This window comes from Lactuca saligna, chromosome 4 (assembly GCF_052625555.1).
Source record: "Lactuca saligna cultivar CGN05327 chromosome 4, ASM5262555v1, whole genome shotgun sequence".
NCBI classification, from domain to species: domain Eukaryota; kingdom Viridiplantae; phylum Streptophyta; class Magnoliopsida; order Asterales; family Asteraceae; genus Lactuca; species Lactuca saligna.
The window spans coordinates 157,605,163-157,677,251 of NC_136420.1; positions in this window are offsets into that span (position 1 = coordinate 157,605,163).

Here is a 72,089-nt window from a genome sequence, read left to right on the forward strand (position 1 = left end):
TCCTCTTGTAATGATTATGCACAAAGTCAGAAAGACTTAACAACAATCATTACAGATCATTCCAAAGGAGATCAAGTCCTTGGAACCATCCTTCTTGCATTAAGTTTCCTTAATCTTACACAGATTGAAAATTCTAACTTTGAAACATTTCCAGATTCCATTTTGACTATCACTTCTGAACAAGAGTTGCCTCCTTACAGATTATGTCAATATGGTCCTTCCAGAATTATCACTATACTTCCAATTGTCCTTGAGAAACCAGTCTTTGGTAAACCTTAGATTGTCCTCGACAATTGTTTAATCCTTTTAGTCATATCCAGTTCTAAACCTTTTCCCTTCTTAATGCCCTAGGCATTTGGAAAATTTTAGAAAGGATGAATATAGCACATGTAATCGATCCTATATCCGAAGCATATGGGACACGATTCATGATGTCTCACATAAAGACTAAACCAGTCTTTTACTATAACATTTCCATTTCAATTTGCCAAGTTCTCATAATTCAGATTATGAAAAGGGATGCCGTAATCATAATCGAATTTAAGAACGCAAATAATGGACCCATATACAGAATTTCCTTATGTTGAGCCATTCCAACATGAAATTCATATATATCCTTGACTAAATGATTAAAACCTCACGATCTAAGCTTATAGATTTGAGATGAAGTATAATTTCCTCTCCCTTAATTATAGCAAAACAACTTTTTCCCAATTGAAACCTTTTGTTTTCTATAATTAACATTGCTAGCTTGCAATACTTATCGTAATTATCATGCTCCCACTAACATGATGATTCTTAGCATAACACTTATGCTCCCACTAGCTTTGACATGTACTCAGAAATCAGCTGGACTTCTAGAAATCAATACTTTATTGACTTTCTTACCAAAGTTCAGATTTCTGATACTAGATTGTTTTGATAAGACTTTATCAAAAACATACACCTTCCCTTAGATAGCTTGTGGGTGTGTCAAAACAATTTTAAGAACTATGAAAAGGGATGTCGTAATCATAGTCTTGATCGTTTTGACCTTTGCCATTTCTCACAAGTCCAAGTTAGTGTGCCGGTAAACCACACACGCTCCACTAACGACTTTGAGAATGCAAATATCACAATTGCTATCTAGCTAAAATCTACTTAGTGGAAGTGTTTCCTCACCATCATTTTCATGAATCGGAGAGAAACTCTATGACACTTAGATTTAATGGTGTATGTGTTCTTATCCACGTGAATTGTCAAAACCATAGTCACAAGACAAGGATAATGACAAATCCAAACTCATATGGACTGAACTCAATCTTAATTTCTTGCCACCTGGTAGCTCAAGGGCCTACCATTGCTTCCAAGTTGTTGTGCAACACATTGAGAACTCTAAGAACTCATATGCAAAGCCAACTTTAACTAGAATGGGCACAGAATATGTCAACACGATAGGTTATAAACCTCAAGTCGTGTGCTAGTGAAGAACTTTAGGTTTCATTCTTGATTAGTTCTTGAGACTTTCAAGACCTTTAAGACTCCCACTGTCCTCTTGACCTATAAGACTTCCTTGTCAAACATCCAAGAGATAGTGCGGATTCTAATCAAGACAAACACTTCACACAATTGGCCTTAGTTGGTCTTTGTTTTATCCAAAACATCACAACTTACCAATTTCAAATGTACAAGAGTAGAAAACTTTTACTCTTACATTTGTCAAGTGTTTTTAAACCTTCTTTAAGACATGTCACTCAAATTACAATCTTGGAGTATGACTCTAAGACTTGTATTGAAACGAAGTATGACTCATCTTCTTGATTTAACCATTTCAACAATTCAAGATCCCTTCTTCTTAGTCATAAGAATGCACTAAGACTTCCTTAGAGAACTAATTTTGATATGGTTTCTTAATCATTAAGATGATCACAAAACTGATACTAAAGTACTCTCCCATCTTTTCAGATTTGAGAAACTTTTATCCTTCTGCCTAATTTGATTCTTCTTATTCGCTCTGCCTTACATTGGAACCTTTTCCAATGTCTCAGAGTTACACTTAAGCTTGTAAGTATAATCATATTTACTGAGCTTTAGTAAACTATGACGAATAGTCTTATTAATCTTTTGTGGTGGACTTAATCAGTGCACATGACTATGTACTCGATCCCTTAGTCCATTACTTGACTCACACATCCTTGTGAATAAGTAATTAGTCTTAATTTTTCCAATACTTGAAAAGTTCTCATTCATCATGCTATACAACTTGCATGATTCCAAGTCCCGGTCCAATTGAGACTTTGGATGATGAGAGTCTTTCCTTATTTGGTAAATTTAGACATTACCACAAATGAAGGAATCAATTTCATATTTCCACTCTTGCTATTAATGGAATCATATAAGCAACAATTTTTCCTCAAATGCCATTGTAAGGATATTTAAAATAAATAAAATCAAAATTTTTCTTTTATTTTAAAACTATGCGGAAAAACTTATCCTTACAACCCATATGAAAACTTGTTGTTATCTATTCCTAAGCAATATCTCATAACTCCTAAGAAGTAGCTTAAGAATCCGATCTTCAAACTATGCGATAGAAATCCATCTATGCGATCAGATTCAGCATATTCTTTCTTTAAGTTCCTTTACTTTTCTTTGATTCTTAAAACATTACCATGTGACCCAGTCACATCATGTATAAGGAATCTCAGAATAGAAACTTAACAGAGTTAGAGTAGTGGACTTTTACCTGAAGTAGAGTCAATCTTATTGACTTTAACATCCTTAGGTAAATTAGGCAGCTTCGCAACTAATGACCCGTACTTTGGCAATATAAACATATGGACCCTTTGATAATGGTACACAGGACTATTACAGACTTAGCTTTTCTCTTTACCATTTGTTCAACCGAGTTGACTATGGCCGATCCCTTTCCATTGGGAAGAGAATGCTTTTTTCTATATTTCCAGTGTCACCATTGTCAATGTCCATAAAGTTTCAGGAAGTTGATCTTAACAATAGATGAGATCATTAAGGGTCTTGTCATAGTCTATTTCATAGGTGTCCCAAAGGAACTCACTATGTAACATAGAAAGTGATTGAACCACCAACTTTCTCAAGACATTGACACCCAACTCTCCCGGCTTGTCAATATGTGACTACATCTCCAAGATGTGATCACACCTAGACCTTGTCTTGCCAATAGGGTTCGAGTGACCTTAAATTTTTCAAGAACTTGTGGGTTAGGGAGAATAATTGGAAGAGGAGAGAGAAGTATGATATCCATGGGACATCATCTTCATTTAGGAAAGCTTGTTTCAAGAGATTTGGGAAGATCATAAATGTCTAATCCAGACATGATATGGGAGATATTCAAGATAGTTGATCTTTGAGTCCTTAATATGACACCCAATATGAAAATATTAAGGCTAGGACCCAACAAACTATTTTATAACTTAGAAGAGGTATGCCGTAATCCAAGCTATAAAACAATTTGAAGGTAGGTGAATGACGATTCACCAATTTCCACCAAGACAAACGAAATGTATTATTATGTTTTTAATTGGTTTTGAAACTCCTAGATCTTTTGAGATTCATTGAACTGTTCAATGGCATGTTTCAATCTCGAGTGTGCCCTTCAGGTTTTGTGACTGGGATGCCGAGGATCACAAAACAAGGTGTGAAGTAACCATGCAAATTACTTGGTACCCTTAATAAATTACCCCTCAATCGATGTGCCGGTTAACCACACACGCTCCATCGATACTATGATAAATATTAAGTTACCCTTTGCCTACCTTGTTAAATACGAGTTAGTGTGCCGGTTAACCACACACGCTCCACTAACCGACTCAAACAAAGTGCAAAGTGTAATTTCGTGGATTAGCACCTTATTCACATTTTTCTAAGTAACTAAGATTGGGTATTATTAAAAGTTTAGTTACTTAGTATTTATCATTAATACTTTTAATGAAGGGAGAATTATAGTCATGTCAAACCCGTTCGGCTAACGACCCTCCACCGGTCAAGCAAGCGGTGGGTGAGAGTGGACACCCATTAAGTTGCCATTTTATAGGCAACAACCTTATACCCACCTTATAGACCGGCTTCGTGAATGAGGCGTACTAGCGGTAAGACCGACTTTACTCTTATACATATAAATATTATTAACTTATAATATTATAAAGTATAAGGGTTGAATTTTAACTTTTAAAATTCTAAGGGCTAACTTGGAATTAAAGTATTCATAAGAGAAAACTTTACAAATTCCAAAACTTGAGGGCAAGTTTTTGAAACTATTCAAAACTAATTAATTCCATAACTTATGTATTTAAAGTAGTTTTAATCCAAAAACTCTTCAAGTTCCATAACTTGTGGACAAATTATGGAAGACTTTAAACTAATAAAGAATTAACCTTTTTCTTTATTTTATAACTTATGGAATTAATTAAGGTTACATATTTTATTTATTTATTTATTAATGAAGTGACTCTTGAACCTCCATAACTTAAGGACAAGACTCTTCATCTTTTTTGTAACCTTTGCCAACTTTATGAGTTTTATGAGTCTTTAATGTGACTCTTCATGTAACTTAAGGATAAGTTACACAAACACATTTTATACTCAACTCTTAGATTAATTTGGATTGAAAACAACTTTTTCACTCAACTTTTCTATTAATCTAAGCAACTCATAAGAACAAGATAATTCAAATCAAGCTTTTTCATGTAATTAGTCTAACCTTTAAACTAATACAAAACATGAATCTATTGACAATCATCTTGAAAATGGATTAGCATGAACATTACCATATTAAAAAACAAGTTTATAGGTTCAAAACAACTTAGGGTAATGTTCCTAGTCCATTTCTAGCCAAAAACCTCGAGGATATGCTGTCTGGGGTCCAACTCGTCGAGTGCATGAACACAACTCGGCGAGTTGGATGCATTTTGCCTTGGACTCGTCGAGTCCCTTCATGGAGTCGGCGAGTCAGCTGGGCTGACAGCATCAAAACTCGATTTTTCAGCTTCTATTGCAGGTATAACAAGAAAACAAGCCTAGGCTCTGATACCACTGATGGGTTATGAGCATTCTAACACTCCTAAGTGTACATGCAACCCTAAATACCTTGGATCTATGTTTTCTCTATTATACATGCAAATATGAACATCCAAGGTATTATCCTAATCTAGCATACAAAATAATGGATATAACAAGATAGAATACATACCTCTTTGATAGTGCTTGTCTTCATGAAGCTTGAGTGCTTAGTGCCCCAAGTGTGACACCTCAAATGGTTCACACAACACCATAAGCACTTGGAATAACTTAGAGAGAAATTAGAACACTTCATGAAATCGTGTAGCCCTCATACATACACCTAGTGTTAGTAATCGTCACGATTTCTTGAGCCATGGGTTTCTTTTATATGGTGGCTATTAGGGTTACACCATGTAACTCATGACTTTACCCATTCCTTATGCTCCATGGATTTTAACCTCCATGGAGTATCCATGGGTCACCCCATGGACTTAGTCCAACATAAGGAATCTTGGATCACAAGCCCACATATATAAGAATGAATGATTTACACAATCAACCCATATATTTAATTAGTCTTCTTTTGATCACTTAATTAATTCTAGATTAATTCTTGATCAATACTAATTAAATAATCTCATTATTCTTATTATTAATATACTAGAACTTCTAATATATTAATAACCGTAAGTGTCTTATTTCTCTCATTATAGTCTATCCAAGTGCATGATGCCATGCAACCCAAATGGACCATGCCGGGTCGGGTCAAATCTTACCAATTATAGTTATGGACTTAGACATTAATCCAACAAAAACACCATCAAAGCACACCGCCACCCAACACGGCGGCCGGTGGCGACGGCCACCACCTCACGGTGGTGGTTTTCAGTTTTCCTTTTATTATTCAATTTTTACTTTACACTTTACAATGAAGATACAAAAATAAACACACAGACACACACACTACACTAAATAAACACACATGCAACCACCCTTGCGGTGGTCGGCGGTGGCATGTGGCGGCAACCACCACCCTATGGTGGTGGTGATGCCTTTTTCAGGAATTCCAACCATACACACATACACTCACCAAATGCAACACACCCACCTTCACATCTTTTGCTCGGAAAAGGAAGCCAATCACCCACTTGGCAGCATATGGCGACAGCAACAACAATTCTTGTGATAACAACCACCACCTTACGGTGGTGGCGGCGGTTCTATTGATTCTTAGCCAAGAAACATGCCCATAGCACCAAAAGTCGCACATCCATCTTCGAATACGCACCAGCCCCGGCCACCCCTGCGGTGGCGTGAAGCAAACGAGCAGAAAAGTATGGAATATTCATCGGGATCCCATAACATCACAGAATCGGGTAGAAGCAGAGAAAGAGAGGAATAATATAGTAATGAGGTGGTCGTCCGATATCCAAACAGTAGCAACGACTAGGCTATCTCGGACCACCACCGCTCGTAACTAGACATCAACTTCACAGCTCACCCTTCGCCGTTCACATCGCATAAACCTGGTCTCGGTGGTTCTGGTCATTCATGATGTCACCGACAACAGTAGTCTCGACGGTCTTTTGTTGATCGGAATAAGAAGAGCCGATGGGAGTGGTGGCTACGCAAAGAAGGTGGCGGCTGGAGGAGTAGGGTGCTTAGGGTTAGGGTTTGCTGGTTGCTAACATCATATATACCGGCTCGCTTAAAAATTTGAACCATAATGACAGAGAACCATAATGACAGAATTAGTCCCTTCCCCTCAATTCTCTTTCAAATGAAATCAAAGACTTACATTTTAGCCCTCCTTTCCATAATTCCTTACAAAATAAGACCCCTAATTTACAATACAACCCCTAAGCCTCTAAAATACCTTCAAATGAAGTTACAAAAGTTACAATTTAGTCCCCGCCCTCATTAGTACATACAAATTAAGTCCGTATTTTACACTTTTAACCCCCCAATCTCTTGAAGTGTGACAATTAGCTCCTTGAGACCAACCTTCGACATATAATTATTTATTTTAGGGTTACTATACATTCATTAATTCATTCATTTATTAAATACATAAACAGAGTGTTACAATTTGATATTCACAAATGAATATACCATGTAATATTCACATGTGATATACCATTTAGTACTATCTAATATTCACATATGAAAATACCATATAATATTTATAAGTGAATATACCATCTAATATTCATATGTGAATATACCATGTAATATCGCATGTAAATATACAATATAAACAACATATATGATATAATATTCACATATGATTATACCTTTATGTCGGAATCTACCATGTGATAATTAGAATGTAATAAATCACTATTATTATAAACTAATGATATATTTTTATTAATTTTTTTATGAGTATTCACATGTTTGTCAGGAATAGTTATAACTCAATAAATGAATAACGTTTCAATTAATGGTTGGTTCATATCTCAATGGTTGACAATTGGTTGATGCAAATGAGAAGATATCATTGAAGAAGGCAATATATTTTAATATTCATGTGTAAATGTTACACAATTTAATATATTCTTCATTTTGATCTTGTTAAATTCAAATGTGAATGATATTCATTAATCAATACAGTGTTGTTTGTCTTAGTATAATGTTGAATTTACATGTAAAATAATACGGTTACAATACACAAAAACAAAAAACTATTCACAAACCTATTCTTATAGTGCATTATATATATATATATATATATAGATATATATATATATATGTATATATATGTATATGTATATATATATATATATATATATATATATATATATATATATATATATATATATATATATATATATATATATATATAAGTGTAACACCGTAAATTACCAAAAAAAAAAATTTCAAATTTTATAAAACATAATTCACTTAATATTCATAAAACAACCATGTTTGAAAATCAATCCATGTAATACAAAAATCCCAAGATCTCATAATCGTAAAATCCCATGCGTGTGTACTGATCAAGCCGGCGCCTTCCCACGGTCGTCACTAGTACCTGAAACAAATAACACCAAACACTGTAAGCACAAAGCTTAGTGAGTTCCCCATAATACCACATATAACACATATTAGCCACTCGAGGCTATACCTTTGTGGGTCCGTGCACCCAAACTCTGTGAACCCTCAGGTTCTAACTCTGTAAACATGCACAACATAAATCACAAAGAATAATGCAGCACAACACATAACACAAATATAGCATACAAGCACTGTATCACATAACTCTAGTTACCTACTCAAGGTAAAGTTTAGTGAGAAGACTCACCTCGTGTATCTCGATAGCTCGCAAATTCTTGAAGCCACTAGTGCTCGATCCTCCGAGTTATAATCCTTCTATAATACAATACGTCTCTAATTAACATTTCCACAACTAAGGTTGACTAACCCCACTAAGTCAACACATGTCAACTTTGGTCAACGGCCAATGGTCAACTTTGACCGGACTCGGAGAGTACATTAGAGCGACTCGGAGAGTCTACACGTGTTCGCTAACTCCCTCGAATTCTCTCTTGGCACGTCGAGTACTACCCTGAATCGATGAGTTCCACCTGGCATGAATCGCGGGGCCAACGCGAATGAACTCGCCGTGTCTCAAAACAACTCGACGAGTTCCAGTTTGACTCAGTCCACCTGTCATCGCTGTCTGACTGTCCCCGACTCACTAAGTTAGCCCCTTAACTCGGCAAGACCACTCACTGAGTGGTTATGGACAATCTTCATGCTACTCCCCGAGTCTGTTCTTCGGACTCGGCGAGTTTGTGCCATGCACGAACTCAAACTCACTCTTGAGGTCAGATCAGTTCCAATAAATCCTAGATCTAGTCCTTCCTAGCACATTCATCATGTAAAGTCACAATCTTAGTGCTTATGCAAAGGTCCAAAGGCCTTATCTGTTGATATGATCTCTAGAATGCATTTCTAAGCTCATGGCCTGCATTAACACTCATAAAGCTTGAGGGAAAAGGGTCTCTGGACCTCTTTGGGTCCAGATCTAAAGTACCAACAACAAGAAGAGGCCAATTACTCCATGGATCTCTCTACAAAGAAACGCTAACTCTAAGATTCACAACAAGAACTGAGAAAGGAATGAATGGATACCTCAAATGAAGTCCCTGAGCTTAGAAATCACTGGATTAGCACCTTCTTTTGTCTCCTCTTGCCTTGATCCTCTTTTATATGCAAAAATACCCACAATTAGTCAAGGGTCTTCCTCTTCTGTCTCACAAAGTGCTCACAGGCTCTTTAGGGTTCTCTCTGGGGTTGGTGGCCGCAAATGACGGCCATAAACCCCCTTAAATAGGTCTCATACCCCAGAAATTAGGGTTTCATTAAACAACGTGGACTCGCCGAGTCCAGTCCTTGGACTCGCCGAGTCCAGAAGCGAACCCGCGTCGAAAATCGCGATCCTACTCGGCGAGTTTGAGCTCCAACTCGCCGAGTCCCCTCACAATTCACCAAAAATACAATAATAATAAATACCTGGGAACTAGACTTCACCCTCGAAGTCTCGCTCTGCAAATAACTCCGGATGCTGCTCGCGCATGTCACGCTCCGACTCCTAATTCATCTCGGACCCCTTCCGATGCTGTCACTGAACCAAAACCAAGGGTACCTCCTTGTTCCTCAGAACTTTGCTTTTGCGATCTCTGATTGCCACTGGTCTCTCAGCATAATTCTGGCTCACATCCACCTGAATATCCTCCAAAGGAACCACTGCCGACTCATCGGCTATACACTTCCGCAATTGTGACACATGGAAAGTGTCGTGAATCTGCCCCAACTCTGCTGGCAAATCCAAACGATAGGCTACCCTGCCTACCCTCGCGACCACCCGAAATGGACCAATATATCGGGGCCCCAACTGCCCCTCTTCCTGAATCGAATCACTCCTTTCCAAGGAGAAACTTTCAGGAGCACAAAGTCGCCGACCTGAAACTCAAGTTCGGACCGAATCACTCTTCTTTCGACTCTGAGCGGTCAATAACCTCTGTCTGACCTACTGGATCTGCTCTGTCGTCGGAAGTACGATCTCAGTGTTTCCCATAACACGCTGTCCGACTTCTCCCCAGCAAATGGGGGTCCGAAACCTCCTCCCATACAACAGCTCAAAGGGTGGCATACCAATGCTCGAATGATGGATGTTACTGGAAGAAAACTCTACCAAGGGCAAGTACGTATCCTAAATCCCCCCCGAAATCCATCACACATGCCCGGAGCATGTCCTCGAGCGTCTGAATCGTCCGCTCACTCTGTCCGTCTGTCTGGGGGTGATATGCGGTACTAAAATGCAGCCTAGTACCCAGCTCCTCATGAAACTTATTCCAGAATCTGGAAGTGAAACGTACATCCCAGTCTGAGACAATCAAGATCGGCACCCCATGCCGAGATACCACTTCCCTCACGTACATCTCTGCTAACTTCTCTACGGAAGAACTCTCGCTGATAGCAAGGAAGTGAGCGCTCTTCGTTAACCTGTCCACAATCACCCAAATTGCATCAACTCCCCTAGCAGTCCTTGGCAATTTGGTGATAAAATCCATGGTGATCTGTTCCCACTTCCATTCAGGAACCTCCAACGGCTGCAACTTACCATGCGGTCTCTGGTGTTCGGCCTTAACCCTACGGCGGGTTAAGCACCTCTCAACAAACCACGCATCATCCCTCTTCATACAGGGCCACCAATACTCCTTCCTCAAATCCAAATACATCTTAGTGGCCCCAGGATGGATCGAGAATTTCGACCGATGAGCCTCTTCCATCAAAATGGTACGCGTTCCTCCCACAAACGGTACCCAAATACGCCCCTGAAATTTCATAAGCCCCCGACCATCGGTAACGAACTCTGATACCAACCCAACAACAAGCTCTCTCTTCTGGTTCTCTGACCTCACTGCCTCAGCCTGTGCTCCCCGAATGGTGTCCAACACCGGAGCCATCATGGTCAATCGCAAACATACATCCTGCAACGGGGCGCTCTCCACCCTGCGACTCAGGGCGTCGGCTACCACATTAGCCTTGCCCGGATGGTACAGGATCTCACAATCATAATCCTTAACCACGTCCAACCACCTTCTCTGCCGCATATTTAGGTTGGGCTGATCCATCACATACTTCAAACTCTTATGGTCTGTGTATATTGTACACCGAACCCCATACAGGTAGTGACACCAAATCTTGAGAGCGAACACCATTGCCCCCAACTCTAGATCATGGGTGGGATATCTCGTCTCATGAGGATTCAACTGCCTCGATGCATATGCTATCACATGCCCTCTCTGCATCAGCACCGCTCCCAACCCCGAGATCGATGCATCACAGTATACAACAAAGTCCTCCATTCCCTCCGGGAGGGCTAACACCGGGGCCTCGCATAATCTTTGGTGAAGTGTCTCAAAGGAGGCCTGCTGGTCGAGGCCCCCTGAAAAAGCGACACCCTTCCGGGTCAACCTAGTGAGTGGCACTGCAATCTTAGAGAAATCCATGATAAATCTCCGATAATAACCGGCCAACCCTAGAAAATTCCTGATCTCGGAGGGTGACCTCGGCCCCTCCCAACTCATCACCGCCTCAACTTTGGCCGGGTCAACCAATATCCCTTCCTGATTAACAAGATGTCCTAGGAACTGGATCTATCGCAACCAGAAATCACACTTGGAGAATTTGGCATAAAGCCTCTCCGATCTCAGAACTCCGAGGATCTGCCTCAAATGCTCCTCATGCCGCTCTCTAGATCTCGAATATACCAAAATGTCATCAATGAATACAATCACCGACCGATCCAACATCGGCCTGCACACCCGGTTCATGAGATCCATGAACACTTCCAGGGCGTTGGTGAGTCCGCAAGGCATCACCACAAACTCATAATGCCCATAACGCGTCCTAAACGCTGTCTTCTGGATGTCCTCATCTCGCACCCTCACCTGATGGTAGGCAGACCTTAAATCGATCTTGGAGAACTAAGATGCTCCCTGCAACTGGTCGAACAAATCGTCGATCCTCGGCAACGGGTAACGGTTCTTGACCGTCAGCTTGTTCAACTCCCGGTAATCAATGCACATCCGATGTGAACCATCCTTCTTCTTGACAAACAGAATAAGTGCTCCCCACGGCGAGCTGGTCGACCGAATAAACCCCTTCCCCAGCAGCTCCTGAAGCTGCGAGGATAACTCTTGCATCTCTGGAGGTGCAAGACGATAAGGCACCTTGGCGATAGGTGTGGCCCCCGAGACCAAATCGATACCGAACTCTACTTGCCTGACGGGAGGCACACCCGACAACTCCTCTGGAAAGACATCCGGGAACTCACGCACTATAGGAACCTCCTCCACTGACCTCGGCCTCTCGGAATTAACCCTCGTATTCGAAACGTACGCCATAAAACCCTTACAGCCCTGCTGTAGACACTACCTCACCCTAGCGGCCGAACAAAACGCTGATCCAGAACGGGTACCCTCGCCGTACACTATAAGAACTCCACCACTAGGGTCTCGTATTGTCATCAGCTGTCGCTCGCAGTCGATAACCGCACCGAACCTGATCAACCAGTCCATGCCCACATTGACACAGACATCCCCCATGGCAATAGGAACCAAATCAATCGGGAACTCAACACCGAAAATCTCGAGTACGCACCCACGGATGACCTCCGTGGCATATATCACCTTCTCGTCAGCTATGGAAACTCTCAGAGGCCGACTTAGTGCCTCGCGACTAACACTGATGTGCTGACTAAAAGCCAAAGATACAAAAGACCGATTTGCACCCGAGTCAAATAACACCAAGGCAGGTACAAAATTCACAAGAAAAGTACCTACGTATAACATAATATAAGCATAATATCTCAACATTAAAATAAATACACGAAAGAATACATACCAGTCACGACATCGGGCGCTGCGCGGACCTCTTTTGCGGTCAACTGAAAAGCTCTCCCTCGTTCCCTTGGCGCCTCGGCCTTCACTGGCCGACTCTTGGTAGCTCTGATGGCGGCAGGGGCAGATCCCTGAGGTGCTCCCTGAGCTGATCCTCGCAACTGCGGACACTCCGCCTTCCGGTGTCCGGTCTAGTTGCAGTGAAAACATACTGCAAACCCCTTGGGGTAGTCCTTGGCCATATGCCCCTCCTTGCCACATTTGTAGCAAGATGCAGCTCTACATACTCCATCATGACCCTTGCCGCACTTTCCACAAGTGCGGCCCTTCTGGCTCCCTGATTTGGGATCAACGGGCTTGGCCCGCTTGGCTGCCGGCTGGAATTGTGCCGGTCGTCGATCCCTCCCATGAGACTCAGCCTCCTCTCTAGCTTGAGTCTCCAGCTCGATATCCCTCTTCCAGGAATTTTCCTGAAGCTCAGTAAATGTCTGGTATGAGGAGTTCGCCACGAACTCCCGAATGTCTCGCCTCAAGATACTCAAATACCGGCTCATACGTGCCTGCTCAGTGGACACGTGCTCAGGGCAGAACATCGCCCTCTCGTGGAACATCCTGGTAATCACTGTAACAGACTCAGTGCCCTGCTTGAGGGTCAGAAAGTCTTGGGCCAAAAGCTCCCTCTCCACCTGCGGAACGTACTCATCTCGTAACATGGCAGTGAACCTCTCCCAGGTCACCGCCGCAAGCTCAGCAGGCGAAAAGTGCACTGTCATAAAATTCCACCAGTCCTTCGCTCCCAAGCGAAGCTGGTTCAGCACGAACCATACTCTCAAATGCTCAGGAGATGAGCAAGTGAAGAAACACCCCTCTATGTCATAAATCCATCTCATAGCCGCCACCGGGTCCTTAGTCCCATCAAACTCCGGTGGTTTCGTGTTGCTGAACTCCCGGAACAGCAACGCATCACCACCCTGTGGCCTCGCAGCAGCAACAGCTGCGGTGGCCGCCGCAACAGCAGCCTCAGAAAGAGCAGCATAACGCTCGTCGAAAGTCTCAATCAGCATGGTCTTAATAGACCCGAACATCTCTGGTATCTCTGCCCTGATGGCCGCAGCCACCTCCTCGTGGATGATCTGACGGATCTCCTCATCACTAGCTCCAACGCCCTTTGGCATATGACGTGTCCTCACCATGATCAACCTCTGAAATACAACATACGATAAATTAGAATCCATTCGAGCATACTCACACTTGACAACTCATCCCTCCTTGATCCTTGGCATTCCGAAGATTCTTACTCGGACCGTACACCGCCCTGGTGCTTTCAGTAGTACGGGCCCAATACTACTATCCACACCATTTCAGTATACACCCTAAATCCTCCTCTTCGAATCCCAATTTCCAAGTACTCTATCACTTTCTAACAGATCTTTCATAAGCTCCTCGCTGCTACCTATTCACTCTCAAGCATCTCATAGCAGCTCACCTCTCCCTAGGCTAAGGCATCACAAATCAGGGCACTCTAGTCCTAATAGGAATACCTAGCCTACTCTAGCAAGAGAATACATCATAACATTCTCATAAACATATAATATAAGGGTATTTTGGGAAATCACCGTTCGGGCGCTGACTGTTCGTACACACGTTTCTTCTCTGAATTTCTCTAGAAATCTTTTACTTTTAAAAAATTTGGTTTTCTTTTGAACATATTTTCCAAATCCTCAGTTTGAGTTCAAATACTCCCGAAGGTGTACCCGCATCCCTCAAACCAAGGCTCTGATACCAACTTGTAACACCGTAAATTTCCAATTTTTTTTTTCTAATTTTATAAAACATATTTCACTTAATATTCATAAAACAACCATGTTTGAAAATCAATCCAAGTAATAGAAAAAATCCCAAGATCTCATAATTGTAAAATCCCATGCGTGTGTACTAATCAAGCCGACGCCTTCCCACGGTCGTCACTAGTACCTGAAACAAATAACACCAAACACTGTAAGCACAAAGCTTAGTGAGTTCCCCATAATACCACATATAACACATATTAGCCACTCGAGGCTATAACTCTGTGGGTCCATGCACCCAAACTCTGTGAACCCTCAGGTTCTAACTCTGTAAACATGCACAACATAAATCACAAAGAATAATGCAGCGCAACACATAACTCAAATATAGCATATAGGCATTGTATCACATAACTCTAGTTACCTACTCAAGGTAAAGTATAGTGAGAAGACTCACCTCGTGTATCTCGATAGCTCGCAAATTCCTGAACCCACTCGTGCTCGATCCCCCGAGCTATAATCCTTCTATAATACAATACATCTCTAATTAACATTTCCACAACTAAGGTTGACTAACCCCACTAAGTCAACACAGGTCAAATCTGGTCAACGGCCAATGGTCAACTTTGACTGGACTCGGCGAGTACATTAGAGCGACTCGGCGAGTCTACACGTGTTCGCTAACTCCCTCAGATTCTCTCTTGGCACGTCGAGTACTCCCCTGACTCGATGAGTTCCACCTGGCATGAATCGTGGGGCCTCCGCGACTCAACTCGCCGAGTCTCAAAACAACTCGGCGAGTTCCAGTTTGACTCAGTCCAACTGTCATCCCTCTCTGACTCTCCCTGACTCACTGAGTTAGCCCCTTAACTCGGCAAGACCACTCGCTGAGTGGTTATGGACAATCTTCATGCTACTCGCCGAGTCTGTTCTTTGGACTCGGTGAGTCTGTGCCATGCACGAACTCAAACTCACTCTTAAGGTCAAATCCGTTCCAATAACTCCTAGATCCAGCCCTTCCAAGCACATTCATCACGTAAAGTCACAATCTTGGTGCTCATGCAAAGGTCCAAAGGCCTTATTTGATGATATGATCTCTAGAGTGCTATTCTAAGCTCATGACCTCCATTAACACTCATAAAGCTTGAGGGAAAAGGGTCTCTGGACCTCTTTGGGTCCAGATCTAAAGTACCAACAATAAGAAGAGGCCAATTACTCCATGGATCTCTCTACAAAGAAACCCCAACTCTGAAATTCACAACAAGGACTGAGAAATGAACGAATGGATACCTCAAATGAAGTCCCTGAGCTCAGAAATCACTGGATTAGCACCTTCTTTTTGTCTCCTCTTGCCTTGATCCTCTTCTATATGCAAAAATACCCACAATTAGTCAAGGGTCTTCCTCTTCTGTCTCACAAAGTGCTCACAGGCTCTTTAGGGTTCTCTCTGGGGTTGGTGGCCGCAAATGATGGCCATAAACCCCCTTAAATAGGTCTCATACCCTGGAAATTAGGGTTTCATTAAATAGCGTGGACTCGCTGAGTCCACTCCTTGGACTCACCGAGTCCAGACGCGAACCCGCGTCCAAAATCACGATCCTACTCGCCGAGTTTGAGCTCCAACTCGCCGAGTCCCCTCACAATTCACCAAAAATACAATAATAATAAATACCTGGGAATCCGGGCTGTTACATAAAGGTTGTATTTACAAATGAATAAATCAACATCTATAGTTTATTCTCATAAATAAAAGTAACATATTATAATTATGGTTTTACTAGTGAGATTGGAGTTAGTAATATCATCAGGAAATATGTCGTAATGATTTCTAAACTTTATTCATATATGAATAGAATAACATGTCATTATGATGATGGAAATTTAGTGTAACATCCATAAAAATCATGCCAAATTTAAATATTTTCAGAACATTTCAAAACCTTTAATCATTACAAAACTTGTGTTCAAAATAGTATAATATCAGAGTATCCCAGAAACAAAGTCATAAACATGAGGAGATGTTTGATCACACCTTTTCCTTCCCACGATCATCTGATGTACCTGAAACAAAACTGAAACTGTAATCCCAAAGCTTAGTGAGTTCCCCCAAAATATCGATACACTACCAGTAACACATATACAAATAACAGCATGTACTGAGTCCACAACTTTACATATTGGATTACCCATGGGCCCACAATGTGAGTCTAGCTTGCCTTACGGGCCCACAACTCACATCTGGATTGCCACCGAGCCCACAGTACGAGTCTGGTATGGCCCATCTGACCCTCAACTCGTACCTAGAATGCTCCCGAGCCGACAGTACGAGTCTGACATGCCCTACCCGGCCCTCAGCTCGTATTTGGAATGCTCCCAAGTCCTAAGTATGAGTATGGCATGCCCCACCCGACCCTCAACTCATATCTGGAATACTCTAGGGTTTGTTGGTTGCCACACAGAGCAGTACAACCTCAACCCAACCCACGTAATATTTCGACATAATAACATAACTAATGCACATACATGTAATAAGGTAATAACACAGGTAATCCTACTGGTCTACCAAATTGGCATAGCAACTAGTGTGCATAACTAACTCATACTCAACATAATACCAACTGCTAGGATATCATATCCAATAGGCCGATATTGGTGCCTTTGACCCCTTAGTATAGTGAGGATAACTCACCTCTCAACTGTCGAATTGAAGTGATAACCTCAAACTCTCGAACCAAGACCACGGACTTCACCACCTATATTTACCATAAGACCACTTCCATGAATTTCCAATTTACCAAAATACCCCAGAAGTCAACTAGCCAGTCCTTAGTCAAATTCAAGGTCAACGGTCAAGGTCAACCGTCCATGTTGACCCAACTCGTCGAGTACAGCTCACAGACTCGTCAAGTCCTTCCGGAAATTGAGAAGTCGTAAATCCCCCAATTGACTCATGCCACAACTAGCGTTTTTAGCTAGTAAATTCTATTCTCATGTAAACGTCATCTACTGTAATACTTGTAAACCTATTTTGATATCCTACACTATGCTCATTCAATGATAACAAACTTAATAAATGTTCACAAGTAAAGTTCAAAACCTTATACAAAGCATCTCATATAGTTAACCAAGGGTTGAAAAACCCTAAAAATCCCTGTTCAAGTTTAATATGAACTATGACTCTCTTATTGGGCTTGATGAGTCAATAAACCTTTAACTTGACTATTTTGGACCTAGGAACCATAATTGGGCTCTAATTGGACCCACATTCATAAGATTTTAGCATTTTGGGCCATGTGAACCTATAATAATTCATCTTATCTCTAATGGGCCTTGTTGGGCCATAAATGATTTCATTTGCCCTAATGGGCCGTAAACCCTTTCTATTGGGCTTCATTGGGCCGAGAACCTTAATAACGGCCCAATAGGCCGAAAAAATATCATGGAGCTTCATAAAGTTCTAGAAAAGCCAAGAATGGGCCCAAAACCCCTTCATCTTCATTCTCTTTAGCCCAATTATCGGCCCATTTATTTAAACAAAAAAAAAGGGAAAATGAGGAATAATTTTGCTTGTGACACCTTATGTTTGCATGATGGTTTTCCATGCAAACATCACCTCAATCTTCTCTTCCTCTCTCTTCTTCTACCCTCGGACGAATCCCTCACCCCTCACCATCTCTACTTTCTTTCAAAATCTCTCAAAAACTCTCTCAAGAACTCCTCCCTCCTCCTCTAAAATTTTGAGATTTTGTGTGTAGCTTCAAGAGGTTTTTCATCAAGATCATCATTGGTAAGTTCTTACTGTTGGATTAGTGTCTAAGTCCATAACTATTTTGGTATGTACTTGACCCGATGGTGCATGGTCCTTTTGGGTTGCCTTCACCAAAGCAACTTGATAGGATGAATTATGGAGAGAAAGGATTAAATATGATTTATTAATATATTATGAGAATAATATATTAAAGGAGAAATCATATTGTTTAATTAATATTGGTCAAGAATTAATTGGTAATTAATTTTGTGACTAAAAGAGATTAATTAAACTTAAGGGACTGGAATTGTAATTATAAGATAATTGCAATTTGGGCTATGGATTGCCTTATATTAAGGAGTGGACGAATTCTATGGGAAAGCCCATGAGGAAATCGTCCAAGGCCTTAAGGAAAGGAATCTATGGGTTGCTTAGGGCTTAGGCATCCAATTTAGGGTTTCCTTGTTGGATAACCCTAATAGCCTAAGTATATATACATCCCTTATAACCCAAAAACGAGTCTGAGCATCCTTCTAGGGTTTCACACGCTTTAGGGCAGCCTCCATCCTCTCTCCTCTTCATCCTATTGCTCTTGGTGTTTGTGAACCATTAGAGGAGTGACATTTGTGACTCTAAGCTTTCTAAAGTCAATACAAGGAGGAATTGGATTGTTATTGCTACATAACAATCAAGGTAATGTCTTAAACCCATTCTTATGTTAATATGATCACTTGTATGCTAGAATTAGGGTTTATAGTCTTGGATAAATTTCATGTACAATAAAGAAACCTAGATCCAAGCATTAGGGTTTGTATGAGCACATAAGATGTTCTTATGACCAAAACCCATCAGTGGTATCAGATCCATGATTGGTTTCTATTGTATTGATGCTTTGTTTGTTTGTTCAAGCTTAAAAATCGAAATTTTGGGATTCTAGGGGCTAAACTCGCTGAGTCTATAGATGAACTCGCCGAGTGCGTGCTGACTCGACGAGTCAGTCGGTCAGAAAGAGGGAAAAACAGGATTTCTTGCTGTTTTTGCTTGAGGATACTTGCCTTATCATATTAGATCAATATAAATCCGTTTTTTTGATATATTTGAGTATATTTTTGATCTAATTAAAGATATTTATCAATTAATAAAATATTTGTTTCGTTATGTGATAATTGATTAATTATTTTGATTAAATTGGTAAATTGTTTTGCAATAAATCATTAAATAAATCAAATATGGATAATTATGTGATTAAATGTTAATTAATATTATTTGTTATTTGATCCTTGTTGTTATGAAAAGTTTCATATTTTCCCCTTTAGGTTTTATAGTTTAAATTTGAACCCAAAAGTTTTGTTGTTTTGAAATTTAAATAGTTGAAACCGTAATGTTTTGAAGAAGGTTTCAAAACTTGCCCTCAAGTTTTGGAATTTAAATTTTGATTAATAATTTAATTTTGATGTATATTTAAATTCTAAACCCTAATGTTTTGAAATGTTTCAAAACTTGCCCTCAAGTTTTGGAATTTAAAAGTTGATTAAAAGTTTAATTAGGAATGTTAAATTCTAAGACCCTAGTATTGTTTTGAAAAAGTTCAAATCACACCCTTATGGTTTTATTAATTAATTAAGGAGTATAATTAAAAGAGGTTTAATAAATCCATAATAGTTTTGGTTTACAATTTAATTGATTTAAAGGTATAATTATTAAATTTGACCACCTAGTATTTTCAAAGTGTAAAATACACCCTATACTATATATAACATTAAAAGTCTAACATTATATATATGTATGAGTAAAAGTCAGTCTTACCGTTAGTAGGCCTCATTCACGAAGCTGGTCTATAAGGGGTGTTTAAGGAAATTGCCTATAAAATGGCGATTGAATGGGTATCCACTCTTACCCACCGCACTCTTGACTAGTGGAGGGTCGTTAGCCGAACGGGTATGATGGGACAAAACCTTCCGTTATAAGTATGATGAAATACAAAAGTAACTAAATGTTTTACAAATCCCCAATCTTAGTTACTTAGGCAAAAGTGAATTGATGCAATTCCATGAAATTACACTTTATGCCCTTGTGAAGACGTTAGTGGAGCGTGTGTGATTTACCGGCACACTAAATGGTTCTAAGAAAAGGTAGCAAAGGGTGACTCAATGTTTGTCATAGTTCGGTCGAGCGTGTGTAGTTTACCGGCACATCGAATAGGTGACTGTAACATGTGAGGGCACCATGTAAGTTTGCATGGTTATTCACACCCGCTTTGTGATCCTCGGCATCCCAGTCACAAACAAGAGGGTCATATCGAGATTTAAACATGCCATTGAAATTTTCAATGAATCTCAAAGGATCTAGGAGTTTTCATAGGTTTAAAACTTAAATTTCTTTTTCGTTTTCATGTTGGAAATTAGTGAATCGTCATTCACTTACCTTCAAATATTCTGCAATTAGGGTTACGAAATCCCTCTCCCGAGTTGTGGAATATTGTTTTGGGTCCTAGCCTTAGTATCTCATTTGGGTGATTTACTAAGGACTCAATGAATCAACTAACTTGAATTTGTTTCTCCCGGTTTGTAGATGTCAAAGTTCGACAATTATGGTCTTCCCAAATCTCTTAGAACAAGCATTCCATATGAAGATGGTATTCCACGATTCGATCGAGGAACAAGAAATCATGCTTCACTTCCTCCACCTCCTCCAATTGTTCTCCCTAACCCACAAAATCGAAGAATTGAAAGGTTCAATATCACTAAGGCCCTATTGGAAATGAAACATGAAGATGGTAAATCCGTGTGTGCCCACATTCTAGGAATGAAATCACACATCGATAGGTTGATTATGTTGGGCGTGTCATTTCCCGATGAGTTGGCTGTGAATTGGTTTCTGCAATCACTCCCTGAATCATATAATGAGTTCAAAAGAAAGTATTATATGATGGATCATGAAGATAACCTCATTGACCTAACTTACATGCTCATTGCTGCTGAATCAGAAATGATTTGGCGAAGCAATGGAGCGTATTTGTTGGGAAAGTCAACCGACCATGCTTCCGAGGATGTTCTAAGAGAAGCGACCTGCGTTTGCTGCCAAGAGAAACAGCGTTGGATAGAAGTCTGCCCCAAGAGCCTGAAGATTCCAAAGATGGGAGAGTCAAGGAGTATGGCTGTGCTTTAGATAAAAAATCCACTATCTAACTCCATTAAGTTCCTATTCGTTGATTCTTAATACATGATGTGATAAGATTGCATTTGAATGTTTTGCAGGATCGGTGAAAAGAAAGGAAGCTTGATGAAAGAGCAAGATGAGTCTAATCACGAAGAAATGGATCTCGATCGCATGGACTTGAAGATTAGATTTTGAGCTTATATATTTATGATAGAATTGTTAGGAATATTCAACTACATAGTTTTCAATGGATTTTGCATTGTAAGGACAAATGTTTTCTGCTGCTTTTATAAATAAAATAAATTTTGTTCGACTTATTTATTTATTTGTTTATTTCCTTGCAATGAAATCGTTATGAAAATTGATGTTTACATATTTCTACAACGAATGGATGTGATTCTTATTTATGGAAATGTCGAGATTATACCAAGTAGGGAGAGTTTCTCATCGCCCAAGTTTCAATTGGACAGAAATTTGGAATCATGCCACTTGGTTGCACGAAGAATGAGAAATTTCATATTTGGAAATTAGACTAATTCATTGACAAAGTGTTAAGTGAGGGACTAGGAGGTCGAATACACAAATTTGTGTGTTGATCAAAGTCCACCACAAGAATAACAAAGATATTCGTCATGATTTACTAAAGGTTTAGTAAATATGATTATACTTATAAGATTAAGTGTAATTCGGAATTGATTAAAAAGGTTTAAATCAATGGCAGAACTAATAAGAAGAATCAAGTAGGCAGAAAGATAAAAGGTTCTCCATTCTAAGAAGAAGGGAGAGTACCTTTTATGTTTTATGATAGGTCTTAATGATTAAGAACCATATCTCAAATGATCCTCTAAGTGAGTCTTAGTACAATTGTATGTCTAAGAAGAGGAATCAAGAATTGAAGAAATGGTTAAATAAAAAAAAACAATCATACTTCGTTCCAATAACAAGTTTTAAAGTTAAGATTGTGGCAATAAGTGACAAATATTAAGAAGGTTTTTAACATTCATCAAATGTGGAAAGTTGTGATGTCTTGGATAAGACAAAGACCAACTAGGACCATTTTATGAAGTGTTATGATAAAAACTACACTAATTCTTGAATATTTGGTTGTCAAGAAATGTTTATTGACAAGAGAATCTTATATGTCAAGGAGTCAGTGGGAGTCTTAATGGTCTTGAAAGGTTTCAAGAGCAAATCAAATAAACCTTATCGATCATCATTAGCACATGAGTTGAGGTTTACAACCTATCGTGTTGACACTATTTTGTTTTCTATGCCATTCCAATTAAGTTAATTGTGCATATGAGTCCTATGAGTTCTCGTTTGAATGCATAAAAGGCAAGGACCTTGATCAATGAAAAGTACATTGATAGGAAAAGGTGAGCTGCTTAACTACTTGGAAGACATGGTGGGCAGCTGTGCTATCATAATGCAAGAAAGCAAGATTAAGAAAGTTCGGTCCATATGAGTTTGAATTTGTCGTAAACTTTGGTTTTAAGAAATTCACATGGACAGGAACACATAAACCGTTTAAATCTAAGTGTTATAAGATTTCCTCCTTCATGAAAATGATTGTGAGGAAATGCTTTCACTAAGAAAGATTTTAAGAAGATAGTGATTGTAAAATTGCATTCTCGAATTTGATTATGGTTACGGTATCCCTTTCCATAATTTGAATTGTGAGGTTTGGCAATTAGTCTTAACTGTTTAGACATACATATGAACTATCTAAGGCAAAGGTGTATAAGTTCAAGAAGCCTTGATAAAAGATTATCAAAGCATTAAGTATTAGAAACATGAACTTAAGAAATCCAATAGGTATTGTTTTTCTGTAAGTTAAGCTGTTTTCTGAATACATGTCAAAGGTAGTGGGAGCACAAGCGTTATGTTTATAATAATCATCAGGATAGTGGGAGCATAAATGTTATGATTGTCTGATTATTAAGGTAAGTGTTGCAATTTAGCAATATTAATTATAGAAAACAAGAGTCATACTTTGCAAAGTTGTAAGAGTTGAATAGTTGTTTTGCTATAATTAAGGGAGATAATATTATGCTTCATTTCAAATCTAAAGGCTTAGGTTGTGGAATATTAATAAATTTAGTCAAGGATACATAGTGTGCTCTTAAATTTCGATTATGATTACGGGATTCCTCTTCATAATTCGAATTGTGAGAACATAATACATAAAATATTATGGCAGAAGATTGATAAAGTATCAAATCTTCATGTAAGACATTATGAATCGTGTACCATACGCTTCGGGTATAGGATCGATTGCATATGATATAATATTTGACCATCTTAAAATTTTCCAAATGTCTAGCGCATTTAGAGGGAAAAGGACAAGAATCGGTTTTGACTAAGATAATTAAACAACTATCAAAGGACAATCCAAAGTTCGCCGAGGATTGGTCGCTTGTGAGTAGTTGGAAGTATAGTATTGGATGGAGTATATCGATATTATTATGAATACATAAGATTCTATCAAGAATGAGTTGTCATATGGTAAGTATGGAAAGGTTTCCATATTGGGAGTTAGATATTGAGAGTCTATGTCTAGATTAGAAATTTTATGCAAAAGGATGTTCAAAGAAATGTACTTTGAGTGAGAGACATCACATCTATGGAATTATCTTGAAACAATCTCCGATAGAAGACTTTGTAATATCATTGGCAATAGTCTTTGTGACTTTGGTGCAGTGACATTACGAAATGATCATTGCATAAAATGTTAGAATCTAGCATATTCTATAAGTAGCAAGAATTTGATATTCTTTCACTTATGAAAAAAGGATTTGGAGTTGTAAAATGAGAATGATTGGAAATGTGTTCAATTTGATCTATTTCACAAAGTAAGAACCATAGGCAAACATTGTGTGCATGTGAAAGAGCATGGGACAACTGTAATAATTCAAGTAAGAAGTTGATTACCCGAAACGACAAATAATGAGTAATCGATATGGTGATAAATAAAAGGTGTTTTATTTATGCTCAAAGGTTTGAGGCCATATGGGATTAGTGTTATTCTTGTGTTTCACTTTGCATGTTTTGACTTCCTGAATAATTTAATTGGTTTAGAACAGTCAAATTATTCGAATGGGCCACAGTTGTTCATATGTTGGTAGTAGATATGAATGAAGACTGTCGTGAATTGGTGTGTGGATTGTCTAAAAGAGTATTAGACATAATTAAATGTTTGCTGCAACGTTCATGAGTACTTATGAATAAGATTTGAGCATTGGATTAAACCCACGCTCACTTAGGATCACTCCATGAATTGTATCACGAGTGATTTGTGAGACGATAACATATTATATTCTTGAAACCGAGATGCGTGAGTTGTATCTTGCAAATCGTTGCACATTGATAATATGTAAACGTACTAGTAACTTGGTGTTATAAAACATATTGTTGTGTGTGAGTCGGTGAGTGAGTGCAAGTGAGCATTGTATCAAAGTTTATCCGTTCCTTTTATCCAAAGTAGGATAAAAGCGATATCTTTGTGCCCCTAGATGATTTAGTGATGACAAACGTAAATGCTCGGCCAAGCTAGGGCTAATTTGATTTGTTCAATTAGTCAGTCGTCATAAATCGGAAGTCGAGAAATAGTACAAAGAGAATGATTAGAAATTATGTCTCATACAATATCTAGAATGGAGGAATATATGATCCCTTATCTAAAGGACACGCGTATTTGATAGGATCAGAGTTGATAACGGCTTTGGAAAGCTACGATTGCAGATCAAGATCTGAAGTTATACGCATAATAGTTATTAGACTTATCCAAGTGGGAGACTGTTGGATTAGTGTCTAAGTCCATAACTATTTTGGTATGTACTTGACCCGATGGTGCATGGTCCTTTTGGGTTGCCTTCACCAAAGCAACTTGATAGGATGAATTATGGAGAGAAAGGATTAAATATGATTTATTAATATATTATGAGAATAATATATTAAAGGAGAAATCATATTGTTTAATTAATATTGGTCATGAATTAATTGGTAATTAGTTTTGTGACTAAAAGAGATTAATTAAACTTAAGGGACTGGAACTGTAATTATAAGATAATTGCACTTTGGGCTATGGATTGCCTTATATTAAGGAGTGGACGAATTCTATGGGAAAGCCCATGAGGAAATCATCGAGGGCCTTAAGGAAAGGACTCTATGGGTTGCTTAGGGCTTAAGCATCCAATTTAGGGTTTCCTTGTTGGATAACCCTAATAGCCTAACTATATGTACATCCCTTATGGCCCAAAAACGAGGCTGAGCATCCTTCTAGGGTTTCACACGTTTTAGGGCAGCCTCCATCCTCTTTCCTCTTCATCCTTTTGCTCTTGGTGTTTATGAACCATTAGAGGAGTGACATTTGTGACTCTAAGCTTTCTAAAGTCAATACAAGGAGGAATTGGATTGTTATTGCTACATAACAATCAAGGTAATGTCTTAAACCCATTATTATGTTAATATGATCACTTGTATGCTAGAATTAGGGTTTATAGTCTTGGATAAATTGCATGTACAATAGAGAAACCTAGATCCAAGCATTAAGGTTTATATGAGCACATAGGATGTTCTTATGACCAAAAGCCATCACTTACTTGAATCTATGGTTTAACTTCTTGATTTCATGAAAAACCTATTCTTAACTCATATCATTTGATGATCTATACTATTGAACTTCATAGAATTCGGAAACCATCTCAAGGAGCTTGCTAGGGTTGGATCTTCTCTTCATTCTTCATCAAAAACTAAAACTTCAAAGTATAGTGAGTTCATACCCCTTCATTTTTGGTTTTTACTATGTTTTGGGGGAGGATACAAGTTGATATATGCTAGATCTAAGTATTTATGCATGTTTACGTGTGTTCTTTAAGTTATATGTGTGATTTTGTGAAGAAGTTCATAGATTTCGACAATATATGTAAACTAAAACACTTCATACAACTTACCACAAAGATAAAAGTGTTAAACATGTTAAGAATGTTGGAAAAACTAGACAAAAGCTTGTAAAGGGACCACTTTTGACAAATAAAGAAAAAGAATGTGGTTTTATGAATCTTACGGTTTTACATGGATTAAAAGAGTCAAATATACATAAAAATGGTTCTTTGTGATATTCATAGTTCTTAAAAGGGCTAAAAGTGTTAAATTTCGTATTATGGGCCTTAATGTGGGCCTTTATGGTTTTGTTGGGCCAAATTTGTAAATTTTAGATTTTTATGGAATAATTTGTCATTTAACACAAGCTTTAGTCAAATATGTAAATTTATAAATTCTAGGGCTGAAAATGTCACTTTATTTGAATTTGGGCCTAAAATGTCATTTTTATAAAACTTGGGCCGAAAATGTCATTTTATCTAAAAAGGGGTTGAAATTGTAAATTATATATATAAATAGGCCGAAAATGTAAAATTTATATTAAGGGGGCCGAAAACATCAATTTATATTTACTTGGCCAAAAATGTTTACGTACAAATGGACTAAAGATATAAACATTATATGTTTATTGGGTCTCAGTGGTCTATTTACAAGCTATTTTGACAAAAACAATACATTACATGTTTATTAGGCCTTAGTGGTCCATGTACATGTTTACTGGGCCTAAACTATGCATTACATGTTTACTGGGCCTTAGTGGTCCTTCTATATGTTTGTTGGGCCTCGTACATTCATATACATACTCGTTGGTTTTTTTTTTCAAACATAAAACATACAAGTATAGATTTTATAACATAATACAATTTTTGCGTAAAGTCAGTCAAGGATGCTAGTGAGACATGTCGGTTGACACCTTTAGAGTGTATGATTGTAGCCTGTAGTTATAAGCAGAGTCTCCTAGAGGGAGAGCGAGAGTTTGTGTATAGATCTATACGGGGTGACACCCCACACCTAAGCTGTTCGCTACAGTTAGACTAGGCTAGTCTAGGGTGATAAACCTTACCTTAATCAAGCTGGCGCCTGAAAACACCATGACAGACGAATTCTTTATAATCAAGTATGGTTAAAACGGCTCACCTAGAGATCCTCTCCGACATAATTTTATGGAACACCGATAAAATCTTGTTGATACAAAAACGTACATGCACTGATATTCGGTCTTAAGGTTGAGACGACAACATTCTTATAAACAAAAAATATAGTATTTTCTGGGGAAATACACAGTTAAACAATACATTCTATTTACAATAGAAAATACAAGGTTTTTAACCGGATTACATCTTTATATACATTCTAGAAACAGAAAACATACATGCATTAATACTTGATTTTGTCACATCACGTCACACCAGTTTTCAGAAAATATCAGAATTTATGGTGATTTACTAACAATGCAAAACTTTTTATTCAAACATGCTTATGAACTCACCAACATTATATTTTGTTATCTTCATACATTGAATATTTGGGCATGTAACTATGATACTATACTTGATGTAAACAATGTTGGTTGTATTTTGATATGTATGAGGAGGGTGTTGTCTTGTTTCAATTATATACATTGTGATGATATTACAAGATTAAGTTACGGATAATCCCCCGAACGTTTCCGCCATCTGGTTCGGGGGTGTGACAACTCGTCGAGTTTCCTTGCAACTCGTCGGGTCCATGCATGTCCAAACGTCGGGAAACCCTGGCTGACTGGCTGAGTCATCCTAATGACTCACCGAGTTCATGCGTAAATCCTTCCATGACAATATTCATCGGACTCGCTGAGTTAGCCATGCAACTCGTCGAGTCCCTTCAGTCCTTTCTCCATTCATAAGCTTTTAAGCCACCCCAAAGTTCCATATTGCAGATCAAGCTTCCCAAGGCATGTTTATCACGTAAAGTTGCAAACTTTACATGCATGCAAGGCTCTAGAGGCTTAGAATGTTATATCCGAGATTATAATTGGGTTTAACTCAAAAACAAAAGGTTCATACTTGCTAAATATAGAGACTTTATAGATATAGAGACCAAGATAAGCTCAGATCTGAAGTTGCAACTTCAAATCCTAGCCCATACTCGAAAATGGTTAATATATTTGCTATAAAAGCCCTAATATTAAACATAAAGAGATCTAAAAGGAGGGAAGGTCAAGGTAACGAATTGTTACCTTCAAACTGATGCCAATAAGCAGAGGAGTCAGATCCACCAGCTCCTCTTTGCACCAATCCTCTTATACTTCAAGTCTTCTTCTTGCAAACCACCTTCCAAGCTTGAAAATCACACAAAATGGAGTACACACACAAATTAGCGTTTCAGAGCTCAAGGGGACGGTGAGGGGAGGCCAAGTGATGCTAATGATCCTTTAAATAGGGTGTAAAACCCCAGAATTTAGGGTTTAATCCTTCGGCTCCAACTCGTCGATTCATGCCTCCGACTCGGTGAGTTAGTTACTTAAACACGTGGCCAAAAACGTACCTAATCAACGATTCAGGACATCCAACTTGTTGAGTAAACCTTTCAAATATGAAAAATAAATCTGTAAAGTTAATACCTGAGAGTCGGAGTGTTACATTTAGTGACATCATCAATTTTTTTTTGCCAAAAATGAAGTTTAGTCTTAGAATTGGATGAAATTTGCATGTTTGATGTAAAATGGTACCATTTAAAAAACTCAAAGCTTCGCCGTGACGTACGATGTTTTTCGTCAATTCGGGATTGTTTAGGGTCTCAAAATGACATTTTTCTATTTTTATAATTTTCCGAAAAAAAAAGTTATCATTTATTCATAAATGAATATAAAAGTAATAAAAAATATGCTTATATCATTATTTTATTAACCATAAAAATCTTAGCTATATGTGAATAAATATATATATTCTTGTCGAATACTTTTTTTATATTTATGTCTTATCTATTTTGTACTTCTTGGTTTTATTGACAGTTTTATTCATTTGTGAGTCATACATATATATTCACATTTGAATATTACATTTATTTATTTGTGAATATTATATAAATTCACATGTGGATATAATCCATATATCTTATTCACATATGAATAACAAACTTGTATAGGACCTCAAAAAAAGATATTTTCATTTTTTTTTAATTTTCCAAAAAATTGTGTTATCATTTATGAATACTACATGTATTCATTTGTGAATATTATGTAACATCTCATTTTAAATAGAATAATTAAAATAATAACCTAGAACATCGAGAAGTAATTGTTATTATTATTTTTTTTAATTATTAGAGCTCAAAATTAAATAATAATTAGTGGGGTATTGGTTCCGGGAAGCCAAACGACAAGAATTGAATCTCCGGGAGTTAAAGCGTAATTTCAGGATTAATGTTGCAAAGGAATTTAGAAGTCAGGGGGCGTTTGGTGTCTTTTGGATAGAATGGAAGATTTATGGGAGCAAGGGTTAAAAATAAATTGTGGACCTATGTTGAAATGGATTTGTTGTGAGAGGAGCTGTTGGGTAAATTACAGATTTGATTTGGAAAGGATTCTTGAAGCCAGAGTAGAAGTGGTAACTTTTGGATTAAAATTGAAAGAAAAAGAAGATGGAGGGACTGGTTTCGCCATTATGGGAAAAAAAATGTTATAAGGGAGTCAAGTATATATTAGTTGCCTTCTCTAACCCTAAGGCCTAACCCTATTTCCCAGCTGCCAACTTCACCACCCTTATACCCCCTCTCCAGCTGCCGTTAATGGTGTAACCACCGTAAGCTTGGATCCACTGCTACATTGCTGGCGTCGAAGCCAAAAACCACCAAGCCAAGAGTCGGTCGCCATATTTTCCGCACGCCACCCCGCTGTTGAGGTCACAACCCACCGGATGAGCACCAATTGGGGAAACTTCCGTTGTGTGGGAACCGTAGGACCACCAGAAGTTCCTTCGCACATGACTTTCCAGCCGCCACTTTACATGTTGAAGTAGGAAGAACCAGAATTTCACTGCTGCTACGCCACCTCCTCCTTCGCTTCTTCCCGTAAGCTACCGCCGTAACCCACCGTGAGGAACAACTGAATTCGAGTTTGTTGTCGGGGGTGTGCGTTGTTCGCTGTTGTTAGTCAAGGTATGCGTGTATGTGTTCGATTGGCCAAAAAAACCCGAGGGAAACCACCATGGGTGCCGACCATGGTGGCTGTTGTCAATGATTCCGTTGCTGCCCGCTTTCCTGCTGCTACCGCCGCTTTACATCGCAAGGTGGGTGGCTGGACTCCTTCTTTAAACAGAAGATTTGGAAGTACATGTTTTTGAGGATAGTGAAGTGGTGTTGGGTGTTTATTTGTCCGGAAAAAGCCACCACCACCACCACCACCACCACCGTGAGGTGGTGGCTGCCACCACGAACCACCATCGGCCACCACAAGGGGTGGCTTTGTGTGTGTGTGTGTATTATTTTATGAGCGTGTGTGTTGTTTAGATATTATTGTAAATTGCATTGTAATATGTATGGGAATAATGAAAGAAAAGTCTAAACCACCACCGAAGGGTGGTGGCTACCACCTCCAGCTGCCGTGTCGGGTGGCGGTGTGCATTGATTGGGTTTGGACCTCATTTGGGATGATTGGACAAAATGGGCCCAATGAAACCCTAATGGGTCCAATAGAACCCCAATGGGCCCAATTAAGCCCAAAGTGACCTAAAAGCCAACCAATTGATTAATGGGCTAATATTGGGTAGGAAACCCTAATTAGGGTTTGGAAAACCCTAATGGCTTAAAACCCTAATTTTTGGGAATTGATCGGGACACACACACGAGAATTATTTAATAAACTTAATACAATAAATTATAATCATTGGAAAATGAACCTATGGTAATATTGAACTTAATGGATTAAGCCTTTAATGGATTAAGTCCTCAATGGGTTAAGTAGGAACACTTAACCCTAATTGTCATTTCATGTGAAAACCCTATGTTTCGCTTGGGCCTTGAGTTGGGCCTTCCTATTGGGTTTTGGTGGTTGGACTATAAATGGGCTATCCAAGAACAAGTTAATGGACCGAAATAATTAGATGGGCTTTAGATAAGGCCCATGTGAGGACTGGGGCCCAATTTGGAGAATTAGGCTATTGATGGGCCATAACTGGGCCTTTATGATTATGAGAGATTAGGCCATTAGTATGCCAAGTGTTTGGACCAGGAGAGATGGTTGGGCCTAAGGGGTAAGGCCCATGTGAGGAGTAGTGCCCAATTTGGAAAATTAGGCCATGTCTTAGGCTGTGGCTCGTTACTTGACTATTGGGTTTTTGTAGTGTGAATTAGACCTTGTGCTTGGAACCTAATCATTAGATGGGTATTGTTTGATGTTGAGAGTTCGCGAATCTGTCAACCAGTAGCTGGGTTTTATTCGTGAGACTTTAGCAATGTCAGGTGAATCCTCCTCCCTATACTGATTGGGTCTACGACATTAGGTCAGTCCCTCTGGATTGATATTTGGGTAGTTATTGATATGTTGTAGGCATATACAATTCGTTATATTGGTATCCTGGTAGATAGGATGGTATTATGTAGTATGTGGTATGATCTGTGAGATCGGTATCCTGGTAAAAAGGATGGTATTATATGTTACGTGGTATGATCATTAGACCAGTTGTTGTTTATAGACTACTATGTGATTATCTGTTATATGTGCACATGTTGTTTGGCAGTTGAGGCTTATCTGATTTGTGCGAAAACCAATAGACCTGGGCATTCCAACCTGTTGGTTGTAGGCCGTGAGTATTCCAACCCGAGGATGATTGGACTCACAGTATGTGGGTATTCCAACCTATTGGTTTTGGGCTTGGGTTATTCCAACCTGATGGTTGAGTGGACCCATAGTATGTTGTTCTTGTTGATATGATATTGTTATGGTTTATATGAGTTGATATTTTGGGTGTAACTCACTAAGCCTTCGAGCTTACATTTATCGATTATTGTTTCAGGTTCAGCGGATGATAGCGGGAAGGCGAAGGAGTGACCCTACACTTCCTCATATTTGATTTGGGTTTCTGGGATACTATGATATGAAACTATTTTTAAAACAAGTTGTAATAAAATAATGGTTTTTGGATGCTTGAAAAAGTTTTAAATTGGCTTGAATTAGAGCCTTGGTTTGAGTGAATTTGAGGAACACTTGTCTGAATCCAGTCTCAAACTAAGGAAAAGAATTAAAAAAAAGGTTTTAAAAATCTCAAAGGAGGATGCAGGGTGTACAATCAACCGGAGCCAGTAAGTAGACCCCAAAATACCATACATTTATTTGATTATGTGATATGTTAGAACAACATGCTAGTGCTAGGCTAGGGATCTTCAAGAATTGCATGATAGAATTGCGTGATTACATGATGCCTGATAGCCTAGGGTTTCCTTTTCATGAGATTGACATCATTACTGTAGTTGCTTAGTGTATGCATCACGGTTATACATAATTAAGATCTTATAGCCTGAGAATGTTTGATTTGGCCTTGTGTTCTGTTCTTGTTTGATTGGGAGCTTAGGGTAGGATTTGATATTCAAAAGTCTATAGGATCCAGCGTTATGTATGGCTAGCATACACTAGTGCTGCAGAGTTGGTAGAAGTTTCATGGATGGGTGGGTTCTGAGAGGCCAGGAGTCAAGTTATGTGATATTTAGTTGTCTATTAGGAGTAAGGATTGAGCGCTCGCTATGATTATGTATATTGTTTGTAACGACCCAAAATATGACCCAAAATTTTTTTGTTTTAATATTACTAAAAATCGCAACATAAACTATTAGATAATAAAACCATGAATCGTATGTCTCAAAATGCGATAGTAAATGTATCAATTCAAAACTGAAGTTAATATCATATCAAAATATCTAAATAAAACTCCCAGGAATAAATTGCAACTGTGGTGTGTGCCATGCCATCAATTCGAGCTCTTCCCCTTGCTTGCGGAAGTACCTGAAACCGAAACTAAAATTGTAAGCACAAAGCTTAGTGAGCTCCCCCAAACTACCACATACCATACAATAACATATAAAGCATATACTAAGCCTTGTCCACTGCATCAGACCAAAGTCCGGACTAACCGGGGCCTTGGCCCCTGTGTTGAAGATTATTGTGTTGCGTCTTGGGCCCTTTTGTTTTACAGCCGGATTGGGCTTGTCAATCCGTGTTTATCTAGATTAGCCTTCTTTTTCTTAGATAAACGGTTAGGGTTTTATTATAAATATATACATGCATGTATGCGTATAGTAGTGGTCGTCACTCTCATTGATTATTGTAAACCCTAAAATCCTCTACAGTTGATGTTCTTTATCGAGCTCTTCTGAGGATTGTTTATTAAATCATTCGACACCTTTTGATCCATTAGCTTGTTCTTAATTGTTTATCTAGTTATTTCTCTACCTGTTTCATAGATCTAATCGATCTTCAAGTTTGTTTTTAAACTTATCAATTGGTATCAGAGCAGGAGGCTGTGTAATCGATACACTTCTTTTCTGTGAAAAAGCTTCGATTAGGGTTATTCCGCATTCATTGATATTTATTGAGCCGTTATCTCATAATTGACGTATCTCAATATTTATTGTTTTTGCCCTAATTTGATATATTACAAGTCTGATCTTTGAACAGGTTATTCGATCAATTATGGACGAGTCGCAATCCAATCCCATCAATATTTCAAACAGCATTGGATCAACAACGAAGATTCTCATCCTGTACACCCATGATTATGAAGTCTGGGCGAATCACTTTGAAGATTATGTCATAGGATATGAGGATAATGGATACCTCATCTGGGAAGCAATTATCTCTGGACCGTTTTCTCATTCAGCAACTTCAAGGATAATTAAAACTCAAAAGGAGTATAACGATCTTCTGAAAGATGTTAAAGATGTAGCGCAAGACGAAAAAGTTAAATTTCAGTGCAATATCAAAGCGCTAAGATTGATTAGATTTGCTCTTCAATCCGATACTTTTAGGCTGGAAAGTTCATGCACGACTGCAAAAGAGATATGGGACAGGCTACGTGAATTGTACTCTACAGACGAAGATCTTGAACACTCCATTCAAACCTTACTCTTGTCTGAGTTTGGTGAGTTCAAGCAAGGAGCAGAAGAAACGGTGACTCAAACGTTCGATCGCTTCAATCATCTTCTTAGCAAGATGATCAAACATGACATCGAAAGGAAGCTTATTGAACAGAAGGTTACGTTTTTGAACGGACTTAGGTCTGAGTGGAGAGCTATCGTGTCCACAGTTAAAGCACACGAGCAATTCAAATCCTATTCTTTGGCAAAACTGGTGGGCATCCTAAAATCTCAAGAAAAGATCGTACTACAGGAGAAAACCGTGGTTTCAAGTCTAGGTTCGTTGGCCCTCCTGTCGAAAAGCAAAGCTGTGACAGAGGACGAAGATCTCAACTTGGATGATTATGATCTCACGTCTGAGGACTATGCTATGATGGTGTCAAACCCTAAGAGATTCATCAAGAAGAGATTCCCCACCAACAAGAACCAAAACTGGCAAGGAAGCTATAGCACTGAAAAGGTCAAAGATGAATCGAAAGCTGAAGAATCAAAGAAGGAACCGAAGGCTGAAGGAGATTCTGGAGTAAGCTGCTATTATTGTGGAGGAAAGAACCACTATGAAAAAGATTGCATCCTCAAAAAGATGGCAGAAAAGGATGAGGAAAATGATGAAGAAGCCACGTTGTTGAAAAAGCTTGATGAGTTAAGGAAGAAGAAATCTGCTGCTAACCCTTCTATGAATGCTTTAATTGTGCAGGGTTCGGTAGTAGATGATGAGTTCAGTGGCGTGAAGGTATGGTCAACCGACTCCGAAGATGATGAAGTGAGAAAGCCTTCCCATGGAAAGGCTTATGCAGCGAGAGAAGAGAGCAGTGGAGGAAGATGCCTGATGGTGTCCGACGTTTCTCAGATGAGGGGATACAACACTGATGGGGGAAATGATGACAAGGAACAACAGAATCTGTGTTTTACTGCCAAACCACTCAGCGTGTAGTTCAGCGAACTTGATGAACTGATCAAGAAGGTACAATCAGTTTTTGTCTCATTTAAAGTCCCACAATGCTCATATGAAAAGGAATTAAAAAGTGTTAATTCAAGAATCTCTCATCTAGATAGTAGTCTAACTCAAACTCGGGTCACCAATTCTAACCTAACTGATCAATTAAGCAGGGTGTCTTCAAAAAGTGAGGAACGGCGGATGTGGATCGAACTGAAGGAGTCGGAGTTAATCAAAATAAAAGATGAAAACATTTATTTGCAAAGAGACAATTTAAAGCTTTTGAAACAGCGAAATGTTTTTTGTCTGATTGCCAAACGTCTTTATACTAATATTACTCAGCTTCATTTGAATTGTGAAATAAGGCAAAAGATTCATCGCATGATTTTACCCTTTCTTGAGTTTAAGGAAGATGAAATTGATGCTGATGCATATAATTGTGAGAGTATTATTTCGTCTGAGGATGTTAATCCAACATACTTGTATGGACTGGACAAAATAGAATCTTTCATAAAATCCAAGGACCACAAGAATATGCTCAAAAATCTTTTGGATGAAAATGATAAACTGAAGCTAAGAACCGAAACCATACAAAAATTTGACTCACTGAATGTCAACTTAAGCTCGGAAAATAAAATTGATGTTGAAAATGCATCTGAGCTTAATGAGGACGATAATATGAGTGAAATTTCTGTAGAGGACACAGTTGATTGTTCAGAATTTGTCAAGAATGAACCCGAGAACCACAAAAATCTCATTTCAGAAAATTCTATGGAATTCGCTCGGTTGTCCCAACAAAAGTCCCCGATTCTTGTAGAGAAGGCAGTCGTATACCAAAAAGTTAGAACCACTCCGAATCAGGTGTATAAAGTCACAGGTGTTACCGAACATCAAACTGCTGAACTAACAGCTATTATGAACGAAGACAATGCTGATGGCTGTGACGAGTTCTTCTGGTCTGCTCCCATTGACAATGCTGATGAAACGGTAGGTCTGTCTGAAAGGACTTCATGGAAAAGCAAAGGCAGATACGTACCAGAACCTTTGAATAAACCTGATGGCTTCAACGTGGCAAGTACCAGTGGAACAAAAGATGTCCCTCAAGAGAAAGAATTTCCTGCAAAAGAAGTCACATCCCCAAGTGAAACTACATTAGTTCAGAGTGGATCAGCCAACGAAAACCAAAAACATAAAGCTAACATCCATCTTCAACCAAAGTAGATGAGAAATCAAAAACAAGAAAGGAATCAGAGATACAGGAAGAATCTCTTAGAAAGAAAACAATTTTGGCAATCGCAAAATGCCTATTTCTCACATCAAGACAGGAATTTAAAACCAAAGAAAAATCCTGTTGGATCGACGGAGAGCAATGACAACCGAAAGCAGGGGCTCGGTTCTGAGCAAAACAACAACCGAAAGTAGAAGTTTGGTTCAGAGCACAATGACAACCGAAAGCAGAGGCTCGGTTCTGAGCAAATCAACAACCGAAAGCAGAGGCTCGGTTCTGAGCAAAACAACAACCGAAAGCAGAGGTTCGGCTCAGAGCATAACAACAACCGAACGCATAGATTCGGTTCAGAAATTGATTCCAACCGAAAGCACAGGTTTTATTATACCGTTCTGAGCTATCTCATTCTAACTCTTCTAACTCTTCAAAATCCTCTGTCTTTTCTTGTCCTAAAGTCCACTCTGTTCCTTCTCAAAAATCTCAGTCCTCAGCTGAACAAAAAGGAAAACAGAAGGTTTCAGATATTGAATCAGAATCAATACCAAAACCATCAAATCCAAATAAAATCAAAGTTTTCCCCATCAAAAGGAAAAATGAAACAACACTAATAAAAAGAACATACTTAGTTGACGTCTCTCTTACTATTCCAATTCCGGTAAAAACTCACGTGGACCCAAGAAGCTCTGGGTTCCTAAATCTGCTTAATTTTTGCAGGTTATCAGTGACGAGCAGTTTGACGAAGAATGGTACATTGATAGTGGCTGCTCACGTCACATGACAGGAAGGAAGGAAGAGTTAAGGGACTTCAGATCTCTTTCAAATGGTGGAAATGTCAAATTTGGAAACAACTCCTTCGGCACCATCAAAGGCTACGGGATGATTACAAACGGTGATTTCTCAATCAGGAAAGTTGCATATGTAGAGGGACTACAACATAATCTCATCAGTGTATCTCAGCTTGTTGGAGGTACTGGTCTCAAGGTCTCGTTCGATGATGAAGGTTCGGAAATTATTGAGAAGAAGACAAACAAAGTTATTCTCAAATCAGAGCACAAAGGTGAAATGTTTCCCCTAAATCTGAAACCAATCAAAGGAAACCCAGCCATCTGCCTGTTATCCAAAGCACAATCTGACGAAAGCTGGCTATAGCACTGAAGACTCTCTCATCTCAACTTCAAAGATATCAACAAACTTGTCACTGGAGGTCACGTTAGAGGTCTTCCATTGCTCAAGTATGATAGAGATCATCTATGTGCTGCATGTGAAATGGGGAAGCAAAGTCGTCAAAGTCATCCATCTATAATAAACACTAAAGTTGTTGAACCACTTGAATTACTTCATATTGATTTATGTGGTCCATCTTCTATAGAAATCATTGGTGGTAGCAAGTGTATTCTTGTTATTGTTGATGACTTTTCACGTTTTACATGGGTGTTCTTTCTGAAGCTTAAATCTGAAGCGACTCACAAGCTAAAAGTGTTCATCAAGCAGATTGAAGTACAGCTGAAGAAGGTCGTTCGCAATATCAGAAGCGACAATGGGTTGGAGTTCAAAAATAAAGAATTTGAAGAATTCCTGGAAGAAAAGGGAATCAGTCACAACTTCTCAGCTCCTTATACACCTCAACAGAACGGGATTGTCGAAAGACAAAACCGATCCTTATGTGAAGCTGCCCGAACAATGCTAAGTTTTGCTTCCTTACCTTTATATTTTTGGGCTGATGCTATTTCTGCTGCTTGTTTTACACAGAACAGGTTGTATCTTAACAAGCGCTTCACTCCCACTCCTTATGAGATCATCAACAACAGGAAGCCAAATGTGAAGTTTTTCCATGTGTTTGGTTCCAGGTGTTTCATTTTCAATTCCAAAGAACACCGCAACAAGTTTGATGTCAAAGCTGACGAAGGAATATTTCTGGGTTATTCTCTTACTTCCAAAGCATACAGGGTGTTAAACAAGCATTCAAGGAAAATAGAAGAAACTTACTACGTGACTTTTGATGATAGCTATGTTAAAAAGCTAAAGGCCAACGAAGACACAGCTGGAGAAATCTTTCCTCAAACTGGCCAAGTCACAGCCTCGATCGCTAATCTATTCGAGAAATCCATGGAGCTTTTTGATGAACCAGAGAAGGCCACTCTTTCTGAAGCCAGTGCAGCAGACAACAGGGTAGATCACCTGAAGCAACTTATTGACGATGCTGCAAGAAGAATGAATGAAGAAGAATCAGGTTCACAAGACCCTCCCCAACACAATGCGTCAGTTGAGGGGGAGTGTTCACCATCAGTCGAGGGGGAGTGTCCACCATCAGTCGAGGGGGAGGATCCACCTTCATCCCAGCCAAGTTCACAAGTTGAGGGGGAGCTAAAGACTCAACCTTCAACCGAAAGCACATTGCCAACCGAAAGTGCTTCACCATCCGAAAGTGCATCACCAAGCGAAGGTGCATCAACGCCCGAAAGCGCAACACAACAAGAAATCTCTTTGCTGAATACTCAGCGGGCTGTTCTTCAAGGTTGCGCTGGTGATGTCAAGAATATGTTGACAACTGTCCTTGACACTCATGATCCCTTTGTTACCCTTACCATCAAACAGCATCTCCAGGCTAAACTTCTTCCTGCGATTAACATCTTGAGCGAAATGAAGGGTGTCTCGGAGAAGCTTGTTCTTCCGAGACAAAGGGGAGAGGAGGGTATTCCAAAGACAGAACCGAAGGTTAATTTAGCTTTGGGTTCTGGAAAACAATTACTTGTTGAGAGCGAGTCAGATACTGATGAAACTATCGCTGAAGCTCTTCAACGAAAGAAAAGAGATAAAGAGCTGGATGAAACACTAAAAATAGCTCGAGAGGCCGAGGCCAAAGAAAGAAGAATCAAGGAGGATGAGGATGCTATACAAGCCAAGATGACTCTGTTCCCAGAATGGGACAGAGACACACTCATCAATCAAGCGATTGAGTTTCCCTCCATATATTGGTTGGAACCGATTGCATCCTTTGAGTGTGAGAATACCAAAGACTCGCAGTTTGACATGCCAATCACACGAAAGGCTTTTACATTTCATTGCTTCGATGTCACTGCTGATGTCCCTCATCCAAACTTGAAGGTTGACAGAGAATTAATAGATTTTTATTTGAAGTATGGTCAACCACAATACTTGACATGGAGTGCACAAAAGATAATTAAAGTCAAGGTACTGAAACCAACACAGGTTAGGAAATTTGTGAACGTTAACTTCAAAGTCAACAGAGGAACGGCCAACACAGAACATTTTATTTCTCTGGCAGATCTTCCTAGTCTGAATCCTCATGATTGGATTCTGCTATACAAAATTCTTCTCTCCAATCAAAGATAGTATGAACCGATTTTGAAACATCTCAAAAGAATGTTGGCTTCCTATATCCATGAGCTTGTCACTATGGATCAGGAAATAGAAAAAATAATGAATAAGAAACCGACCGTCAAGCCTACTTCCAAGACAGGAGACGTACACAAAATGAAGTTAGGGCAAAATGACTCTTCAAATCTGACGGTCATGTTCACAAGAGGCGACAAGAACAAGTTTCTGTTTGCTTTGGTAGACAAGTATCTATTTTCAACAGATTATCTGGAGCATATCATAAACATCATTCACCGATGCAAGCAGAACTCTACAGCAGACAAGAAGAACTTCACTGATATGCTTCGGTGGTATATCACTTTCAGGCATCACATTCTGGCTATTATACTGAGGATTTTTGAGACGGTGAAGAAGCCTTCTACTGTTAAAAGAGAATGAAGACTCTGTGCCAAAGACGCAAAGGGGGAGATTGTTGAAGATTATTGTGTTGCGTCTTGGGCCCTTTTGTTTTACAGCCGGATTGGGCTTGTCAATCCGTGTTTATCTAGATTAGCCTTCTTTTTCTTAGATAAACGGTTAGGGTTTTATTATAAATATATGCATGCATGTATGCGTATAGTAGCGGTCGTCACTCTTATTGATTATTGTAAACCCTAAAATCCTCTACAGTTGATGTTCTTTATCGAGCTCTTCTGAGGATTGTTTATTAAATCATTCGACACCTTTCGATCCATTAGCTTGTTCTTAATTGTTTATCTGGTTATTTCTCTACCTGTTTCATAGATCTAATCGATCTTCAAGTTTGTTTTTAAACTTATCAAGAAACCTCTGTAGCTCAAGATTCACAAGACATCCCTGAAAGATCATTTGTTGAGGAGGAGCATGCTGATATGTCATACGACTTCGACAGTCTGTCCGAACCAGAAGAAATGATAAATGCTGAATTAGATCCATCTTTTGATCCAAAATTCCCTCCTCTCACTAAATGGACCAGAGATCATCCCGTCTCTCAAGTTGTTGGTAATATCTCTGAAACAGTTCTGACTCGATCACAACTTAAGGCAAAACAAGCATCCTTGTTCTCAAAAGTCGAATTCTGCATGTTTAACTCATTCGTATCAAAAGTTGAACTAAAGACAGTTAACACTGCTCTTGATCACTCCGATTGGGTTCAAGCTATGCAAGACGAACTTAATGAATTTGAAAGGAACAAAGTCTCGCGTCTTATTCCAACTCCTCCAGATGCCTCGGTTGTTGGTCTCAAATGGGTCTTTAGGAAAAAACTTGACAAGGAAGGGAACGTTATAAGAAACAAAGCACGTCTGGTTGTAAAAGGATATTGTCAGGAGGAAGGCATTGACTATGAAGAGACTTTCGCTCCTGTAGCTAGGCTGGAATCCGTGAGAATATTTCTTGCCTATGCTGCTCACAAAAACTTTGAGATCTTTCAAATGGAGGTCAAGTGTGCATTTCTCAATGGCGATCTCGAAGAAACTGTGTATGTTGAGCAACCTCCTGGATTCGTGAATGAAAAGTATCCCGATCATTGTTACATTTTGGATAAAGCCGTGTATGGTCTGAAACAAGCACCGAGAGCCTGGTATGAAACGCTGACTAAATTTTTAAAGATGTCCAAATTCAAACAAGGTTTGGTTGACCCAACCTTCTTTCACAAAAAGGAAGGTAACCACCTTATGATTGTTCAAATTTATGTCGATGATATCATCTTTGGCTCCACGAATCCTAGTCTAACAGCTGAATTCAGAAAGCTGATGGGGACTAAATTTGAAATGAGCTCGATGGGTCCCATTAACTTTTTCCTTGGTTTAAATATTAGACCGGGACCTAAAGGCATCTTTATCAACCAGGAAGCTTACACAAAGACTCTCTTAGCAAAATTTGGCATGATGGGAGATTCAAAGGTCAAAGTCCCAATGGCGTTCGGCACTAAACTCACTCCATCCCTAGATAAACCGGCTGTTGATCTTACACTTTATCGTCAAATGATAGGATCTCTAATGTATCTTACTGCTAGCAGGCCTGACATAATGTTTTCTGTTTGTTACTGTGCTTGGTTTCAGGCAAATCCACGGGAGCCTCACATGCTTGCAGTGAAGAACATATTACGCTATCTCAAGAGAACTACCTCTTTAGGTTTATGGTACCCTTCTAACTCAAGCTTCTTCGTTCAAGCCTACTCAGATGCAAACCTTGGTGGTTGTGGTCTCGACAGGAAAAGTGTTGGATAAGGTGTCTAAGTCCATAACTATTTCTGGTATGTACTTGACCCGACCCGGCATGGTCCATTTGGGTTACATGGCACCATGCAATTGGATAGACTAAATGAGAGAAATAACGCTTGGATATTATTAATATATTATAAGTTCTAATATATTAATAATATTATTTGATTAGTTTGATCAAGAATTAATTTAGAATTAATTAAGTGATCAAAAGATAACTAATTGAATATATGGGTTGACTAAGTAAATCATCCATATCTTGTATAGTGGGCTAAAAGGCTCCATGGATCATCAAGTTGGGTTCCACCCATAGGATGCTCCATGGATGCTCCATGGGAGTTACAAACCCATGGGTCATGGAAATGAAGAGTCATGACACATTAGGGTTTAACCCTAGATGTGTCAACACTATATAAGAAACATGTCTCCACCTAAAATCGGCTACAACACATACACACTAAGATATAGAGGGCTTGGCCGATTTTTGTGAAGTGAGTATTCTCTCATAAGTTCTTCCAAGAGCATTTGGTGTTGTGTGAAGCATTTGAGGCATCACACTTGGGGTGCTAGGCTCACAAGGTTTCAAGGAACACAAGCAACAACAAGGTAAGTTATTCTATCTATACTTTATGTTAAAATTGTTCCCCATGTGTGCTAGATAGGAATATAACCTTGGAAATCAACTTTGCATGACAAATTAGACAAACATAGATCCAAGGTTATTAGGGTTGCATGTACACTTAGGAAGTGTTAGAATGCTCAAAACCCATCAGTGGTATCAGAGCCTATGCTTGTTTGTTCTTATTTGTGCTTAAAAAGTTGAAAACAGAATCGAAAATTTGCTGTCTGCGAACGGACTCGTCGAGTCTATAAAGGGGACTCGTCGAGTCCATGTGTATCTTCAACCAACTCGGCGAGTCATGTTCTTGCACTCGGCGAGTAGGGTCGAATGAGTGCAGAATTTCGATTCAGTTGCTGGAAAATGAATTAGAAACATTACCCTAAACTGTTTTAGTAAATGTAAACTTGTTTTTGGTGGTGTAATGTTTTGCTAATTCATTTACAACAACTAGTTATCAAAATTACAAAGTTTTATGTAATTTTTTGATTATGTTTATATTCATGTTCTTGTTCTTATGATGTTTTAGATGATCATAGGAATTATTTGTAACCTATTTGGTAGTTTAATTCTTGATCATAAAGTGTTTTAATGGAGTCCATAACTTATCCTTAAGTTATGGAAAACCAAGAGTCACACTTGAGTTAAAACCATTAAGAAAACACAAGAGTTATAGAAATGAAGAGTCTTCATTTTATGACTCTATTAAACTCATAAGTTACAAGAAATGAAAAGTTTTGAAAGTTACAAAACTTGCCCTCAAGTTTTGGAACAAGTAAAGTTAAGTTAAAACTTTAGTTCCAACCCCTAGAATTTTAAAAGTTAAAATTCAACCCTTATACTTATATTATGATGATTTAATAATTATATATATATATATATATATATATATATATATATATATATATATATATATATATATATATATATATATATGTATGTATAAGAACAAGTCGTCTTACCGCTAGTACGCCTCATTCACGAAGCCGGTCTATAAGGTGGGTATAAGGTTGTTGCCTATAAAATGGTGACTTAATGGGTGTATATTCTCACCCACCGCTTGCTTGACTGGTGGAGGATCGTTAGCCGAACGGGTAAGACAAGGACTTATAAATTCTCATTCAAAGTATGATGAATATATAAAGTAACTAAATGTTTATTAAATTCCCAATCTTAGTTACTTTAGGAAAAATGTGAATAAGGTGCTAATCCATGAAATTACACTTTACACTTTGTCTGAGTCGTTGGTGGAGCGTGTGTGGTTAACCGGCACACTAACTTGGACTTAACAAGGTAGGTAAAGGGTGACTTAAGGTTTATTATAGTATCGGTGGAGCGTGTGTGGTTTACCGGCACATCGATTGAGTGATAAACTTTAAGGGTACCAAGTGATTTGCATGGTTACTTCACACCTCGTTTTGTGATCCTCGGCATCCCAGTCACAAAACCTGGAGGGCACTCCCGAGATTGAAACATGCCTTTGAAAAGTTCATTGGATCTCAAAGAATCTAGGAATTTCTAAAACCAATAAAAAACTAAATATTTAATATTTCGGTTTTCGTGGTGGAAATTGGTGAATCGTCATTCACCTACCTTTCAAATATGGTATAGCTTAGATTACGGCATACCTCTTCTAAGTTATATTATATTGTGATTGGATCCTAGCCTTAATATTACATTTGGGTGTTTTATTAAGGACTCTCTTAAATCTAAACTAAACTTGTTCTTCCTTTTCAGATGTCTTCAAATAATGCTTCTGGCTCGAATCCTAATGGCTCATTTACTCTTATGAGTTTGTGTGGGAAAGTCACCTTTGATGGATCCAACTTCAATAAATGGATCAGAAACATCAGGATGATTACCCGCTACGAGGACAAAGAATATGTCCTTGACAAGGAGCTTAAGGAAATTGACGAGTCCACTGCAACTCCCCAGGAGATCGCTGACTTTCATACTCATGAAAGAGATGCAACCAAGGTGGCTTGCATCATGTTAGCCACCATGACAGCTGAACTCCAAAAGTCTTATGAAGACTTCTACCCTTATGAAATGCACCAAGATTTGATGGAAAGATACCATCAAAGTGCACGACAAGAGAGGTACGAAGTCATCTGCTCCATGATAACAACCATGATGAAGGACGGAGAGTCCGTCACGAGCCACATGCAGAAAATGCAAAGGTATGTGGATCGTTTGCTGAAGCTCAATGTGAACTTCCCTGAGGAGCTTGCAATAGATATCATTTTGCACTCCTTACCATCGTGCTATGATCAATTCCGCATGACATATCACATGAACAAGGAAGAGGTCACCCTCAGCAAACTTCAAGGACTTCTCAAGACCGCAGAAACAGGTCTTAAGGGGAAGTCGGTTGCTATCACTCCTACTCCAGACTCAACTCCGGTCTTGGCAATCGGGCAAAGTCGAGGGAGGAAGAGAAAGAGATCTTCAAAGGGTACCAAGGCTCGGACCCTTGATGGCTCTTCTTCAAGTGGAACCAAGAAAGGTTTCATTACTCCTTCTTCTGACCCAAAAGAGGCTGAATGCTTCTATTGCCATGAAAAAGCTCATTGGAAGCGGAACTGCCCAAAGTACCAGCAAGATGTGAAGGATGGGAAAGTCAAACCCAACCATGCAGGTATTTACACTATCATTTCTAATAACTCACCCCATTCGAAATCTTGGGTCCTTGATACAGGTTGCGGTATTCATATTTGTTGTGACTTGCAGGGACTAGGAAGAAGTGAGAATGTGGAGCAAGGAAGAATAAACTTAATCATGGGGAATAGGAAAGTTACACCTGTCACCAAGATTTGAGTTTATACTTTATCGCTAAGTAGTGGGTTAAATTTAGATTTGAATAAATGTTGTTATTCGCCAGAAATGGCAAGAAATATTATTTCCTTTCATGCATTGTACAAACAAGGTTTCACCTTTTCGTTTGATAATGAAGTTGGTTCGATTAATGCTTTCTTTAATAATGTACTTTATTTTAAAGCATTACCTTGTGATGGTGTGTATGAAGCTGTATCTATTGTAGATAACTTAGGAAATAATGTTTTGTGTATTGATTCTACTAATAATAATAACTTGGATAAAGCATCATTATGGCATTGTCGTCTTGGACATATAAGCAAGAAACGCATAGGCCAACTCCAAAAGGATGGAGTCTTGGAGTCATTTGACCTAAAGTCAAATGATAGTTGCGAATCATGCTTACTTGGAAAAATGACAAAGTCACCCTTCACAGGCTCATGTGAAAGGGGTGAAGGTTTGTTGGACCTTATACACACGGATGTGTGTGGACCATTCAAACATGCCACAAGGGATGTTAATCGTTATTATTTGACTTTTACTAATGATTACAGTAGATATGGATATGTCTACTTAATCAAGCATAAGTCAGAGACTTTCGAGAAGTTTAAGGAATTTAAACAGGAAGTCGAGAATCAATTGGGCAGGAACATTAAGATGCTTCGATCCGATCGAGGTGGTGAGTATCTTAGTTCAGAGTTCCTCGACTATCTAAAGGAATGTGGGATTGTCTCACAATTGACACCTCCCAGGACACCGCAGTTGAATGGTGTGGCTGAGAGGCGTAATCGAACCTTGTTGGACATGGTTCGTTCCATGATGAGTCGAGCTTCGCTACCAATCTCATTCTGGGGGTATGCCTTAGAGACTGCCGCCCATATCCTTAATCTAGTCCCTACAAAGAAAGTTGCCAAAACTCCTCACGAGATGTGGACTGGTAAAGTACCTAAACTAGACCACATCAAGATTTGGGGATGCGAGGCTTTCGTGAGACGCGAGACTCATGATAAGCTCGAACCCCGAAGCGAGAGGTGTATTTTCATCGGCTACCCACAACATTCCTTTGGCTACCTCTTCTACAGACCTAGTGATAATGTGGTCTTTGTAGCAAGAAGAGGAGTCTTTCGAGAAAGATAGTTTATAAGCCAAGGAGACAGTGGGAGGCAAGTTGATCTTGAAGAAATTCAAGAGTCAAGTGGTGAAGGAACTTCAAACTCTAGCCCTCAACTTGAGGAGGAAACTCCTGTTGAGTCAATTGACGAATCTGTACCTCTGAGGCGTTCCACGAGAGTTAGGAGTGCACCTGAGCATTACTATGGATTCCATATTACTGCAGAAGGTGAGACACTTATTAGTGATGAGACACTAGTAAGTCAAGATGACCCTAACAGCTACGAGGAAGCCATGGCGGGCCCCGAGTCTGCCAAATGGAAAGAGGCTATGGATAGCGAGATACAATCCATGTATGACAATCAAGTTTGGAACTTGGTTGAGAATGTACCAGGTCGAAAGACTGTAGGGTGCAAATGGGTCTTCAAGAAGAAGACCGACATGAATGGTAAAGTACACACTTATAAGGCTAGACTGGTTGCAAAGGGCTTCTCTCAAATTCCTGGAGTGGACTATGATGAGACCTTTTCTCCGGTAGCCAAGATTAAGTCTATTCGGGTTCTGTTAGCCATAGCCGCATTTCATGACTATGAAATTTGGCAAATGGATGTCAAAACCGCTTTCCTTAATGGAAAGTTGGCTGAAGATGTTTACATGATTCAGCCAGAGGGTTTTGTCAGTAACGAGTACCCTAATAGAGTGTGTAAGCTTGAGAAATCCATTTATGGATTAAAGCAAGCACCTCGCAGATGGAATCTTTGCTTTGATGAAAAGGTCAAGGAATTTGGCTTTTCTAGGAGTGAAGATGAATCTTGTGTATATGTCAAGGCTAGTGGGAGTATAGTTAGCTTTTTGGTATTGTATGTAGATGACATACTACTCATAGGAAACGACATTCCAACCTTGCAGGAAGTAAAGTCCTGGCTTGGAAAGTGTTTCGCTATGAGGGACCTTGGTGAAACTGCCTATATTTTGGGGATAAGGATCTTGAGAGATCGGAGTAAAAGACTAATTGGACTTAGTCAAAGTACCTACTTGGAGAAGATTCTGAAGAGATTCAGAATGCAAGACTCCAAGAAAGGAGAGTTGCCCATCCAGAGTAGCGCCAAGCTGAGTAAGACACAAAGCCCTAGCACTGAGGCTGAGATAGAAGAAATGAGTCGAATACCTTATGCTTCGGCTGTAGGTTCGATCATGTATGCTATGACGTGTACTCGACCTGATGTAGCCTTTGCCTTGAGCATGGTTAGCAGGTTTCAGGGGAACCCTGGCAAGGCACACTGGATTGCGGTAAAGAATATTCTCAAGTACCTACGAAGGACTAAGGACTGGGTCCTTACCCTCGGTGGGAGTGATGACTTGAGAGTTGTAGGGTATAGTGATGCTAGCTTCCAGACTGATAGGGATAACTTCCGCTCTCAGTCGGGCTGGGTCTTTACCCTAAATGGAGGATCAATTTCTTGGAAGAGTTCCAAGCAAGAGACAGTGGTAGATTCTACTTGTGAATCAGAGTATATTGCAGCTAGCGAAGCGGCAAAGGAGGCGTTATGGCTGAGGAACTTCATTGGAGACCTTGGAGTTGTACCAGCTATTAAAGAGCCGATGGAAATTTTCTGTGATAGTGAAAGTGCTGTTGCCTTAGCCAAGGAACCAAGGGATCACGGGAGATCCAGACACATCGACAGAAAATACCATTTCATCAGACATCGGATCGAAGAAGGACTCCTCGTGGCAAAGAGGGTATCATCAGATGAGAATCCGGCAGATCCCCTCACGAAGGGACTGACTCGGGTTAAGCATCTCCAGCATGCTCGGAGCATAGGGCTGAAGGATGATATTAGATTTAGTAGTTAGATAATCTCGAAATTTGTAAAGTGTAATTGACATTTGATGATGAATAAAAGTGTTTTATTTATGAGTAAAGTGTTGCTATCTCTTGTCGATCGTTTACTATATTTCTTTTGCATGTTTTGACTTCCAGAATAATTTTTGTTTGGTATAACATATTATTCAAACCTCCACAGTCGGTCATATGTCGGAAGTAGGTATGAATCAAGACTGTCATGTTTGGTTGTAGAGGTCTGGGACAAGGCTACAACAATCATGAGTGCTCATAAGTTCTGAGCATTGGACTCAACCCACGCTCACTGGAATTACTTCATGGAATTCTATCTCGAGTGATCGTGAGACGGTAATATCATATAAGTCTTTAAACCTAGAGACATGATTTGTTACTTACAAGTTGGTTAGGCATTGATTGTACGAAAAACGCATTGGTAACTCGATGTTATAAAATCGTGCTCTTATGTGTAATTCAATGAGTAGTAGAACAAACATATGAGTAGAAGTTTATCTGTTCCTTCTTGGATTAGAAGCTGATATCTGGGCCCCTCGATGATTTTGTTTTGACCTATGTACCGGGCACGGTCAGAACTAAATTGATGTGTTCAATAAAGTTCTTTGTCAAACAAATCGGAAATCGGGAAACAAATGTTGGACAATAAGTAAGACATTGTTCCATGTATTTGTCTGACTGATATCTAGAACAGAGGATTATATGATCACTTATCTTAAATGGCGTACCATCATCTTCTCAAGTTTCGAGAAACCTTGTAAAGAGCTACGATTGCCGATCGGTTCCTGAAGTCATACTTGCAGTAATAGTTACTAGACTTATCCAAGTGGGAGACTGTTGGATAAGGTGTCTAAGTCCATAACTATTTCTGGTATGTACTTGACCCGACCCGGCATGGTCCATTTGGGTTGCATGGCACCATGCAATTGGATAGACTAAATGAGAGAAATAACGCTTGGAGATTATTAATATATTATAAGTTCTAATATATTAATAATATTATTTGATTAGTTTGATCAAGAATTAATTTAGAATTAATTAAGTGATTAAAAGATAACTAATTGAATATATGGGTTGATTAAGTAAATCATCCATATCTTGTATAGTGGGCTAAAAGGCTCCATGGATCATCAAGTTGGGTTCCACCCATAGGATGCTCCATGGATGCTCCATGGGAGTTACAAACCCATGGGTCATGGAAATGAAGAGTCATGACACATTAGGGTTTAACCCTAGATGTGTCAACACTATATAAGAAACATGTCTCCACCTAAAATCGGCTACAACACATACACACTAAGATATAGAGGGCTTGGCCGATTTTTGTGAAGTGAGTATTCTCTCATAAGTTCTTCCAAGAGCATTTGGTGTTGTGTGAAGCATTTGAGGCATCACACTTGGGGTGCTAGGCTCACAAGGTTTCAAGGAACACAAGCAACAACAAGGTAAGTTATTCTATCTATACTTTATGTTAAAATTGTTCCCCATGTATGCTAGATAGGAATATAACCTTGGAAATCAACTTTGCATGACAAATTAGACAAACATAGATCCAAGGTTATTAGGGTTGCATGTACACTTAGGAAGTGTTAGAATGCTCAAAACCCATCAAAAAGCACCACTGGCGGCTGCCAATTCCTCGATGGGAAGTTGGTTAGCTGGCAGTCAAAGAAACAAATGTGCGTGTCTTTGTCTACTGCTGAAGCAGAATACATTGCCGCTGCTTCCTGTACCTCTCAAGTGATTTGGATCCAGAGTCAACTCCGAGACTATGGACTCAATATGAAAAAGATCCCACTATATTGTGACTCTGAAAGTGCAATTAGGATTTGTCATAACCCAGTGCAACATTCCAAGACCAAGCACATAGCACTGAGGTATCACTTCATCAAAGATCACGTGGAAGATGGAAACGTTGAAGTACACTTTGTTCGAACCACTGATCAGTTGGCCGATGTCTTTACCAAAGCTCTTCCTGAAGCGACTTTCAACAAAATTCTACAAGGCTTAGGTATGATGGTAGGAGAATTGGTCCCGAATCCTCAAATCTCTAACTAAGGATTAGGAACCGAAATAGACAGACCGCTCGGTCTCTCTCTGCTCTAGAGATTTAATGGAACCGAAATAGACAGACCGCTCGGTCTCTCTCTGCTCTGGAGATTTTATGTCACCGAAATACACAGATCGCTCGGTCTATCTCTGCTTCATTTTTTTATGTTGTACATTTTATCTTTCTGTTTTTATTTCTTTTTCAGAAAAATTTCAAAATCACAAAAACATTTTATCTTTCTGTTTTTATTTCTTTTTCAGAAAAATTTCAAAATCACAAAAACATTTTATCTTTCTGTGTTTATTTCTTTTTCAGAAAAATTTCAAAATCACAAAAACATTTTATCTTTCTGTTTCTATTCTGTTTCTTACTTATTTCCACCACTCCCAGTCCTGGTTGGTGTAAGCTTTGCACAGGTAAATACAAGTATCACCTTCGGTAGTGTTCACCCAGGTATGTTTTATTTTTCTCTCAGACTAGTTAGACGTCCCTAGAAGCATGCTGTTGTATGTTGTCACAAGCCTCTATGACCTTGAGTAAGCCTTAATGATTCGATCAATACATATCGTTTCTTCCCAATCAGGTTATTTTTCAACACTTGGTCTAGAGCTACCTTACTCTTCTCATTTGAAACATGAGTTGCTCTGCTTTGTCCCACTTCTGTAGCAGAAGGTACATTCGGTCTCTTAACCACCTCCTCAAATTCTACATTTACCTTCGATTCCCTAAAGTAACCCTTGATGCTGTCGGTCTTTACCACTGAAGCTTGTGGTTTCACAACATCTGTGTTTATGATCTTGGATTCGCTTACCACGTTCCTATTGAAACCTAACATCCAATACCTAAATTGAATTGACGGTGTGTGTTATACTCAAAATGTTACTTGGAAATCTCATTTTCTTTTTGCGTGATATTTTATGAAACCGACTCTTCCTAAGACATTTCTTCCCAAAGAGGTCCAGTTTAATATTTTTTGAGATTTTTGTTTATCCCATGCTTGTCACAAGATAATTCCCACCTACCTGTTCAACAGATCACATCGGTCTCACAGGTACCTCTGCCAACACTCAGTTTTATGTTGAGACTTGATGTTCGGTTAGAGGACAGCCACCCCACAACCTATGATCAAAAGATGCCTTTCATTGTTTATTAACAGACAATTGATCGTATTTCTAGGGAAACCACACAAGCACTTCAAGTCTCTATTGGCTTTGAAGGAAGTGATTCTTGCCCGGAATCTTCCGTTTTCTGTCTTCTTTATAGACAACACTCATATCTCAAACACCTTTGATTTATTTCTTTATCTTTCACACTCTTATGCACGAAAATTAATATTTCCAACATTCTGATTGCTGTTTGGTATGTGGTTTTAAGTTTCAGTTGTAACCAATCAAGGGCACAAGGAATTTCAAACGGTACAAAAATATGATTTGGGCGCGTGCAATTGATTCGTTTCACACCCACGTGTGCTGACGTATTCCTGGGATAAACCATAACATCCAATCGCGCTTTTTCAGGCGACGTTTTGGTTCCCTCATCATCACGATTTTCTCTCTCCAGTGAATGGTATAAATAAGGGGTGATCGTGTTCTTTGGCATTTACCACACACATAATCTCTCTCTCTGAAAAGTTTCCACTGTTCATCTTCTTCTTCAATTCAACAATGGCGACTTCTTCTTCTACACACGATCAAACTGCATCTTCATCTTTGCTTTCCATCAAGCCTAATCAGAATATGATTATCGAGATGACCCCTTTCTTATATGATGCGTACATGCTCCATGTGGTGGAATGTCTGAAATATTCCCCATTGCTGTTGGCACTCACGCAGGTGGAAGCCGTTCCGATGTCCCTGCTTTCTCAAGTCTACACAACAGCAAGTTATGACAAACACAAAGATCGTATCTACTTCACCATCCATGACAAGAAAACCTCCGTTTCCAAAACCAAGTTTTGCTCTCTTCTAGGACTTGCAGTTGATTCTTCCGTCATCTCACCGGATTTTGTGACAACTACCCAACTTTTCTCGATGATGTACGAGATGGGTTATACCGATGTTCTTACAACAATCGCAAAGGTCAAGAAATCTTGTCTTCCTTCTCAGTGGAATGACTTGCTTACCCTTTTAATCAAGGGTTTAGCGGAACGCTGTGATGGTTCTGATACCACGAGCAAAGGATTTCTCACCATTCTCTATGGTCTTTACAACGGCATCAACCTAGATTATGGCTCCATAATCTGGTCTCAAGTCATTCAGAGTCTAAACACCTCAACCCGGTACTCCGAGATCTCTTGCGGACGTTTCTGGACGCTCATCACGAAGAAAGCCATGGATTCCCTAGAAATCCCTGTGATGAAGGATGCTCTTCTGGCTTCAATCGCTTCTTACCACACTAAGAAGATTATTGTTTCTGATCCAAGTAAGTTTCTACATTATGGATTAATCCCTTAATCCATGTACAGGTGTGTCTCGCCTCACAGCAAGATCATGGCTGACTATAGCACCAGAACTCCCTTGCCTCCAAGGGTTCTGTCTGACGAACAGAAAGCTGCCTTAGAAGCCCTTGATCAACCTGCCAACCGTGGCAAGAGGGCTGGTAAAAAGGAAAAACAAGAGAAGAAAGAATCTGAACCGAAAAAGGAGAGAAAGACAAGATCCTCCAAGCGAAAATATGATACAGATGAACCTTCTCAGTCCAAATCAAAGAAGGTTAAGAAGATGGCTAAAAGGGCCAAAGGATCCCCTTCTCCTGGCTCTGCTCAACATGACCAATCAGACGCAGAGGCTGCTGCTCCTCATGCTTCTCCAACAGAGCCCACTATTGCTCAGTCTCCTCAACAACCATCCTCTCCTACAGACACTCATCTTCCCTCTCCACTAGCATCTCCCATAATTACAAAACCACCCACTCCTCCACCTTCTCCTAAAATTCCTACCCCACCCCCATCACCGAAACAGAAGGTCCCACTTTATGTTCCTATCCTCATCCCTCCCACTACAAAAGAACCCACCTCTTTACCAACTTCAACCATTCCTTTCTCTGTTACTATTCCTACATCTTCGATCCCCACTCCAATCATCACCGAATCCGTCACTACCACCTCTTCCCAACCACCAGTAACAGTCAATGTATCTGATACAGGGGCTACGAATGTGGTTGAAAACCCCGTCATCAACATCCCACCATCACCTTCTCCATCCTCCACCTCCGGTGCTACCTTGGGCGGTGATGATGAAGAGTACGATTCTCTTTATTATAGCCCATACCGGATTCCCACAGATACTGATGCCGATACCCCTATTACCAGTCAGCAGCTTCAAGAAATTCATGACAAACTCGATAGTTTGTTGGCTGATAATAAAGCCTATCGGGGTGTGGTGCTGAAAGCCTTTATCAAGTCTTCGATCAAAACGTATACTGACGCTCTGGATCGTTCCACCGATGCCATTGACAACTCAGCCGCTTCATGCTCCAAAGCTACAAAGGAAGTCTCTGAGGTTGTTCACACAACTCAGATCTTTCTTGATTCTCTCAAAGCACATGCTGATGCTAATGCGGCCAAGTATCAGACGTCTGTAGACTCCTTTTCGGCTACCCTTTAGGGTGAAACCTCCAAGTTTGAGGCTCTGCGTGCTGACCTCAAAACTGAATCCACCACTTTTCTCCAATCTTTGGATTCACGTTTTGCTTCTCTAGCAGCAGAGAGCACCTTAAAAGAAGATCTTGTCAAGCATCAGGCAGCTAATGACCTTCAGAAGATACAACTGGCCCAGGCACAACAAGAAATCTCTTTGCTGAAAACTCAGCGGGCTGTTCTTCAAGGTTGCGCTGGTGATGTCAAGAATATGTTGACAACTGTCCTTGACACTCATGATCCCTTTCTTACCCTTACCATTAGACAGCATCTCCAGGCTAAACTTCTTCCTGCGATTAACATCTTGAGCGAAATGAAGGGTGTCTCGGAGAAGCTTGTTCTTCCGAGACAAGGGGGAGAGGAGGGTATTCCAAAGACAGAACCGAAGGTTAATTTAGCTTTGGGTTCTCGAAAACAATTACTTGTTGAGAGCGAGTCAGATACTGATGAAACTATCGCTGAAGCTCTTCAACGAAAGAAAAGAGATAAAGAGCTGGATGAAACACTGAAAATAGCTCAAGAGGCCGAGGCCAAAGAAAGAAGAATCAAGGAGGGTGAGGATGCTCTACAAGCCAAGATGACTCTATTCCCAGAATGGGACAGAGACACACTCATCAATCAAGAGATTGAGTTTCCCTCCATATATTGGTTGGAACCGATTGCATCCTTTGAGTGTGAGAATACCAAAGACTCGCAGTTTGACATGCCAATCACACGAAAGGCTTTTACATTTCATTGCTTCGATGTCACTGCTGATGTCCCTCATCCAAACTTGAAGGTTGACAGAGAATTAATAGATTTTTATTTGAAGTATGGTCAACCACAGTACTTGATATGGAGTGCACAGAAGATAATTAAAGTCAAGGTACTGAAACCAACACAGGCTGGGAAATTTGTGAACGTTAACTTCAAAGTCAACAGAGGAACGGCCAACACAGAACATTTTATTTCTCTGGCAGATCTTCCCAGTCTGAATCCTCATGATTGGATTCTGCTATACAACTTTCTTCTCTCCAATCAAAGAGAGTATGAACCGATTCTGAAACATCTCAAAAGAATGTTGGCTTCCTATATCCATGAGCTTGCCACTATGGATCAGGAAATAGCAAAAATAATGAACAAGAAACCGACCGTCAAGCCTACTTCCAAGACAGGAGACGTACACAAAATGAAGTTAGGGCAAATTGACTCTTCAAATCTGACGGTCATGTTCACAAGAGGCGACAAGCACAAGTTTCTGTTTGCTTTTGGTAGACAAGCATCTGTTTTCAACAGATTGTCTGGAGCATATCATAAACATCATTCACCGATGCAAGCAGAACTCTACAGCAGACAAGAAGAACTTCACTGATATGCTTCGGTGGTATATCACTTTCAGGCATCACATTCTGGCTATTATACCAAGGATTTTTGAGACGGTGAAGAAGCCTTCTGCTATTAAAAGAGAATGAAGACTCTATGCCAAAGACGCAAAGGGGGAGATTGTTGAAGATTATTGTGTTGCGTCTTGGGCCCTTTTGTTTTACAGCCGGATTGGGCTTGTCAATCCGTGTTTATCTAGATTAGCCTTCTTTTTCTTAGATAAACGGTTAGGGTTTTATTATAAATATATGCATGCATGTATGCGTATAGTAGTGGTCGTCACTCTCATTGATTATTGTAAACCCTAAAATCCTCTACAGTTGATGTTCTTTATCGAGCTCTTCTGAGGATTGTTTATTAAATCATTCGACACCTTTTGATCCATTAGCTTGTTCTTAATTGTTTATCTGGTTATTTCTCTACCTGTTTCATAGATCTAATCGATCTTCAAGTTTGTTTTTAAACTTATCACCCTGCATCGGACTGATGTCCGGAAACTGCATTGGGTCGAAGCCCGGACTAATTGGGGCCTTGCCCCCTGCATCAGACCGAATTCCGGTTAACTGCATCGGACCAAAGTCCGGACTAACTGAGGCCTTACCCCTTGCATCGGACCGAAGTCTGACTAACTGCATCGGAACGAGGTCCGGACTAACTGGATGAACATGGCATAGTATAATCATAACTACTAGCATAAACACATATACTGCATACTGCATCGGACCGAAGTCCGGAACACATAACACAAAAACATGCTTGAATTACAAAGACATCAAGCACACTAAACTAGGGATGAGAATTTAGCCCGAAAACCCAAACCGAACCGAATCGAATTAGGCCCGAATAAGCAATTCGATTCAGTTTTCGGGTATCTATATTAGGCTTATTCGGGTTTCGGGGTATTCGGTTCGGGTTACCCGAATAAGGGCTTATTTGGGCCAAATGGACCGAACCAAATTAGAAAAGTCACATAACTCACATTTTTCCCTTGATCGATAGCTTACTTGGTCTTGTACTTATATACTTATATATAGATTTTTGGATGTTTTGGAGTTTAATGTTTAGTGTTTAATATGTTGCGTCATAACTATATCTTAAGATTTTGGTGTTTGTATTTTACATACTAATCAAGAATAGTTAATCCATGTTATCGGTGTTTATATTCTTAGTTCGCAAATTCTAACTCTTTTTGCACCTTTGGAACAATTATATATACTTTGTATTATTTTTAATTAATAAATTTGTTTCTTTAAAAGATTTGTTATGAAATCATAAAATACAAAAGTCATACAAAATACAATAGTTATAATCACATTGTAAATGTTATTTGGGTTATTCAGGTTATACAATAATAATACGTCATTTTACATGTTATTTGGGTTATTCGGCCCGGAACCGAACCGAACCGAACCGAACCGAACCCGTATTGCTTATCTGGTTCGGTTTTCGGTTCATACAAGTACCCTTATTCGGTTCTCGGGTTATTCGGGTTCGGGTTGGTTCGGTTCGGTTCTGACTCGAATAACATCCCTACACTAAACTACTGCATCAGATCGAAGTCCGGAAACTACTGCTAACTAGACGGGTTGGAATTGTGGCCGTAGACCCATTCCTACTGGAAGGAAAACTCACCTGAACTGCTGAACTCGGCCGATAACCCTCCGGCTGCTAACCGACAACTCTCCGAAATGCTGCTCCTCTAGCTCCTTGAGCAACCAATACCAATAACAACACTTAGACTAAACTATCTTCCTGGGGTCAATTAAGTCAACTTTGGTCAAAGTCCTGGTCAAAGTCAACCTTCCTGATTGACCCTACTCGCTGAGTCAACCCGTCGACTCGTCGGGTTCTTATACTCAGAAAACTCCCATAACACGACTCAACTAGCCGAGTCGCCCCAGGACTCGTCCAGTTGAACGATCTCAGAATTCCATCTTGACCAACTCACTGAGTCGACAACCGACTCACAAATCCGAAGCTTAACCAAAAGAGATTGCGGTTCTGCGACCTAACTCTCCGAGTCCAAGAACAGTCTCGCCGACTCCAAGGCAATCTTCAACAGACTCGCCGATTTGTTCTTCCAACTCGTCGAGTTCCTGCCCATCTTCATACAACTCGCCGAGTCCACTCATGTGACTTGCCGAGTCGCTTTAGATCTTAATCCATATAGTGGCTTTTCAAGCCATGCAGGGGCTCCAAACTGTAGATCCACTCTTCTAAGGCCCACCCTTCATGTAAAGTTACAAACTTTACGTGAAACCAAGGAGCTATAGGCTTAAAACACTCTAGGGCTAGGGTTTAAGACAAACATGCTTCACCAACACCCCAAGGGCTGATACTTTATGGGTTTTTGGACCAAGACAAGCCTAGATCTGAAGTAGCAACCTCAGATCTGGACTTCTAACTCGAAATGGCTCCTTAACATGCCAAAATGCCCCCAAAACATCATCCAAGAAAAGATCTAGAAGCAACAAAGGCAAAGTGACAGATTGTTACCTTCAAAATGATGCTCACAACCAAGGAGTTGAATCCTCCAGCTCCTTAGTAGTCAAATCCTCCAAATCTTTCTCTTGTAAAATCCCCAAGCCTCTTACTCAAATTAGGGTTTGGAATCGCTTAAAGAAGCTTCTTGTCGACAAGGGGGATGAGGAGAGGACATAAGATCCTTTAAGTAGGGTGCAAACCCTAAGATTAGGGCTTTTCTTGTCCCGACCAGACTCGCCGAGTCGTTCACTTAGCTCCGACTCGGCGAGTAAGTATATCTACTCGTCGAGTCCCTTCTTTAATCTACACTTTGAGCTCTTAACTCAAACTTCTGAAATTTGGGATGTTACATTGTTAGGGCGTTGTGATGATATATGAGACAAATATGGGTAGGTATGGAAGGTAGTATGGGCTCGTACTATTGAAAGCACAGGACTCATATGCGTAGAAAGGAAGTCACCACCCCTAGGGTTGGGTTGGGAGTTGGACCCTCGTCATATTATGGATTATTAGAGATCCTTCTGGTGTCTTATCAGAATGGTGGTTACGAGATGTCTTGAAATCGGATCCAGGCTAGGATCAGGAGTTGGCAGCCATGATAGGCCTGCACTGTCAGAGGACTGTGTTAGTGAGATCATATGGGAGGAGGTGATCGTGGTTGTCCGGGAACATTTTCCAGAGATGTTTGGGTCTATTAAGACCGCCATGGTTGAGTGTTTCGACGAGCGCTATGCAGCCGTTGTCGAGACGGTTGTCGCAACAGCTATATCAGCTGTACCGACGACAAGGGGAAGAGTTGGTCGAGCTTTCTAGTACCAAAGGACTTGTTACTGGGACATATTCTGATGAATAGAGGGCTGTAGTTACTTGGGACCAGGGAGATATTATGTACTCGTTACATTCTGCGGGCTGAGTGGGAGTGGCTATCATAAGAATTTCTGGAATTGAGGCTTCGGGGGTTTTGCTCGAGGTCGGAATGCAAGTCGTGGGGACTCCAAAAAGGAGTGATGATTATGTTCAGTTGGAGTTTTGCAGCTGGGAGTAGAATGGTTAATTGGTAGGTTAGAATGTCGCTTTATAGGGCAAGGATTGTGCCTTTTTGTTTTTCGAGCTCTAAGGAGTGAAAAAACTTGGGACCCCAGGATTAGGTTGTGTTTTAGCTCGGGTCAGTTAGTCGCAGGGGTTGGCGATAGTATTTTAGCGCTGGTGAGCTCAGGTTGGTTGATGTGGTATGAGTATCTCCTGAAGCGTACATGATTACCGTTCTGACGCCTAGGAGCTAAGATCCGATTCGCCTTGGATCTGTCGTATCAGGAGGTAAGGATTGATTGTGTGATCTGTTGCACTTTCGGGATTGGAGACTACGTCTTTGGACCAGTTGTAGCCCGGTTTAGGGAAGAGGTTGCTTCAGCTACTTTAGTTCAGTTGTGGCTAATTTAGTTGGTGAGTGATGTCAGGTTGCGAGACCCTGAATGATATGATTTCTAGAAACTTGAGAGCGAGAGATTTGTTTGGAGCACTTTGGGAAGAAGGGTATTATGTGGGAGGTCTGCAGAAAGGGTCCCACAGGATGGTTATTTAGCATTGTCAGGATTCAGTGGTTTTAGTAGCAGATATTGATTTGCGGAGGAAAGCGCCAAGGAGAGTAGCTCATCGTTGAGGAATTAGTTGGAGCATCTATCTTTGGACTTCAAGATTTGGGTGTGGGATCATTTTAGCATTACGGATTGTTGGTTTCCCTGGGATTCAGGAAGTGTTCATCTAGTTATTAGAAGCGTGTGATCATCTGGGGTTGGCTAGTAAAGGAGTACTAGTTGGAATGGTTTGGTTGTCATCAGATCGATCGTTGGAAAGTGAGAATAACTGGGAATTCTCCAACTTTCATGTATTGTGAAGACTTTGTCGAATCTAATTGGGGGAGAATTATCCCGGGATTCAGAAGTAGGAGCGGTTTGGAAATGGGATAAGTTTCACATTGTTGTCAGGAAGGAAAACAACCCAAGTGGCTATTTGGTTTGAGGGTTGTGTGAGTTGGGAGTTCGGTAAAACTCCCCATCTTGTGAATCGCGTCTTCTCTGTGCTTGACAGCAGAAATTGGGAATTCTCAGGTTAAGCGTCAGCCATTGAAAGTTTTGTCTATTCCTGTTCAGATTGCGGTTTCAAGAAGGGTCGGCCCGGCGTTAATCTGTGAACCTCTCAGGAAGTGGGAATTCACCGAAGGAATTCAAGGGGCGACAATTGAGAAGCTAGGAATGCATCACCAATTTCCTTGTGTAGTGTGCTTATATTTCCTAAGTCTTTGGGGTATGTTTCCCCTCAATGGTGAAATAGAATTTTGATTCGTATCAAACTAGTGTTTCGGTTTCGGGATGATTGTGGAAGTCTTATCAGACTAGTATTGTATTAGTAGAATTGAAACGAAAACGAGCAAGTATGGGCATTGAGACGAGTAAGTATGGAGTTAGGGATCCGCAATTATGTGCATGGCAGTGGTTCTTCGTGTGTATCTGTGGGTATTCAAGGTGGCAATAGAATAGGTTCGACTTACGTGTGATCAGGTATGGGTTATAGTCTACAAGTTGGATCTAGAGTTTTGTAGGTTTTTTTGGATAAGCAACTTGTTCTAGAGATAGATCGGGCATAGTGGGATTTCAACATTGTGGCGCTGGTTGGTGTTGTAAAGGACGTTGGTTAGGCCTTTTCTTTTGGACAAGGTTGATATTCCAGTCATAGTTTGTAGGCCTGGTGTCTATATTCTTTTGTTTGAGTGCTTTCGGAATGGACATATTGTTGAGTTTCAGGCGAGCCTTAATCGGCCAGGAGAAATCAAAAGATTTTCTGAGAAATACAAGGGCATGTCCTTGAACTTCAAGTTATGAGTTTATACCCTAGTTTCGTATATAGTGCTATCCTGATCTAGGGTATTCCATCCAGAGGATGACCGAACCCGATGATTTATTGGACCCAATGTGTTTGGTATGCCAACCCGAGGGTTGATTGGGCCAAACATGTGCAAGATACGAGGGTATTCCATCCTGAGGATGACTGGACTAGAATATATTCTTATTAATGAGGTTACCAGGATCCTTGCTATTAGGAGTAACAAAGGTTTTAGTGGTATCCTGGGTCGTATAGGCTTGTAATCTCGGGGTTGCGCCCCAAGCGGGAACAGAGGCTGGAGTTGAGGATCCTATCTCATGGATAATTATTAAGGATCCATGTTTTCAAATTTTAGGATCTTGGACTGCAAGATCGAGGATGCTGCTTTCTGAGGCTTCTGGATTTTTGTCCTCATTCTTTCCACTTCCCTGAGAATTTTCCTATTATCCTCCTAATATTGGGCGACTTGTCGTTCCAGTCTCTTCATCATAGCGAAGATTTCATTATTGGAAATTAGCATCGGAGGATCCTAGAGTCCTGGGGTAACGACTAGAGATGTGTTTTTCTTCGGTGCTTATGAGTTTTTCTTGGGAGCTCCATTCAAAGGCGGTGGAAGGTTTTTGGAGGAAATATGAGGAATTGAGGAAGAGGACATGGTTGATTGTCTAGACATGATTTTTTAAAGGATTTTGAACTCCATGGTTCTACGGATGCCGCCAAATTGTTTTGGTCAAAAAAATGAACAAATAGGAATCGACCAAAGTAAATGAGAGGCTATTATGTTCAGAATAAAGCATGTATAAAATGAAGATCAAAGTGACACAAGTTGTTTACAAGGAAAGCCCTTGATACTTTCTAGGATCTTCGAGATAAAACATTGGGAGGTGATAATGATCACCTGCCTCAATGATTTTATTGATTGAAAAGGTTGATTATAGCGAAAATGTAAATAATGTAAGTACAAGTATTGTAGTTCTGCTAAGTGTCGTGTGAGTGTCGCGAATACAAGTGTTTTTTAAAGTCTAAACCTAATAACAAGAACTCCGAGAATTTTGGAATCCTCCAAGTTCAACTTATAGGCGTTACTTGACATGGTCTTCCAGGACTTTTACATGTTTACGATGACTATTCGTTAAGAATAAGTCTTTGGCTACCTATCTCCGCATATTTGAGAAAAATAACAAAGCACATAACTGTAATAAATATTTCTAGAATAAATGATAATAGCCAGGATCTTGAAGTATTTTCAAGGATCCAAAGTTTTGAGGATCGTGAATGTAATTCTGGAATCTTGGACCTAACAGTCACAATAACAAAGCATATAACTGTTATAAACGTCAGAAGAATAAATGATATGTAACCACCGCAGATTCAGGCTAGTCAATTTAGAGACAATAAGCATCAAAAACAACTTTTTGATAGAAGATTATTTAGAATGAATAATCTTAACGAAGTTATAGTATATGTCGCAAGCGTTCCGTACGAGTTATAAGGAAGAAGTTATGACTCGTCGAAGTTTCGTGACAAAGCCGGCATGATGCTATGTAACATAAAAATTGAGTTTGTGTAAGGTCCTAAAACGGATCTTACCAATGATTAAGAAAATAGAACAATCAATAACAACAAGAATGAAGTAGAAATAGAAATCAGAACAAGCTTGCACATGCTTCTATTAATGAAAAATGTCTGGTACAAGTCGTCTACAACAACCGTGAACTATGATGGCATCAACAACCAATAAAAGACTTACAAAACCTCTATATATAGTGACCTGGGCCAACTTGGGTTTACGGCCGTAAACAGCTTACGACCGTAAACTCATGCTATGGCCGTAAACTCCTATACAAGCTAACAAAAATGCATTTATACCAAAAAGAACCTATTACAACGAAAGCCTAGACCAAACCATTAATTACACCCTTCAATCCAACCTTGTTTTGGTGCTAGCTTGAAGTTAATATTTATCAATTACCATCACATCTGCCTGCCCCATTTCCCCATTCCACATGCATTTATTTATGATCTCAGCAACCATGGATGTGTATTACTTCGCGGCTGACTCAAATATCTCCTCAGCAACTTTAATTTGATGAAGGATTAGATGATGAATGTCCAATTTCCTGAACTGGAACAAATCCCTTCGATCATACAGACGGATGCATTCATCTTTTATTTTGATAACAGCAGACACTGTAGTTTCTTCAAATACCCAATAAAGCATGGAGCTTAGGGATCCATCCGGGTAACTTTGAAGCACGGGGATTTGTTTGACCTGATTTGTTGCAGGCCACATCACCACCTGAAGTGGATGACCAGTTTTGGGATCTATGACATCAGGATAATGCTTTATGACAGACTCAACAGTCTTCATGGAGGGAAAGCCCTTTTCACCCATTCTTCAAAAAAAAATGATTGAACTGAGTTGCCTGTTGATTATCTGAAGGGTTTGCAAAAGGAGATTGGGACAACTCTGAAAGATCCAACCTGGTTCAAGAATTAAAATCATGACAATCTTTATAGAGCTCCGTGTTGCCACTCTTTCTCCGCACGATCCACATATTTAGGGTGTCATGAAATCCCCAAGAAATGATCCATGACCGATCACCATATGTGTCTCTAAATCGTACGGCCTCAAGATCCGTAACAGTGATTGCGGATTGATTCGCTGGTGCGTTTTTGTTGGAACTCCTCTTGAACAAGAGTTGTCCCTTATGAGCATCTTTAGCTTGTATGTCACGAATAATTTCTGCAACATGTGGAGCATGAGCGGGTTCTTCTTCATAACGGTCTACTACCCGTGAAGTTTGAGCAGTTGGCACGACAATAGGATGAGATTTAGAATGAAGATTGATTATGTACTCATCTGCAGATGTTTTATATTTGGCACCAAGATCTTCTTCAAGCTTCTTCTTTAAATGAAAATAACTAGAGGTCAGAAGATTAAAATGAGCTTGAAGCTCATAGATTTTCTTGGTCTTTGTTGCCCTATCTTCCTGAAGATCAGAAAATTGAATCTTCAGATTTGTATTCTCACTCAAAAGATCTTCGACTCGAATGCTGAGCTCTATATTCTTCTGGTCAAGCGCATTCACTCTCCTTTGAAGCTCATCAACCACATAGTCATCTTCTCATGAATGACCTTCTCTAAAAGAAATTCCTTTGGCTTTAGAAGAAGGTGCAACAATTTGTTCATGGGCAAGATGCAAAGCTAACCGCACAGAGGCTTCATCAAGATCTACCCTTGGAGTTGAAAATCCTGGTGGAGCAGAGGACCATCGACTTCAAAAATGGTGCTAGGACCTCCACATAAAGGTTATGTTGATACAATAGCAGGGGTAGTTGTTGGCATAATCGGCAATCCATGAGTCAAGTTAGAATCCAGAGGCTCAAACTGTTGGGTTTTGAGCAATCTAACACTTCCTAAGTGTGCATGTAACCCTAATAAACCTTGGATCTATGTTTTTCTAAATACATGCAAAATAATAATTTTCCAAGGTTTATAACCTATCTAACATGGCATGGGGAACATTTCAACATAAAGAGTTAGAAGAGATTACATACCTTTTTGATGAGTTTGGTTCTTGAGGAGTTTGAGGGCCAAGCACCAATAGTGTGAATGCCTCAAATGGAATCACAAAACACCACAAACTCTTGGAAAACTTTGAGAGAGTTTATACACTTGTATATTTCTGCCACACACAAGCTCACACACATTAGTTCACTAGTTACACTTAGGCTCCATTTCATGCTCCATAAGCATGCTTATATAGTGTGCATGGTTAGGGTGAAACCCTAATAACCCATGACTTTTCCTTTTCCAAGGATCCATGGGTTAAAAGCTCCATGGATCATCCATGGACTTCCATATTAGCTTAGCCCATTAACAAATGAGTATTAGCCCACACTATATAAAATATAATAGCCCACAATTAACTAGTCTTCCTTTTAATCTCTAAATTAATTCATAATTAATTTAGGACTAAGAATAATTAAATAACATGACTTCATATTAATATATTATAACTTATAATATATTAATAATCATATGTGTATAACTCTCATAAAATTATCCATAAATAGGTTGGATGAGATGCAACCGAAATGGACCATGCCGGGTCGGGTCAAGTATATACCAAATAAGTTATGGACTTAGACACCTTATCCAACAGACTCCCGCTTGGATAAGTCTAATAACTATATTTGCGTATGTTACTTCAGGAACCAACCAGCAATCGTAGCTCTCGAAAACTCCGTTGAACTATGAAGACTCTGTTGAACTATGAAGCGCCATTTTAGATAAGTGATCATATAATCCTCTGTCCTCATGATATCAGCCGGACAAATACATGGAAGAACGTCGTACTTATTGTCCAGTAGTTTGTTTCTCGATTTCCGATTTGTTTGACAAAGAACTTTAATCGAACACATCAATTTAGTTCTGACCGGCCGGTACATAGGTCACAACAAAATCATCAAGGGGCGTAGATATCGCTTCTATTTCTAGAAGGAACAGATAAAGTTCGACTCATATGCTTGTTCTACTACTTGTTGAATTGTACAGAAAGGCACGTTTTATAACATCAAGTTACTGATGCGTTTACGTGCAATCAATGCACAACCAACTCATAGGTAACAACTCATATCTCCAGGTTTGAAGATTTATATGATATTACCGTCTCACGATCACTCGAGATGAATTCCATGAAGTGATACAAGTGAGCGTGGGTTTATTCCAATACTCATAACTTATGAGCACTCATGAATGTTGTAGCAACCATTGCTATGACTAAACCCATTTAGCCATCTACAAACCCGATTCATGATAGTCTTGATTCATACCTACTTCCAACATATGAACGACTGTGGAGTGTTTAAATAACTTAGTCATTCGGAAAGAATAACCTAGCTATTTTGGAAGTCAAAACATGTAAAGTGAAACACAATAATAATCCAATCCAATATGGTCTCAGAACCCTTTTGAATATAAATAAAACCACCTTTTATTTATCACCATATTATTTACACATTATTCAATGTTTCAAATAATCAACTTAAGACTTGAATAAAAACAACAGTTGTCCCATGCTCCTAGCATGTACACTTTATTTTTTAAAAAATAGTTATGCCATACTCCAAGTATGCACACTATGTTTTTCTATGATCCTTACATTGTGATGTAGATCAATTGAGCATGATTCCAATGATGCTCATTTCACAATCCCAAATCCTTATTGTAAATGTAAGAATCCCCGATTCCTATCATTTACCAAAAAACTGTTAGATTTTAAACTTTTATGCAATGTTCCTCTTGTAATGATTATTCACAAAGTCACCAAAACCTTGTCACCAGTCATTACAGAGTATTCCAAAGAAGGTCAACTTCTATGGAACGGAAGTCTCATATTCAAAGTACATTGCTTTGAACATCCTTCTTGCATTAAGGTTTTTCTAATCTTACATAGATTGAATAACGTCCACCTATGGAGACATTTCCATAGTCCCATTTTGGCTATCACTTCCGAGTAAGAGTTACCTCTTTTCAGAACATGTCAATACGGTCCTTTCTGACAACTTACATTATACTTCCAACTTTCCCTGAGCAACCAATCTTTGGAGAACCTCAGATCTGTCCTCGATAATTGCTTAATCACTTTAGTCATATCCAGTTCTAGACTTTTCCCTTCTAAATGCCTTAAGCATTTGGAAAATTTAGAAAAGATGAATATTATAGCACATGAAATCGATCCTATATCCGAAGCATAAGGGACACGGTTCATGATGTTTGACATAAAGACATGATACTAGACCAGTCTTTTGCTACAATATTTTTTATTTGCCATGTTTTCAAAATTTAACTATGAAGAGGGATGTTGTAATCATAATCAAATTTTGAAAACGCAATGTATATAGAATTTCTTCAAGTTGAACCATTCCAACACAAAATTCATATATATTCTTGACTAAAGATGATTAAAATCTCAATCTAAGCTTTAGAATTGACATGAAGTATAATTTCCTCTCCCTTAATTATAGCAAAACAACTTTTCAACCCCTGAAACTTCACGAATTGAAACTTTTGTTTTCTATAACTAACATTGCTAACTTGCAACACTAAACATAATAATCATGCTCCCACTTACATGATGATTATTAGCATAACACTTATGCTCCCACTAGCTCTGACATATTTCCAGAAATCTGCTGGACTTCTGAAATTTAGATTCATACACCCTTTCTTAGATAGCTTACATGTGTGTCTAAACAATTTTCAGAACTATAAAAAGGGATGCTGTAATCATAGTCTCAATTTCTTAGACCTTTGCCATTTCTCACAAGTCCATATTAGTGTGCCGGTTACCCACACGCGCTCCACTAACTACTTTTGAAAATGCAAATAACACAATTGATATCTACGTAAAATCTACTTAGTGAAAGCGTTTCCTCACCATCATTTTCATGAATCGGAGAGAAACCTTATGACACTTAGATTTTATAGTGTATGAGTTCCTATCCTTGTGAATTTGTCAAAACCATAATCACAAGATAAGGTTAGTGACAAATTCAGCCTTACATGGATTAAACTTATTCAATCTTACTTTCTTGTCACCTTGGTAGCACAAGGCCCACCAATGCTTCCAAGTTGAACTCTGATAACTCGCATGCAAATTCAACTTATTTGAAGTAGGTACAGAAATAAGAATTATGTCAACACGATAGGTTGCAAACCTTAAGTCGTGTGCTAGTGATAAATTACAGGTTTTACTCTTGATTAAATCTTGAAACTCTTTCAGGATCTTTAAGGCTCCCACTGTCCCCTTGACATATAAGTTTCCCCAGTCAAGAACCATTCCTTGACAAAACAAATATTCAAGGGATAGTGTGGATTCTTATCAAGACTAATACTTCACACAATTGGTCTTAGTTCGTCTTTGTCTCATCCAAGACATCACAACTTACCAATCTCAAATGTACAAGAGTAGAAAACATTTTACTCTTACATTTGACTAGTGTTAATAAATCTTCCTTTATGTCACTCAAGGTTACAATCTTGGAGTGTGACTCTAATAATTGTTTTGGAACGAAGTATGACTCATCTTCTTGATTTTAACCAATCCAACAATTCATGACCTCTCTTCTTAGCCATAATAATGCACTAAGATATCCTTAGAGTATGAATTTGTGATATGGTTTCATAATCGTTAAGATGATCATGAAATATGATACTAAAGTACTCTCCCATCCTTTCAGATTTGAGAAACTTTTATCTTTCTGCCTAATTTGATTCTTCTCATTTGTTTTGTCATACATTATAACCTTTCCAATGTTACAGAATTATACTTAACCTTATAAGTATAATCATATTCACTAATCTTTAGTAAATCATGACAAATCAATCTTTGTGGTGGACTTTGACCAACACACACCCAGTGTACCTAATTCCTTAGTCCTTTAATTGACTCACATATACATGTGATCAAAGAATTAGTCTTAATTTTCAAAGATGAAAATTCTCATTCATCATACAATACAACTTGTATGATTCCAAGTTTCTGTCCAATTGAAACTTGGGTGATGAAAAACTTTCTTCATTTGGTAAATTCAGACACTACCACAAATGAAGGAATCAAATCCACTTTCCAATATTGCTATTACTGGAAACATATAAGCAACAATTTTCCATAGATGCCATTGTAAGGATATTTTTTTTTAAAATAAATAAAATTAAAACCCCTTTTTTTCTTTTATTTTAAAATTTTGCGGAAAAACTTATCCTTACAATCCACATGAAAACCTTGTTGTTATCTATTCATAAGCAATATATTATAACTCTTAAGCAACAACTCAAAATTCTGATTACCAAACCATGCGATCGAAACCCATCTTCGCAATCAGAATCAGCATATACTTCTTTAAGCTTCCTATCTTTTCTTTTGATTCTTAAAACATCAACATGCGACCCATTCACATTATGTAATAAGAATCTCCAAATAGAAACTTAATAGAGTTAGACAGTGGACTTTACCCGAAGTAGAGTCAAACCTCTTGACTTGATCAACCTTATGACCTTTCAGGTGAATAGAGAAGCTTCGCAACCAATGTCCCTTCCTTTGGCAACAAAACACATGGATCCTTTGGTGATGGCACATGAGACTATCTCAGACTTAGCTTTTCTCTTTACCATTTGGTCAACCGAGTTGACTATGGCCGATCCCTTTCCATTGGGAAGAGAAATGATTTTCTAGATATCCAATGCTACCATTGTCAATGTCCATTTAAGACTTGGGAAGTTATTCTTTTAATCAAATTTGCTATACTGGTGTTCCAAATCATTGTTGATTCCACAACACCAAGCAAATCATTAAGGGGCATGTCATAGTCTGTCTCACAGTAGTCCCAAAGAGACTCACTATGTTACTAAGAAAGTGATTGAACATCCAACTTTCATGAGACTTTGACACCTAACTCTCCCGGCTTGTCAATATGTGACTTTATCTCCAAGATGTGAGCACACATAGACTATGCCTGCCAATAGGGATTGAGTGACTTTAAACTTTTCAAGAACTTGTGGGTGAGGGAGAATAATTGGAGGAGGTGGAGGAAGTGAAGCATGATGTTGAGGGACACCATCTTCAAGAGTTTTTAGGAAGATCATAGTTCTCTTAACCAGACATCTATTATAGGAGAAAATCAAGTTAGTTGATTCAAAATCCTTAATATAACACCCAATATGAAATATTAAGGCTAGGACCCAACACAATATTTTATAACTTGGAAGAGGGATGTCGTAATCCAAGCTATAGAATATTTGAAGGTAGGCGAATGACGATTAACCAATTTCCACCATGAAAAACGAAATAATTTATTAGGTTTTAATTGGATTTGAAATTCCTAGATATTTTGAGATTCATTGAACTTTTCAATGGCATGTTTCAATCTCGAGTGTGCCCTCTCAAAAATTTTGTGACTGGGATGCCGAGGATCACAAAACAAGGTGTGAATAACCATACCAATTCACTTGGTACCCTTCATATTATCACCTAATCAATGTGCCGGTTAACCACACACGCTCCACCAACGACTTGGTAAGGTACAAAGTGTGAATTTCATGGACTAGCACCAAATTCACATTTTTCCTAAAGTAACTAAGATTGGGAATTAAATAAAAAAATATTTAGTTACTTTATAATAATCATTATACTTTTAATGAGAATTTAAAGTCATTGTCATACCCGTTCGGCTAATGACCCTCCACCGATCAAGCAAGCGGTGGGTGAGAGTGAACACCCATTAAGTCACCATTTTATAGGCAACAACCTTATACCCACCTTATAGACCGACTTCGTGAATGAAGCCTACTAACGGTAAAACGACTTGTTCTTATACATATATATAATAATTAACCATTAATCTTATAATAGTATAAGGGTAGAATTTTAACTTTTAAAACTTCTAGGGTATGGAATTAAAGTTTGTGTGAGACTTTACAAATTCCAAAACTTGAGGGCAAGTTTTGAACAATTCATAAACTTTTGGATATTCATAACTTATGAGTTTTAATTAAGTGTTTAATACTTTTAATGAAGAGTCTCTTGGAAATCCATAACTTGAGGACAAGTTATGAAGTTCATAAAAGCATTTATTAGAAAAAACTCTTCAAAAGTGTAACTTATGACTTCTTAAAAAAACATTTAAAAGAAAAACCTTTTGGAATTCCATAACTTGAGGACAAATTATGAATTCCATTAAAACACATTAAGATCAAGACTTAACTAACAAACAATTTGCAAATAATTCCTATGATCTTACAAAACTCATATGAACATGAACATCCACATCAACAATTTCAAGAATTATATGAACACATATAAACTTGAAATTTTGATTATAACTTTGAAATTGGTCCACCATCATCATTACCACATCAAAAACAGGTTTTATGAGTCCAAAACAATTTAAGGTAATGATTCTAGACCAATTCCAGCACCAAAACTCGAAGATATGTTGTCTGGGGGTCAAACTCGTCGAGTGCATGAACCAACTCGCCGAGTTGGATGAGTTTTGCCTTGGACTCGTCGAGTCCCTTCATGGACTCGGTGAGTCAGCTGTGCAGACAACATAAAATCTTCAATTTTCAGCAATTTGCATCAAGTATTCAAACAAGCAAGCCTAGGTCTGATACCACTGTTGGGTTTTGAGCAATCTAACACTTCCTAAGTGTGCATGCAACCCTAATAAACCTTGAGTCTATGTTTGTCTAAATACATGCAAAATAATAATTTTCCAAGGTTTATAACCTATCTAACATGGCATGGGGAACATTTCAACATAAAGAGTTAGAAGAGATTATATACCTTTTTGATGAGTTTGGTTCTTGAGGAGTTTGAGGGCCAAGCACCAATAGTGTGAATGCCTCAAATGGAATCACAAAACACCACAAACTCTTGGAAAACTTTGAGAGAATGTATACACTTGTATATTTCGGCCACACACAAGCTCACACACATTAGTTCACTAGTTACACTTAGGCTCCATAAGCATGCTTATATAGTGTGCATGGTTAGGGTGAAACCCTAATAACCCATGACCTTTCCTTTTCCAAGGATCCATGGGTTAAAAGTTCCATGGATCATCCATGGACTTCCATATTAGCTTAGCCCATTAACAAATGAGTATTAGCCCACACTATATAAAATATAATAGCCCACAATTAACTAGTCTTCCTTTTAATCTCTAAATTAATTCATAATTAATTTAAGACTAAGACTAATTAAATAACATGACTTCATATTAATATATTATAACTTATAATATATTAATAATCATATGTGTATAACTCTCATAAAATTATCCATAAATAGTTTGGATGAGATGCAACCCAAATGGACCATGCCGGGTCGGGTCAAGTATATACCAAATAAGT